This window comes from Pogona vitticeps, chromosome 2 (genome assembly GCF_051106095.1).
Source record: "Pogona vitticeps strain Pit_001003342236 chromosome 2, PviZW2.1, whole genome shotgun sequence".
In the NCBI taxonomy this organism is placed as follows: domain Eukaryota; kingdom Metazoa; phylum Chordata; class Lepidosauria; order Squamata; family Agamidae; genus Pogona; species Pogona vitticeps.
Genome location: NC_135784.1, coordinates 291,975,193 through 292,047,281, shown reverse-complemented (window position 1 = coordinate 292,047,281; position 72,089 = coordinate 291,975,193). Strand labels below are relative to the sequence as shown.

Below are 72,089 nucleotides of genomic sequence, written 5' to 3'. Positions count from 1 at the left end.
CTGGACTGCAAAGGGAACAAACCTATCAATTCTAAAGGAAATCAACCCCGAGTGCTCATTGGAAGGACAGATCCTGAAGCTGAGGCTCCAGTACTTTGGCCATCTCATGAGAAGAGAAGACTCCTTGGAAAAGACTTTGATGTTGGGAAAGTGTGAAGGCAAGAGGAGAAGGGGACGACCGAGGATGAGATGGTTGGACAGTGTCATCGAAGCAACCAACATGAATTTGACACAACTCCGGGAGGCGGTGGAAGATAGGAGGGCCTGGTGTGCTCTGGTCCATGGGGTCACAAAGAGTCGGACACGACTAAACGACTGAACAAACAAACAAAACGAAAATGATCCTTAATGGCCCAAGAATAATTATGGGGCTGCCCAGGAATATAAAAGACAATCCATTAAATAACAATGAAATCTATTCATAAAACTGGTAAACACTTAAATACCTGTTATATCTATATAAGATCTTTCCAAAGATATACAGCTACTTACACCTATTGCTATGGGTGGCTAGATTCACTTTCTCTGAAGACTTCAGCCAATCTTTGACAATAATCTATACTTAATATCAGTTACAAACATCAAGCTAAAATATAAAAAATACAAAGCATGGCTCCTTGAGGGAGTTGCAGTTCTGAGTACAGTCACTTATGTGCAGTTGTATTTATTTCTGAGTAAGTCTGAACAGACACACATTTGAGTAACTTTGGATCTCCTGGATTAGTATGCCCACACTGGAAGCACCAGCATCAGGTGACAAGAGTAGACCTTTGGTCTAGATGGGCGGGGTAGAAATCCAATAAAATAAATAAATAAAAAAAATAAGGTCCTTCTTTTGCTACCATCAGCGTTGGAAACATGAAGGGGACCCACAAAATGGCTGCTTCCACCCTTTGGGTTTCTCTGCAGAGGAAACCTCAATTACTCTCTTTCTCTCTGTTGTCCTCACTTTGAGGCAAATACCTTATTCAGACAAGCCTTTGGTATGTTAGATGGTTAATTTCTGAAGACATTGGATTGGCTGAGTGCTCTTTATTTCTTTTACTGTTGTGTCTTTGCTTGTGGGTTTGTTTGTTTTGTAGGCTACCTTTCTCCTGATAAGGGGGCCTTAGGCAGCTCACAATGTTAAAAAGAAAAGAATTAAAAACATAATAAGTTACACATTAAAAACCCCAATTAAACTGTATGCTAATTAAAATACACTTGAATAATTAAAAGCAAGTAAACCTTAAAAGCTAACTTAAGCATTCAGGGACTCAGTCATGACTGCTAAAAGTCTTCCTGAAAAGACAGGTCTTCAGCTGTCCGCGGAAGGATAGAAGGGAGGGGGCCTGCCTGACCTTCCAAGGGACAGCATTTCATAACCTGGGAGCTGCCACCGAGAAGGCCCTCTCCCGTGTCCCCATCAGCTGTGCTTGTACTGGCAATGGGACCGAGAGGAGGGCCTCCTCTGACAATTTTAAAGGCTGAGGAGAGATATGGTCCTTCACATAGCCTGAACCCAAGCCATATAGGGCTTTATAGGTAATGACCAGCACTTTGAATTGATTACTTTGTACCTTAACGTTTTAAATAAACTTTTTTAAAAACCCTCCATTTTATTATTAATAATTACCTTGAGAACCCTTTTCGACAGAGAAGTGGAATACGTGTGTAATGAATGTGTTCGAGAAACAAACAATTTAAATTCAGATTGAACCAGCAAGAATTTTCTGCAGTCAGGTGAAATAGCAAGAATGTCTGCCGATGTATGCATATATTTCTATCTGACTTTTTCTTTGCATCATTTCCTCATATATAGCCTTACTTTGAACTTCTTTCTGACTTCTTGTTCCTTTTTCTCTTTTTCCTTATGTTCTTTCTTCTCTTGGTCAGATTTTTTCTTTTCCTCTTTCTCCTTTCTCCTTTCGTCTTCTTTACCTGTAGATCTGCAAAATGATAAGGGATGAATTTCTGATCTGGCAGACAAGAGAACAAAATCCTAGTCAGGATGAAAGCCAAAATGAACCTATTCTGTCTCTACCCATGGGAAAGAGCTATGGAAAACTAGAATAATTCCTCTTGTGCACAGACTCCCAGCAAGCAGGTGCTTCTTTCTTTCTCCATAGGGTGAAAGGGATAACATGTTGATTACAGGGTGAAAGGGATAATATGTTGATGGCAGAGATAATGTTTGAATTAAAGCTTATGGTTACCACCCAACTGCTCTTCATTTTTGTGACTAGATCTGCAGACTCATGGTTAGGGAGATTAATCTCTAAATTATGGTCAGTGGTAGGAAAATAAATGGCAACAACTTCAGGCTCTATTCACCCCCACTTAATTTTTTTTTTTAAAGCACAAACTTTAGCTTTTTATGGGGTTTCCTCATTTTCCTCCTCCATTTTCTTGGGTGCGAGCATGCCTGCGTCTCAAGCCAGAGTGGATGGGAGAAGGTGCACACATCCTAGCTGTCAGAGTTGTTAGTTACAGATCTACACTCTCACTCTCTTTGTTTCTGCACTCTGCCTCTGGGACACTTTTCTGCAAACATATGTGCAAGAATTTGGCATTAATAAATGACAAACTTGGCTCTCTATAGCAGTCTTCGTCCAACCAGGACCCTCACATGTGTTGGACTACAGTTTCCATTAACCTCACCCATCATGGTTTGGGAATACTGGGAAATGTAGTCCAAAACATCTGGAGGGTACCAAGTTAGGGAATTCTGATCTCTTTCATCACTCTCTAGGAAACAGTAAATGAAGCCTCAGATTCTGTTTTTTGAATCTTTTACAGTGCTGTTCACTACTTATTCACAACTTGCATTATTATAGTCATATGTTCCCCCCCTCTCCCCCTCCCACCATCATTCAGTTTTGGGATTCTGTTCCTCTGAGTTCCATTTTATCTTTAAATCTACCTTTTTCATACCTCATGTCTTGTATGTCTTCATACATTTCCCCATCACTGCTTGGATGCTATAAGAAAAGGAGAAAAAGAATAGAAATCTCAGTATTCTTTGATACACTTAAATGGGACACAGAAAACTACATCCCTATTTAAGGGTAAAGCACAAACCTCATTTGATCATTTCCTAACCAAATGATTGGTCAAACAAGATCTGTTTTTAGAGCTTGATTAGCTGTTCCTGTTCTCAGAGTCACCAAAAAGAGCTCAAAAACCTTTCCACATGCAGATTCTGTGGTAGAATCTAGTGCCACAATACTTTAATCATATATACGACAGTGGAACCAGTTGCCTCGAGCGTTGGTGAGTGCTCCAACACTGCAGGCATTCAAGAAAAACTTAGATAAACATTTGGCAGATATGCTTTGATTGTATTCCTGCATTGAGCAGGGGGTTGGACTTGATGGCCTTGTTTCTATGATTCTATGATATATCTATTTACTATGGCTCTCCATCCATTTTTTTCATCCCTTTCCATGTGTATACTTTCAACCTCCTTTCAGCTCAGCCACACACCCCCCAAGGAATGCAAATATGCATGGGGTTGTGAAGCACTCTAAAGACCATAAAGCGCTCTTTCCCAGTGCAGAGCTCCCCAGCATCACACCACCCCCCTGCAATATGCTAGATTATGACTGTCGTGATCGTCAGCCAACATGGCACATAACCGGCTAAGGCTGAAACATCAGGAGGGAAGGTGTCCTGCAAAACCATCTCTGGAATGGAATTCTACTGGAATCCCAATTTCTAGCCATGACTATACTGCAGCTTACATCGTGGTTTGGGCTGGGGTTGACATGGTTATATTCCAAATCTGTTCCACAAACTACATGATGTACAGCTAGTTGTGAGTAAGCCCCATCTTTTTTTCATGGCCATTCATTGTTTTTGTTCAGCTGGCAGAGGGAATGGTTCCTTTTGTAGCCATTCCATTCCATTCCAATCACATTTCTCTGTATTGTGGCATATGTGGTCACTAACAATCTAAAGGAACAGAGTCTTGTCTGTCCTAGGATGAGGTTGGTGGGAAGCCTTTTTAAAAAAAACTTACAATTGACATAGCATTGCACTGCTCTAACAACTCGTGAACTGTAGTGCTTCTCTGACATAGCACTACATTGGATATGCATAACAAAATAATTATTCAAAGGGGAGAGAGGAGGCACTCACTTGAGATATTGGTCTATCCTTCAGCATGGTGCAGCATGCCAGTATAACAGGAAGATTGCCTTCATGTGAGCATGCCTTACCTCCCTCATCAAACAGTTTTCTTTTAAACTATGCCTTTTCTATTTAGTGCTATGTCAATAAGCACTGCAGTTTCACAAGCTGTTATATCAATTCAACGCTATGTCAATTGCATTTTTTTAAAAATGAGATGGAGGAGATGGCGGTGGTAATGACACAGGAGGATGGGTGACCCAGAATCCCAGTGAGTGGTGTAGCTATTTGAGTTACAATGTGGACACCTGCTCCTAGCATTGCCCCTAGGATAACTGAACATACTGCATGAATGACCACTGCGATTCAACTGTCATAGGAAACTTTTGTGAAACAGTCTAGATTCAACTAAATGTAAACATTCATGTGGATTGAAACCAGCATAAATCCACCCACATGCACACAACCAGCCCTTCCCCAACCTGGCACTATTTAAATATTTTGGACTTCAATTCCTATCAGCCCCAACCAGCATGTGCAGTAGTCCAGAATCCTGGGATTCACACTTGAGAACATCTGATTGGGGAAGGCTGCACAAGACAGTAACAGAACTTCTAGCAACAAAATAGGCAGGCAACAAATGGAATGAATAACAAGGTAGACAAATCGTGCTGTTACAAAGAGCTTTGCATCCAAAAGATGGGCGGTTAAGCACTGAAGACACATCCCTGGATGTGTTAACCATAATACATTGGCTGAAATCCTGTTCAGATGGAAGTAATGTACAGTTACACCTACAGAAGTGAGTTGGGCCTTATACCTGGGCAGCCAGTGTTGTGCAATCAATCCCATTGTTCACACTGCAGTTGCACAATTTATGTCATAGTTGTACAATTGTTTTGTAGAAGTGTTTTATGGATGTTACTTCCACCTTGTTAACATTTTTTTTACTGCTTCTGCAGCTTAGCTTTGCACATGTACCGCTAGCTGCACAACAGGATTTCAGCCACTGCGATACATTTATATATCATGGAAGTGAATACGAACCTCATCTGATTTTCTTGTTCCTGGAAAATCAAAAGGCAAAATATGATAGTTTTATTTTGCACAAATGTCTTGGTACATAATTTAGCAAAGTCTAGCTGCAATTAAAGCAGAACTAGTGCATAAATTGCCCTCTCCACACACTTTGTCTGAAAATCTTTCTATAATAGCCTCCCACAACCCTGTACCCTCCATATTTTTCAGACCACAACCCTTATCATCCCCAGACAATGATGGGAGTTGTAGCCCAACACATCTAGAAAATACCAGCTTGGATAAGGCTGCTGTAGAACAGAGATAAACATTTGAACATGCAAGAATTGTCGTCAGACTCAAATACTGGGGCTCCATATAATATGAAATTGCTACCAAATCATGATTTTACTCCTATAAGTGTACAAGGATGCCCTAGAATGCATTTTATACTATAAACATGTAGCATAATACAATATAAAATTATATTGCACTGAAGCTGTATAAAGTGTACTAAACTGTGCTGGTTCTGTTTTTACAGGTAAACTATGGTTAGTATTTTTAAATTACATCGTTTAAACAGTTTAATTTTAATGTTAAAATGAATTGAATTTTATTTTAATATTTGGAATTCTATGGTATTTTATTTTTCTATCTTTTAAATAGCAGTTTGTAAGCTGTCTGGAATCTCAGCTCTGGGAGAAAGGCAGAATACATAAAACAATATAAAATAACCAGATGCAGCTGTCAGATATATACTGTTATCACTGCCATAGATTTGTGCTCAGAATTCTAGATTTTTTTACATTTCTATTTTCATTTTGCATTGCACAAAAAGAGGTACAAAAATAATCAGAAAAACTGAAGTGCTGGTGAGCATGGAACCCAAAAGAACAAAAAGATGATTGAGCATGCTGAGTGCATACTGCACCTTAACTTAAAAAAATAAAAATAAAGATAGAAAACAGAAAACAAGGGAGTGGGTAGTATGAAGAGAGCTTCTGGAAGAGACGTGTGGGTGAACTTCGAAAAAGCGCATTGCAAGCTACAAAATTAATTTTGTCCTAAGTTTTGTAATTCATAATATGAATTAAATTGGATTCATCTTACCTCCTGAATCAGCATCATCATAGTTTTCATCATCTTCTGGAGGTCTTTTTTTAAAAAAAGACAGAGAAATGGTGAATAAAGTTAAAGACAAAAAAAAAAAAAAAAGATCCATCTGAAACTCCCTTCATGCTGTTTTGGGTGAAATCCCAGTTTAAGATTTATTGAACCACTGGGAACTTTAACTTTGTGGGAGCCATCTGTGGTTTAGAAAAAGATGACTTCTCAAAACTCTTATTTTTTTGTTGTTGTTGTGAAGTTCTGTCACAATTGAAAATCAGAAAATACTTGTTGGTATTTCTTCATTTCTCCTTCACCAGATGTGCTGGCCAGGATTTCTGGGAGTTGTAGTTTAAGAACATCTGTGTACATCTGTGGGAAGTCCTGATCTAGTCTAATGCCAGCTCAGGTGGCCTTTGGCTATAACTGCCAGTTAGGATTGCATTTTAAGAAGTAACACCTGACGACAAGGTCAGCTGCCTAAAATCCTCCCAAGTATTAGAGATATATTGCTTATGTATTTAAAACTCAGTAAACATGCTGAATAAATACAAAGCAGGGACAAAAAAATATTTTTATAAAAATTAGGAGATGTAAACTTGATTGAAATCTCTCTCTCCCTTTTTACCCTCTTCTTTGATTCTGCATTGCCTCTTTTTTCGGGCAATTTATAAGTGGATATCTTAACAGAAAAGTAATCTAGGACAGCATGTAATGGAGGAGGAAGCAATTTCCAGAGATCTGGTTCACATATGAGCACTCTGAATCTTGCAGGACCATAACCACTCCCACATCCCATAACATGCTTATTTGTTCTCCCTTTCATCCACTTAGAAGTATGGCAGAACTATGCTTGGTGGGTGTCCCAAACATAGCAAAATTGCCCTTTGAGGGCACAGAGCAATTTATGAGCAACATTTTAGATTGAAAAATAAGGGGTACAAGAAGAGAGTATTCTTGGGGCTTACTGGGACACCAGGAGGCCCATATGTGGCACACAGGCCTCTGGTTCAATTTTCTCCTCTTCCTGTTAAAATAAGATGTCCATGCCTGCGCAATAGATACACAGCAGACAGATGAGGAAAGAAATGCGACTGCAGCGTCATGTCTAGCTTGGGTTTTCTGCATATTCTGGGTTCATGTTGTTGCATAGTAGCAAAAAGTATGGTTAAGTGTCAAAGATAGACTAATTCAACAGAGATGAGATTAGAGAGCCCCTTAGTTCTCTAAGGCATTGGTCCCCAACCTTGGGTCTACAGATGTTCTTGGACTACAACTCCCAGAAGCCTTCACCACCACCTCTGCTGGCCAGGATTCCTGGGAATTGAAGTCCAAGAACATCTGGAGGCCCAAGGTTGGGGACCACTCCTCTAAGGAACAAGAGAAAAGTGTAAAACAGTGGTTCCCAACCTTGGGTAACCCAGGTGTTCTTGGACTGCAACTCCCAGAAACCCTGGCCAGTACAGCTAGTGGTGAAAACTTCTGGGAACTGCAGTCTAAGAACACCTGGGTTACCCAAGGTTGGGAACCAGTGGTGTAAAAGAAGCACATCTCATATATATATATTTGACCTTGGCTTGATGTTCCTTGGAGGAAGAACTGGAGCTTGTGTTGATGGATGGGAACCTGGAGGAACAGGAGGAGGCAGCAGTGGTGGTGGTGGTGGTGGTGAGGTAGCAGTTGTTGTGGCAGGAAGGGATGGTGGAAGTGGAGGGGGTACATCTGCTGCTGGTGGTTTATTAGGACCTGGGGGGACAGAGGAAAGCAGAGAGAAAAAATAAAACAGAGTAAAGGAAAAAAGAATTCAGGAAAAATTGTGAGTTCTCCATAGACAACATAACACTAGCTTTGCAGTCTGGGTGGCAGACAAAGTCTCATGGAATGAAATACTATGCAAATTTGTCATGCTTGCACAGTATCTATACTTTAACAGAGCTCCTTAGCGCAGTGGCTAAACTGCAATAGTGCAGTCAAGACTCTGCTCCTAACCAGAGTTTGATCCTGACGGACTCAGGTTGTCATCTCGAAGCTTACTCAGCCTTCCATCCTTCTGAGATCAGTAAATTAAGTACCCAGCTCATGGGTACTCAATGTGTAGCCTGCATAATTAAATTGTAAACTGCCCAAAGAGTACTTTAAGCATTATGGGGCGATATATAAGTGGCACACTTTGCTTTGTTTTTGCTTTGATAACCGGTTCTCTTTTCGATTGCTCCTGAGATTTGCTAAAACGAAAATATTAGCAAGAAACACAAAACAAAAACAAAAAGCAAAAAAAACCCACATTGTGGTGGCACCTTAAAGACTAACTACTACAGTGGACCCTCTACTTATGGAATTAATCCATATTGGAATGGTGGCTGCAGGTCGAAAAGTCTGTAGGTTGAGTGTCCGTTGACCTACAATGCATTGAAAACTGATTAATGCCGTAACCAGCCATTTTTGTTCCATTTTTGTTCCATTTCGTGTTTTTTTTTTCTGGTCTGTAGGTTGATTCTCTGGCTGCAAGTCGAACCTACATTTTGTGGCCAGAGAAGTCTGTAACTCGAAAAGTCTGTAAGTTGAGTCGTCTGTAAATCGAGGGACCACTGTATATTTTAATGTAAGTATTCAGGGAATTAGCATACTTCTTCAGGCATAAGTAGTAAACATGCCACGTCTTTTTTGCTTTTGCTGTATTTTTTTTCTTGCTAATACGCTTGCACAGACTAACACAGCTACAAGTTTGAAAACTCAAACAAAAATGTACTCTATAAAGCTGCTATGGTGTCCTACGCATCAGTGCAAAACAACATAACCCCTAGCCAATCAGTGATGTCCACAGCTGGCTTTTGTTCAAAAATGATACGTAGAACGTTCCTTGGAAGTCAAAATGGCAAAGGAAGAACTGACGTACCAAATCTCATTTTCCCTGTTAATGTGGGAGTCCCAGATCATTTGTTGAGAAGCATCGTCAAACAGACCATGCTCTCGCTGTTTCTCAGTACACACCATACCGCCTTAGTTGTGTATTCATGTATTTATTTTTCTGGACTCTGGGGATCAAACTGCATGACACACTTAACACATTTTGGCAAAGGTGCTCTCCCAAAGGCAGAAAGACATCTGCAACAATGTACTATTTACCTCACTTATGTATCTTGAACTTAGTGTGCTCTGTCTTATGAAGAGTCTCAGGAAGATAAATGCAGGCTTAATTATGCGAGTCTGTTTCTATCACAGAATAAATCCCATTGTGGGAAGGAAAAAGAGTACATCATTGCAGTTCCCTTAACATCTAGTTTGACCTTTAGATCAGAAGCCAAGGTATTGAGAAAATTGCTTAGAAGAGCAGATTTACTGGAGACAACTGATGGACTTTAAAATATTAGAGCATCTTCTTCTGAATGCTTGATTCTCCCCTGAAAATGTCCTCTGCCTGTTTTACTATGAAAACAGTTTTAGAAATCAGTATTTGCTAGTACAATATGAAGTTATTTCACCAGGAGCTGATTCCCGGAGAAAAGGTCTACTGCTCTACCAATGTTATGTCTGCCGTTAACCATGACTGGGCAATTTGTCCCTTCAGAAGTTGTCAGACTCACCAGCTTCCACCCTAAAGGTCAGTGATTATGAATACTATATTATAATAGGAATTGTACTTCAAGAATATCAGGAGGGTCACTTTTAAAGACTTTTAAGCTTTGACAGCTGTTTTGAGCAGCAACTTTTTAGCACCACTAGAAGTTCTTAAATTAGTCTTACATACATGTATCTTGTATGCAGTTTTAACATGAAGGAGAGGTGCTATTTGGATTTTCTATGTGGGGATCATATATACATTAAAGACAACATGTGGTAATAGGGAGCTCTTCTGGGGCAGAAATTTTCTGATTGTCACAGCATGAGTTTCTCATTCCTCCTGTTTCTCCTATAGCCAGAAGATCTGGCTTAATACCGTGTTTCCCCCCAAATAAGGAAGGGTCTTATATTAATTTTTGCTTCAAAAAACCATCAGGGCTTATTTTTAGGGGATTTTTTTTTCATGTACAACAATATATTTATTCAGATACAGTCATGTCATCTTCTTCTTGTTGCTGCACAAGGGTGGAGGGCAGGGTTTCACTTAACTGGGGCTTATTTTGGGGTTAGGGCTTATATTATGGGCATCCTAAAAAATCATACTAGGGCTTATTTTCAGGTTAGGGCTTATTTTCAGGGAAACAGAGTAGCTCAGTGGTTTAGGCACTTGGCTGCAGAGCCAGAGGTTAGGAGTATAGATGGGCACAAATCAGAAAAAATGTGATTCTTTTTTATTTGTGATTTGTTAAGGTCCTTGCAGCGAGGCTTGTCCTCCCACCTCCTGCCAGGAGTGGCGAGCGGATCACACGCTGCAGAGCCATGGGTAGAATTGTGCCGTCCCCATCCACAGCAGATCAGTGAGTGGACGGTCCAGCCCCATGGGGCTGGACCCTCATTAACGCCACCATCTCTACTCCTGACACTCAATTTGCAACATGTAGTTTGGCACCTATTTAGACATGCAAACATCAAGGGGCTGTGCTGGACTTGTCTCTATCCATGACAAAGGCTTGTACCACATTTTTGCCCATTGACCTGATCTGATCTGATAACACATTGGGTGAGGGTTCACATTGAGTTCCCTCTTTTTTCTTGGTTCACATTTGAGGGAAAGTTCTCAAATACTTGATCAAACAAACTGATAGTCTGGGGATTTTAGAAGGTGTGTTGCGGCACATAAAACATGAAGTGAAATGTTCCCACACTTCTTGAATGACAACATCCTCTTTCGGCTTCACCTGTTTTCTCCAGATGGATACCTGTAGCTAAGAGGCTGTTGTTTAGCTCACTGTTTGAAAACCTGCAGGGATAGATGGGTTGGTGTGTTCTTAAAGATGGCAATTAAATGATATCTTTGTTAGAGTGCACCATCCCATCCCTAGAGTGTTCCTACCTGTACCATTCTGGCCCCTTGTTAAGGAACTTCTACTTTTCTGGTGCAGGTAGGATCACTCTGGTTTGGAACACTTCCAGCTCATGGGACCACTGGAACCAATCCAAAGCAAGCCTTCCCCTTTCAATTTGTCATTATTGTGAAGAGGCTTAATAAGTGAGCCACTGCTTTTCAGTGCCTTCTCTTAGAGAACCAGTTGAGAAACTGCCTGCACTCAAAGCCACCACTATGGAACCTACTGTAGGGGGGTTTTGTCGATGGGCTCTTTAAAGTGAGACAAAGAAAAGAATGTATAAATTGAAGGAGTGCATAGTACTGAAGTAGCCTACATACAGTCAAAACCATTTTTTCACATTCCCCGCCCTCTGCTGAGCGAGGGAAATGATTAATTTGCTAATATCCTGAAGTAGCTTGTTTATTAAGCCACTTCACAATATTGGCAGGCGCCATTTTCGTGTGAACAATCAAGCTTGGTGGGACGTGGTGGCGCTGCGGACTAAAGTGCAGAAGCCTTTATGTGCTGCAGGGTCAGAAGACCAGCAGTCGCAAGATCGAATCCACGCGACAGAGTGAGCTCCTGTCACTTGTCCCAGCTCCTGACAACCTAGCAGTTCGAAAGCATGTAAAAATGCGAGTAGATAAATAGGTACCATCTCGGTGGGAAGGTAAAATAGCGTTCCCTAGTCACACTGGCCACATGACAACGGAAACTGTTTTTGGACAAGCGCTGGCTCTACGGCTTGAAAAAACGGGATGAGCACCGCCCCCTAGAGCTCACTCCCTGCTGCTGGTGTAGCTGTACCCTAAATTGTGTTTGTGCTGCATATTATTTAAAATACAGTCAACTTTTTTTTTGCTCACTCAGTGCTTCTTACACAGTGCTCGCTTGTGTTCTAATTTTGACAACTGATTAAGAAATACATGCCTAATGTGGTGCTTACTCCTGTGTCTGCCGGTGAAAGTATTGTGGCCTTTCTGTTTACCTGCAAATGGCTTGGTTAAAAGAATTTTGAAAGAAAGATCCATGACCATACCTACCCTTGCATCATTTTTTTACTTTAATGTACTTGCAGGGGAAGTGGGATGCTGACTCTGAATGAAGCAATACTGTTGCTTGAAATGAGGTTATTCAACTCCTTGCCAATGTTTTCCTGACTGAGTCATGCCATCCCAGCAAGCTGTTTTTAATGTCTGCCCTGTTTTTGAAGGTAGAGGTAAAGGGGAAATGCAATTTATAGCAAAAGCTTTGTAATAAATAATGTGAGGCACTTTAATTAGGGCAAATGGGGTCCTGTTCTACCTCTGGTTCCGATGACCCTGCTCTGTCCACTCTTGTCAGCTTCCTTATGAGACGTGGAAGGTCTGGGTCCTACCTGTCCTACCCACCTGTTTTGTAGTTTTTATTTTTCATAAGCTTTCGTGTGCCCAAGCACACTTAGAATTATAAAATTATTGAGTCGGAAGGGGCCTATAAGGCCACTGAGTCCAGCTCCCTGTTTAATGCAGGAATCCAAGTCAAGCAGATCTGACAGATAGTTGTCCGATTTTCTCTTGAATGCCTCCATGCTTGGACGCAAAGATGCTTATGAAAATGGAAAACTGGTAAATCTTAAAGGTGCTGCAAGACTTCTGGCTCCCCTTGTGTAACAACAGACTAGCACACCTACCAACTACATTACCACTACTATTTGTATGTATGAATACTCACTTGTCTTCTTATGTGTATATATTTGCATATGTATGAATATGTTTTTTTCTGGCCCTGACACTGCCTCTCAGTTCCTTCCCTGCCACCCAAAAAGGGGGCACCGGCCACCACTGGTAATGACAGAAAACAGATCCAAGCATTGATAAAGGGACGCAAAGAACAGAGATATGCTTCTAAAAAATTCTTAAAGCAAGGCAGAGGGCATTCCACTGATTCTGAAATGAAGGAAGCTTCATGACTAAAAAGCTTAAGAAGGAGAGAGAAGACCATGATCTTCTTTCCAACCCATGCCCTGAGACTCTTATCCAAGGTCCTTCGCCACCATTTTGTTCTCACAAGCTTTTAAAAATAATTCTAAAGCTGAGTTTTAAAACCACGTCTCTCTCTGCTGTTCTGTTCTCTTTTGCTTGTAATCTGCTGTTCTACTACTGCTTCTAATTTGATATTTGTAGTTAAACAAGATTTCTTCATTTTATTATTGATTTTACTATACAGTTAGGGGAATATTGCACAGAGCTATTTGCAACCTTGAGCTTGTACCTATCGTGAGCACCCAGCTAGAAACATGATGCTTATCAATAGCTATAGATATTCAACATAACACAGAGAAGGTCTCCCATATGACATGTTTTTGTGATATTCCTCTAGTCTAGAACAGTGTTTCTTAATCTGGGGGTCATAACCCCAAAGGGATTGCAAAGTCTTTTCTGGAGGGTCACGAGTTGTATATGTGTTGTAGCCCTTGTTAAATAATTTCTCCCTTGACCTTTCGGAAGTGGATATTAAAATTAGGTGTACATATGAGAAACAAGCCGTTTGTGGGAGAAATAAGCCTCTATTTTCTGAGAAGGGATGACTTTACCTCATTAAAAGTGCCTTTTTATGTAAATGTGAGTGTCACAAGTTACTTGGCTATTATAAAAGGGGGTCACAACTCAAAAAACTTTGGATCATTAGTAGAAGCATAGAGGAACTTTCTGAAAATTACTGGTTTCATAAAAATAAATAGTAAACAACAAGAAAAAAATTACTCACTTTCTCCATTAGCTTTCCGGTACTTTTCCAGGTCAACCACTGGAGGTCTGTTAGGTTTCTGGGGTGGTGGGCCTAATTTGAATAACGGAGGCATTACCTTTCGTTTGGGTCCTTTTTTATCTTTCTCTTCTTTTTCTGAGTTACTGGGCCCAAGTCCTATTGTCGTCACTCTGGCTAAACTGGGGAATTTAGCAGAAGGTGCACCAGAGTTTGACTCAAAAATCTCCTGGTTGAGTTTATGAAAAGTCTTGGGAACGCTTGGCCTCACCTCCTCGCTCCGCTGCGTAAAAGACTTTTGGAGGATTTGTGTCCGATTGCTCGGTGGCCCGCCATGTTTCAAAGGTGAGAAGGGGCTAGGGGTAGAATCCATTCCATGATCGCTCTTCTCTTCGGTGTCTTTGGTGGATCGAAATGAATTGGCCTTTTTGACCAGGTTTGTGGGTCCTGGAGGCACCCGGTTCGAAAAGGCGTTCTTGTTGGACGCTTCTTCATGGTGGACACCCTGTGGGCTTGGCTTTTGCCGAAGAGGTGGCTTTGGAAAAGGTGGTTTGGACTCATTCTCCTGGGGAGGAATGCTGAAGTTTTCTTTCACTCCCTTTGGAAAGACAGGCTTTGCTTCATTCTCTTGGGCTTGAAGTGTAAAGCCTGGCCTAAATCCTGGAGGCTTGAGTTCATTTCTTGGAGGTGTAGAGCCAGGTAACCTATTCTCAAAAGGTTTGGGAAACACTGGCTTAGAATCCTGTTTCGGTTCTTCGGTAGGTTTGGGACCCGGAAGCCTTGGGGCTCCAGAGCTTTCATTGGCTTCTCTGTTGGACGCCTGGGCCAACGCAGCAACTTTGCTGGCCACCAAATTGCTCTTCAGAGGTGGTGGCTTTGGATCCTTGTCTGACGTGTCCTGAAGAGAAGGTTTGGCGCCCAGAGGAGGTTTGAGAGACGCCGGTTTAGTAAAACTGCTGGGTTTTGCAGGCGGGCCAGCATTTTCCAATTGACTAAACTTGTCAAAAGCAGCTTTTGTGATCGAAGAAGGTTGCCTCGCAACTTTGGCTTGCCGGTTGTGAATCTCATCCACTAGATTGTTGCCAAATTTTGCCATGATGGATTTCACATTCGCCGTACCATCCTGCAACACATAACAAAGACTTTTTTTAGAAAAAAGAAAGCAAGCAAGAGTCAGAAAGCTTTCACAGCAACCGTTCACATCTCCTACACTTTTGAAGGCTTTCTTGGTTTGAAGCTTGTGACGCTCCTGATTGGTTAGAGATATCTTCACATTTAGCTTCCTGTATGTCTAAAGACGTTCAGCATTTTGCTACACAGTTTTTGTGGTTGAAGTGTATTTCAGGGCATTTATTGCTGACAGTTTGGCTTCTTGGGTCTGACCCGGCTTTGTCTGCTGTCATTTCTCTTCCCGTTACAGAACATGGAAGTGATATGTAAACCCTTCCATACCAAAATATGTATGCACAAATTCACAGGCGTCAACTCAACAGTTCTATTTCCCTGTAATACAGCTATTTGTCAGATGTATAATAAGCGGTGCTCTGACTTAATGAAAGTAACAGTTGAACTCTCACAGAGGCTTTAATAACATGTTTTGGCTTGACCAAACATGTGTGAGTTTGAAGATTTGTAAAAGTAGGGACCTGGGCAAGGTACCCTCAATGGTCTCCCTTAGTATGGAAGAAACAAGGCTTGCAAACACAGAATTCTCTTGTACTAAGGAGCAGAATCAGAATGCCACCTTTCTTGTGACAAAATCCCCAGGCCCTGGACACGAAGTCTCAAGGCACTGAAATCTTTATGAGTAGCTATGGAAAAGTCTTTGTCTCAATGTTGTTGCATTCCTCCCAACTCCAACTGTCCCATTGCTTGTTCCCATCTGTTGTGTTGTCATTCTGTGCTGTCAAGATGGAACCAACTTACAGTGACTTAAACAGGGCTTTCAAAATAAGTGAGATATTGAAGGAGTGGTTTATTTATTTATTTATTTATTTATTGGATTTCTATCGTGCCCATCTAGACCAAAGGTCGGCTCTGGGCAGTTTTACCAACTCCGCTCTTTCAGTAAATTTCCATGGCTGAGCTGGGATTCAGTCCCTGTTGTCACATATCTAGTCCATCACTCTATCCAGTACACTAAACTAGATATCTTTGTTTGTGTTAGGTTATTATTTTCCCCCCTTCCCACATGGAAATTTGTATACATTTTCATATACATTTGCCATAATACACGGTTATTTTCATGCTTTTCCTAATGGGCACTTTTATAACTGTTCATATTGCATGTATTCATGCATTTGATTTAATGGATATTTTGGTCCTTGGAAATATATCCCAAACCTTGGAAATCTGGAGGCTTCTGAGGCAAGGCGCACTTTGTGTTGGAGCTTTTGTTTTCACCCTTGCCTGGTACCTGTAATTTGTGTGTCTGGGAGGGATTTTTCTGGGCTGGGGTGTCTATCTAGCATTAACCAACAATTCCATCCAGACTTTGATTTCAAAGAGCCCCACCTCTCTGCTATGTCTTTTCCCTCTCTTTTTGGGTTGGAAGAAGTTATTTGTTTGCTAATGATCTGCTCAGCTGGTTGCTGAAGAGATCAACAGTATACAGGTACACAGGTCTGTAATTTCAAGTAGCAGTAAGTAACAAAATATTTTTCTTCTTTTTCCTGCAAATGTCACTGAATGGGTTACTGAGACTCTTAAGTGTCAGTGAATGAGAAAGGGGTGGACTCTGGGGGACTTTTAGCTGTTCTCCTCTGTCAATCTCTGTATTTCTATTGCACAGCAAAAAACTGGAATTTTACCAGAAACTTAAAACTTTGCAACAGTTTGTCCTTCAAAAAGTGTCAGGAGGTATGAAGTAGATAATGTTGGTGATAATCTTGAAACCCCCAAAATTCCTTTATTGTATCTCTAGCTATGGGGCAAATTCTTGATCATAATGATACAAGAAAATGGTCTGAACACATTAGACTAGTCTTTGTTTTATGAAGTAATGGACAGAAAAATAGCGCTAAGATAAATAGGTGGCATAAAAAAAAAGGACATTTCCAGACATTGTTGTTTTCCCTCCACTAGTTGTTGAGACCTGACTAAATAAAAAGTCTGAGGAAACATGTATTGCCAGGGGGAGAAGGAAGCCACAATGAAGCAGCCAATTTTCACAGCTTGAGCTAAAGTTTTAGACAAGATACTAGCTGAAAGAAAATGTACAGCAAAATCCTAAACATATTTCTTCAGAAGATCTACCCGTGTCACTCGTGCGAGCCAGGAGGTGAGGCTGAGGAGCCTAACGCCGAGGGAGGCCCTGAAGGAAAAGACAAGAAATTGGACCTTCTCAGCGGTGGCTCCTCGCCTCTGGAACAACCTACCTCCTGAGATTCGTGTGGCTCCCTCGCTGGGTACCTTTAAAAATCAACTTAAGACATGGATGTTTCGGCAGGCCTTCCCTCCAGTCAATCCCTGATGCCCTCTTTCTTCCTTCTATTTGTCTATTTTATTATGTTTATTTTTATGTAAAATTGTTTTATATATGTGCAGTGTTTTATTTTATGCTGTTAGCCACCTAGAGTGGTCTTAACCGACCAGATAGGTGGGACATAAATAATAATAATAATAATAATAATAATAATAATAATAATAATAATAATAATAATAATAATAATAATAATAATAATAATAATAATAATAATAATAATAATAATAATAATAATAATAATAATAATAATAATAATAATAATAATAATAATAATAATAATAATACCTATCAGTTCAGATGTCCCATAGTGTTCAGTGGGGATTTAATCCCAGACATGTGTGCAAAGGATACCAGCTGTAGAGATTAAATACCACCAAAGATCTCTCCCTGCATTAATTATGTTATTGATTATCTCTTATGAATTCTTGTGTTTTTCCTCATGTGTGGTTTTGCTCCTATTTTTACCCTTCCAAGCTAAAATAAGGCAAGGTACACTATGGCAGTGGTCTCCAACCTTGAGCCTCCAGAGGTTCTTGGACTACAACTCCCAGAAGCCTCCACCATCACCTCTGCTGGCCAGGATTTCTGGGAGTTGTAGTCCAAGAACCTCTGGAGACCCAAGGTTGGGAACCACTGCACTATGGGATTCCCTTAAGATACCTCCTAAATGTCATTATAGAGTGGGGATCTGAACCCAGTTCCCTTGGGTTCTAGTATGACACTAAAAACTGTACCTTCTTGCCTCTTTAACCATCCACTACATTTGGTTCATGGAACAGAACACACTCACTTCACCAGGATGAGAGAGAGCTGGGATTTTAGGCCCTACCCAGTATAGCTCGTGTAAGCACAGTTCTTAGCTCACTAAACTCCAAAGATGACAGCATAGATAATTCTGTATAAGGAACAGTAGAAACGTGACCATTATGGCAAATGTTTTCACTGTTTTCTTTTTTATGCAAGTCTAGAAATTTGGTAAAAATTTGAAAGGTTGGAAGGTGATGAAGCAACATCAGTGCTTTACTTATTCCTTCCTTGTTCACTCAGGGCTCTTCCAGAAAGTATTTACTCTTTTAAACTTACAATATTCTGCACTGATATTAGTTGGTATTTATTCTGCCGTATATGATATCCCTCTTATCTTACTTAGTCTTGACTATTGTCACGTTCCTGCCTGTCCCTTGGATGTTTCACCCATCAAACGGCTCCAGCGACGTGTTGTATCGCTGCCACCAGTTGATTACATCAACATTATTTATTATTAATAATAGAGGTCCAGGCAATGTGTCATTTAAAACAGAACCAAATAGAAGTTGTTTATTATTACAGGTGATGTGTAACTTAGAAGCAACTGATGATCCATAACAAATACTGTATTCTGCTTGCATATTTGTGAATAAAGCAGACATTATAAAATTGCCATAAGTCACCGAGGATTTCTTATCCAAAGGAAAGTAAACTAAACCCAGTGAAACCTAGAGTTTCTCATTAACAGTTTGTAAAGTTGGGGACCTGCAACACCTTGTTGTCATTTCCTGATGAAGACAAGAACCACAGAATAATGGAACTGGAAGGGCCATCAAGAAGGCCATAAAATCCATGTTAGTGGTGGTTTTAAAATCCACATGCTAAAAAACTGCATTTTTGACTTGCAACATGGATCTGCAGTAGATCAATTCCCTAATACTTCAATTATTTGTAAAGGCAGATACAAGAGGAAGCTTCTCTTTTTATAATATTTGTCACAGAATTGCCTCAGAAGTGTAAGAGGGAAGGAAGAAGTAAAGTGTGGTTAATTCAGAGGCCTCATCTGACTTCAGGAATGCACATCAGGCTCACGTGGTTTCTGAAAGATGAAAAGGCTGTAGTTATTCTTTTACTTTACATATTTCAAATGAAAACTTAGGATTTTTTTTAAAGCCAAGTGAGTTTTGCAGCAGCCTGTCAAGAGTGTCAAGAAAACACCCTTACAGGAAGCATAATCATCAGTTGAGGAAGTTGTGAAAATTTGGAAATGTTACGTTTTTTAACTATGGTTCCCAGAATGCGTCCACCAAAATGGTGATGCCGTCTGCAGGATATCTATATAACAACATCCACAATGCTACATCAAACTATACAGTAGACACAATGTATTTATTTATTTATTTATTTATTTATTTATTTATTTAGCAAAAGAGACAAAGCATAGAGGCTTTTTTTAAAAAAAAATTCCCCATATTTTTCAGATGCCATTTCAATGCTGTTAATTATTTGATAGGAGACGTGGGTGGCGCTGCGGGTTAAACCACTGAACCACTGGGCTTATCAATCAGAAGGTCAGCATTTCGAATCAGCATGACAGGGTGAGGTCCCGTCGCTTGCCCCAGCTCCTGCCAACCTAGCAGTTTGAAAGCATGCAAATGCAAGTACAGTAGATGAATAGGTATCACCTCGGTCGGAGGGTAACAGTGTTCTGCGTCTAGTTGTGCTGGCCACGTGACCACGGAAAGTGTCTACATACAGACAAATGCTGGCCTCTTTGGCTTACAAACGAGGATAAGCACTGGCCCCTAGAGCTGGACACCCCTGGACTTAATTGTCAAGGGGAACCTTTACCTTTACCTTTAATTGTCTGATACAATTTTATGCCTATTATTTATACTGCATAATGATTAAGATCTCACACTTTTGCTCTTTTTTATATTTACATTTTAGCTGTTTAAAATGTTTTTGTAACCCCTCTAGGAGTATGAAGTGCAGTATAAGATACAGTATTAGTAATAATAAAGAAGGATTTAAAAAAAACCCCTGCACATTTATCCAGAGGAGGAAAGACTCCAGATATTGCATTACAAAGCAAGTTTCTAAAGCGGGAAAGGAAGATAACTGGGAGAACTGAAAATATAATTATGCTGTTTTACATTTGCAGGTATTTCACAAAATGGCTAGCAGCTGTTAGGTGCCATTTAGTTCTTACCTTTCCCATTGTGAGATTTCTGTAGAGATGGCTTTTAGCAATTACACTTGGTAATTAAGCATCTGTTTACTTTTGAACAACCAACTACTGTATAAAACAAAGCATGCTAAATGCAATTTACATAGACGAGGAAAATCATATACCTGTACTATGATGAATATTTAGCATCTGTCACTCAACGCACCACTTCTTGCCAAATTGTATGAAGTACATAATCTGATTTCACTCTCAGCTATCAAGCTTAGTGGGCCAGCACAAAATGACCCATAAAGTTGTTGTGATAATCTATTGGTATAAAATATTGGTATAATGTTGTGATAATATATTCCTGAAAGGAAGCTGGAATATAAAAGTAATAAACAAAGCAACTATTTGCATATTTGTTAGTATCTTTTTTAATTACATGAAATCTACCATGTCGTCAACTACATACTGATTGCCTTCTTTGCTGATGGTGTTTTCAGTGTTTTGCATGCTCTCACCTTTCCTTTACAGCTAAAACAATACCACCATTGTTTTACCACTAATAAGCATCAAGGCTAGGTTTTGCGTGTGGTAACATCATTTGACAAATGAAGGCCTGAAAAGATAAAGAAGGACTGTTTGTTATAGTGTTCCAAACTACAGTACTTTTCATATGAGTCATAAAAATGGAAATATACCCTTGGCAGAGCACAGGGGTAGAAGCTATAGGTCAAATACATCACGGAAGGTAGGTAAATTCCAGATATCATTGTTCAGACATAGACTTTGCTATATTCTCTGAAAAATAACATAAATATTACTCCGGGTAAGTTGCCCCCTGTTGGATTTCTTTTCCTTTGTGTACATCCATGCCTTTCTCACTTTTGTCACAAACACTGCCATTTCTTCCACACCGTTGCGCCCCATTTCCCTCTGCTGCCATCTACAGGAGGTGAGGCTGAGGAGCCTAACGCCGAGGGAGGCCCAGAAGGAAAGGACACAAAACCGGGCCTTCTTGGCGATGGCTCCTCGCCTCTGGAATAACCTTCCTCTGGTTATTCGTGCGGCCCCTACGCTGGGCACTTTTAAGAGTCAACTAAAAAAATGGTTGTATGTTCAGGCCTTCCCTCCTGTCAATATTTAATTCTTTCTTTATTTTTTCTTTCATTTATTATTTGTTTTATTATTGTATGTGTTATGGACTGTTTGTAAAATTCTTATGTTTTCGTATACGCCTTATTGGACGCCGCCCAGAGTGGTCGACTAGACCATATGGGTGGGATATAAATAAAATAAATAAATACAGAGATTCCCACTGGGAGAAAGGCATTTTAGCAGATGCTGCTGCATCGTCATTGGATTCCTAACATGCTTTAAAGGGAAAGGGGTATAGTTGGTATACAAGTTGCTTCCAATGTATGGACCTACAAATTCATGGCCTCCAAGAGGTCCTGTGATTAATAGCTCTGCTCAGGTTCTGCACTCCAAAGGCTGTGACTTCCTTCAGTGAGTCCATCCACCTTATGTTAAGTCTTCCTCGTTTCTTCCTACCTTCAGCGTATCTTATCTTGACAAAGTGCAAAAGCACCAGTTTCCTTATCTCTGCTTGATTTGGCCTAGTTAATAATTATGTGCCATCAAGTCAATTCTGATTCACCGCTTATGATGACGCTTTCCACGGTTTTCTATGTAGAGAGTATTCAGAAATAGTTTACCACCTCCTTTTCCTGGGACCCCTTTGGGCCTGTGCATTCTGTCTACATGGGCTGGCTCTTCTCCCAGGAGGCACAGTGGGGAATTGAACTCCCAACCTCTCCCGAAAAGAAGAGGGCGTTTCCGGAGGGGAAGGCCCTTTAAATACCTGGGCTTTCCCCTCCCACCTGGGGTTCACGTGAGGCCCGTCTCGCGATATCCCGGGTGGAAGGCAAAGCCAGCTTCGCTGCTCGAGGTCCAGGGACCCTCCAGCGGCTGGATCATTTTTGTTTCTTTCTTGCCCAGCTTTCACATCTGAACATAGTAACTGTAATTGTATGAATGATCTTGGCCTTGATGTCCAGTGACCCATCTCTTATTCAGGTTTCTCCATGGGTGCCCTTCTAGATCACACAGATTATGCTCCCACACACACCCAAAGGATTGTTGTTTGGGTCTTGCCACAGCAATTTTGGCATAGCACTTGTTATCATTCTTAAATGTTGCATTTTGTCTCTACTGCAGATGCTTATAATACATCACCTTCCCCGTAAGCCCTGTGTCAGGTATGAGTAAGCATATTATTGCACATGGATCCAGAAAAAAGATGACGTTTGTGATGTGCCATAATTTATCTTCCAGTTTTTTTAACATTTTATTTCATCATGCAAATGGCTTTGATTTTTCTGCCCTACTCTCAGGGCCCTTTAGAATTTCTTCTAGTTACAATCTTGCATTCACTGGAACCTTGCAAGGTGGCAAAGCGTGCCTCATTTTGTATTTTTCTTTCTGCTGCACATTGCTTCATCATTATGCAGCTTCCCTGGCTGCCCACACTTCTTGATCCAATGTAATATTTTAGCCACCACTATACTACTCTGAAGGGACGTGGTGGTGCTGTGGGCTAAACCGCAGAAGCCTGTGCTGCAGGGTCAGAAGACCAAGCAGTCGTAAGATCGAATCCATGGGACGGAGTGAGTGCCCATCGCTTGTTCCAGCTCCCGCCAACCTAGCGGTTTGAAAGCATGCAAATGCAAGTAGATAAATAGGGACCACCTCGGTGGGAAGGTAACAGTGTTCCGTGTCTAAGTCACACTGGCCATGTGACCACGGAAGATTGTCTTCGGACAAAACGCTGGCTCTATGGCTTGGAAACGGGGATGAGCACCGCCCCCTAGAGTCAAACACGACTGGACAAAAATTGTCAAGGGGAACCTTTACCTTTACCTATACTACTCTGACAGTTTAAGCACTTAATATCTAGTTAGAACATCTTTAAAAAGAAAACCTGTTACACTTCTCCCTCGAATTGTATAGATTTGAGCAGCATTGATTTGATTATACAGAGGTACCTCGGTTTACGAATGCCTCGGTTAACGTAATTTTCAGTTTATGAACGAAAATCCATTGAAAAGAATGGCTCAGTTTACAATTTTTTTCCGCAATACCAAGCAAGTTTGCATTGCGCCTGGGAAGTTTATAGTGCCGCCCCCGTGCATGCATTCCTATGGGAAACCAAGTTTCAGTTGTTATTATTATTATTATTTTTTTGCATTACGAAACATCCCGGAGAATGCATCAAACTCATAAACCGAGGTACACCTGTACATGGTTGTTTTTTCCCCCAAGAAATAAATATTTCAATAAATAAATTTTTTAAAATGCAATAAATACTGTGCTGCTATTCGTCTCCAGGAAGCGGCCTGGGAAAGGTGGGTGTTGGGCTTACCTGGTGCCCTGCTGTTGGCAATGCAGTGGCCCCCCAGTCTGATGGTGCCAACCCAGCCAGCCCCCTGTCCTGCTACGGTAGCTCCATATACTAGTGGCCGGGAAAGGTACTAGGGCATGCTGGGAGCCTGACTCAGATCAGAGAAGATCTCCCTCTCTCTCCCTCTCTGTCTCTCTGTGTATTAACAGTTAATGCTTCGTAGTTACATTTGGGGGTGAGCTTAAGAGTTATACATGGACTTTGCACTACATGGGGGACCGATGGCCCTAACCCGAGTGTTGTTGGAGGGAGAAGTGTATTTCATACACTTAATTTCTGAAGGGCAGGAGCCTGTCTTTCTTATCTTTTGGAAGGAAGAAGATTAAAAGTTTCTTGTCCATTTCATTGGAGTGAAATTCAGTATTTCCTTATTGGTTCTTTTTTAAAAAAACACAAATATCTAAATTGTTCCCTTCTTCTGAGAGTGAGAACATTTCGTAATCTGTTCCCAACACTCTCATTTTTTTTCATCTTCTGATCAAATAAAGGATTTTCACATACGGTTATTTCCCCTCGGGTCTTCTTGTCAGCTGATGGAAAGGAGAGGGGGAAGGAAAGGCAGACAAAGAGGAAGGCAGAAAATGAAGCAACATCAGTAAACTTCTCCCTCCTTCTTCCTCCGTCTCTCCTTCACAAGCATCCTCCCTCAGTTTTACTGTTGTAATATGAAGCATTTGAGGGTGCTGTGGCCATGAATAGACAATTAAGAGCACTTGACTTTGGAAAAGACCTGCTCCTCATTTGCTGATGTGAACAATCCAGCATCCTGTGTTTTTTGGACTCTATTTATATGGTGGGGAGGAGCTGGCTATGGAGACCATGACGGACACTTTCCCTTCCAGATTCATAACAATGCCACTGCCGATGGCATTCATACATATTGTAATGACACTTGACCAACAGGGATGATAACATGCACCTTGTTTGCAACCATATGCACACAGAAGAAAGTTTCGTTTGGCATATACTATGCCCATGAACAGAATACAGGGCTGCAGCGCCATGTAGCATGTTGCCATAAAATGTTGTGTGAGTTCACAGCCAGAGTCTCCCATGGAATTACTGTATTTTTTGCACCATAAGACTCACTTTTTTCCCACAAAACAGGGGGGTAGAAAATCTGTGCATCTTATGGAGCGAAGAAAACAGATTATATTTTCCTGTTTTCTTCTCCTAAAAAATCGGTGCGTCTTATGGAAAGGTGCGTCTTATGGAGCGAAAAATACGGAATTTTATGTGCTAGCCATTGAGACTACTGTACTTATATTTTGCCTTAGTTATTAGCTATTAGCCAACTTCTGTAGGCTTAACTTTCAGAAACCTTGTTGTTTGAAGAGTGGGATAGATGTGAGGGCTCGGTCCCGTCGGTCCCCCTTTCTAGTAACAAATTCCCCTTCCTGTTCAGACTTTCAGTCTCTTTCTCCCTCAGGAACTTATGAACAAGTAAAGGTTTCATAATAAAGTGACTAGAGAGAGAGAGAGAGAGTTGCAATTTCATTAACAACAACAGCAGCAACTGCAACAACAACAGCAACAACAACAACATGCTGTCCAATTAATTCTGACTTTTGGAGATACTTTTCAGGGTTTTCCAGGTAGAGAAAACTCAGAAACGGTTTATCACTCCCTTCTGGGATTGTCCAGGGACTGTGCAGCTTGCCCAAGGCCACACAGGCTGGCTGTACTCGCAGGAAGCACAATGAGGAATCAAACTCTCAAACTTGGACTCTGCAGCCAGATACCTAAACCACTGGGCTATCCAGCCAGCTAATAACTGTGTGCAATCAAGTCAATTCTGAGTTATGGTGATCCATTTCAGGGGGTTCTAGATAGACAGTATTCAGAAGGCCACACAAGTTGGCTGTCGTGGGATGCACAATCGGAAATTGAACTCTCAACCTTTGAATCCATAGACAGTTACTTTACTTACTGAGCTATCCAGTCAGCTCATTTCATTATCTATACCTTTATTAATATCCTACCTTTCTTTTGTTGAACTTAAAGCGACATATACTACGCACCCTTCATTGGTTTGCATGTACAGTGGTACCTCGACTTACGAACTTAATCCATATTGGAATGGCATTCGTAAGTCGAAAAGTTTGTAAGTCGAGGCAAACTTTTCCATAAGAATGCATTGAAAACCATTTAATCCGTTAAGGCTACTTTTTGTTCCTATGTCGAGGCGCTGTTCATATGTAGAGGCATTAGTTCCCATAGGAACTAATGCAATGCCGGTTAATCTGTACTCTACCACTAGGGGTGAATTTTTTAATTTTTTTTTCTTCTTTTGACCTAAAATGAATTTAGGTCAAAAAAAGGGCAGGAAAGGTTTTTTTCTTTTTCTTTTTTCGTTCATAAGTTAAGGCTCCGTTCGCAAGTTGAAGCAACTTTTTTGTGAACAGAGCCGTTCATAAATCAAATCATTCTCAAGTGGAGACGTTCGTAAGTCGAGGTATCACTGTATCTGCATCCTCAACACTCTGCACATAATCCTTACCACAACCCTGTGAAGTAAGTGAGGCTGTGAGCAGCTTGTCCAGTGTCATTCACTGAGCTTTACGGTTAAGTGAGAATTTGAACTGAGCCTCTCCAATCCTAATCTCACACTACTCTAGCTACACCAGACACACATCACTTGTGCTAACAAAATTTTAACAACACACTCTTAAAGATAAAACTAAGCCTGATTATTTATGTGTAAGGAAACAAACAAAGATGCTACCTTTTTAATCAAGTGAATTGGAATATTTTAAAAATATACCAATGCATATACCAACGGGTTTGAAACAGATGGTGTCTTTTTTGACAATCTCAAACATTTAGCTATATATCCAAGAGTATAAGAAAATAACGTGATATTCAGTAGGAGACCTTATGTGAGCTGAGATGATATAGAGCAGTGGTCCCCAACCTTGGGCCTCCAGATGTTCTTGGACTTCAACTCCCAGAAGCCTTCACCACCACCTCTGCTGGCCAGGATTTCTGGGAGTTGAAGTCCAAGAACATCTGGAGGCCCAAGGTTGGAGACCACTGATATAGAGAGTGCAGATAGCCAAGTCAAGTCTATTTGTGAAAAGAAAAATACCTGGTAGGTTACCAGTTTGGCACAGAAGATAGACTGATGGACTAGGACTGAGGTTCGAATCCCCACCCAGCCATGAAAGCTCACTGGGATGTGGAACTGGTAAAACCACACCTTAAATATCTTGGTTTTTTTTTAAATTTATTTCTTTATTTTGAAAGCCCAATTAGGGCCTCTACAAGTCAGTTCCAACTTGAGGACACATAACAACAATAGCAGCAAGGTATTGAATCTTGAACCATAAATAATGGATGATGATGATGATGGCTTGATAATGGTGCTTCTGTGATCTCCAGTTGTTGTGTTGCCTACGAGAAGTCTGTTTGCTCCAGAAGCACAGTAACTGCTTCTTAAATTTGCATATGCAAAACACTTGTGTATATGCATGTCACCTTTGCCCATTATAATGAATGCACACACAATTAACCCACTTCCTGAGCAGAGTAAAGACAAAGTAGATTTGAGTATGCTATTCAAAGCAACATGAAGACCATGCTTTCCAAGTTTAGGAAATAGGATGCTTTTACCGCCCAACATTTATATAATGGGACAAAATCCACAGATATTTGGCTTTCTGAGCTTGCTACCCATAACAAAAAATATTATTTGTTCCCAAATCCTTCCCTTTTCACATATATTTAAAACTATGGAAGCAATTGTGCTTCTACATTTTTACTGCTGCAGGATAGCCAAAATACTAGCAAACTGCTAAATTTGCAGCTGTTGTTATATTATGTCATGTTGCTTCCAACATATGGTGACTGTATGAATTAATGACCTTCAGAAAGGTTTTATCATTAACAGACCTGCTCAAGTCCTACAGAATACAAGCTGTGGATTTCTTCTTTGTCTCCATCTCAAGTTATGTTGTCCTCTTTTCTAACTTTATTATCATTTCCAGTAAGCCTTGTATTCCCACAATATGTATAAGGTATTATATCCTCGGTTTGGGCACTGAACCTTCTAGTAAGAATAAAGGCTTGATGTGATCCAAATAATAATCATGTGTGGTCAAATCACTTTTGACTTATGGAGACTCTTTTCAGAGTTTTCCAGGTAGAGAGTACTGTACTCAGAAATGGTTTACCATCCCCTTCTTCTGGGGGTGTCCTTGAGCTGTCCTGCTTGCCCAAGGCTAAACAGGCTAGCTCTACTCACATCCTCTTTTTTGTCTTTTTGGTGGTCTGTCGTATCAAGACAGCTGTCTCCAACACCACATTTCAAATCTATCTTTTATTTTTCTTCACTGGCCAGCTTTCACATCTGTAGATAGTAGATGGAAACACATACCATAGTATGGATGATCTTAGCCTTTGTTATGTTCAGCAGAATGCATGCACATCACAAATTCCCTGGCATGGTGACTTACAGCTGAGTGTGTGAACATCTCCAATTAAAAGGCATGATTTCTGATGTGACGTGAGAGTTGATCTGAAGAGATCTATAGTTGCTCATTGGGATGAAGGTTTGAATAATGTGATCACTATGGATTTCTTCTGAAAAATGACCTGATCTCTTGGATTACACCATGAATCAGAACTTAGATTTCCATTAGCTTTTAGGAGACTTTAAACATAGCAAGATGCAAATTTAGCACTGTATTTTGAAGACATGTACATACTGGATTCAAATTAGAGTCATGCAACATGATTGGTGGAAGTGGGATTTGTTTTATCCCTACGTAAATCCACCCACTGCTACACAGAGATTGGGGGACCCTACTAAAATGGAAGAAGACAACCTATGATTCAGAGAGAAGGGAAGTCAAATCCTATGGACATTGGATCTTTCTTCCTCCCATAATCAGATTTGGGACAGATATGTATAAACAACAGGGGCAGAAAGTAAAGCATTAGTCCATCTCTGCTCCTTTCATTTTTCACTCACAATTTTGACTTGAACGAAAAATTAACCATTCATGCATCTTCCATATAATGACTTGTTTGGCTGTGAACAATATGCCTTCCTCTTGTGGCAATTGTGTTTACTATATGGTGGTTCAGTTTTTGGCAGCTTGCCCTGTTCTATCATACCCTGCTAACCACAGACAACATTGGACATGGATGATAAGAACAGAAAAACCACCAGCAGCTCCTTCTCCTAACCCCCTGGGTCTCTTCTCTCTCTCTCTCTCTCTCTCTCTCTCTCTCTCTCTCTCTCTCTCTTTGAGCTCAGACATCCACAAAGCAAATATGCAACCCTACATTACCTAGAATGTCATAGCATGTTCTGCATCCTACCTTGTATTAAGAGCGTTCATATATGACACTAGACACTCCAAAGCCTCATTCTTTCTGGACAGTGTGTGGGGCCAGGAAAACTATTTCTGAAACATGCTGAGCACAGTTGTTGCTGGAAACTGACTGTTCTAACGCCAATAAAGTGGGATCTGGGAGACAAACCAGCACTCTGCTTAGGGCAAAATACACTACAATATTAAATAGAGCCATTGCAATAAATTGATGGTCAAAGAAGGAAAAAAGCAGGAAGATCCATGTTGGATCTATTCAAAAGTCCTAAAATTTCTGTAGTTAAAAAAAAGGGAGCAGATCTGTTCTTTGCTGGTCCAGAGAGCAGCTCTTGAATTAATGGGTGGAAATAGCAGTGCAGCTTAAATTTGAGCTAAGTATTTAGAGAAATTTCCTAAATATTAGAGGCAGGCATTTGAGAGAAGTGTGGAGAAGCTGGAAAATGTGGAATGTACTTCTAATGTATTTATTTCTATTACATTTCACACATACTGCTTTTGCATAAATGTTTGTCTTCTGAAGGTATACTCTGTAAATCTGAAGAAGTGTGTTGCAGTCCACCAAAGCCTATGCCAAATAAAACTTGTTTGTCTCTAAGGTGCCACAACACTCTCAAATCATCACCATCTTAGAACTACAGAGCTTGAAGGGACCTTATGGATCGCTGAGTCCAGCCCCTGTCAAGGGGAGACACTGGGGAACTGAACTCCCAACTTCTGGTTTTGCAGCCAGATACCTTAACAATTGAGCTATCCATGGGTTTTGCTGCAACAGAGTAAAATTTAACATGGTTATTCTTCCAAAAGATAGGAAATGTGGACAGAAGTTTTTCAGCAGAAGCTGAATAGAGATGTAGTGGATTAAAGATCTCTGCATGGAGAAGAGGATTAGTTGGATGACCTCCCAAATCCCTTCTGTCTAAAATGTTGGGAATTCCTTAAATCTGTTGAAAAACTCTACATCGTACCAGCCTCCAAGCAGGACATAGAAGCAAGAATCCTCTCCCATTATTACTGTTGTCCAGCACCTGATACGCAACAGTACACCTTTCCCCTCAATCTGAATGCAGCCAAAAGGATCTTGACCAGTAGCCATCTGCTGGAATCCTACAGGTGTTTGCACAACTTGCCATGGCTAATTGCCAAAGCATGAGGGTACCTTTCTGTTGAACAAATGGACATGTAACCAGGCAGCCAACTGAGATATACCCTGATATCTTGTCAATTAGCCTCCGGGAGTCAAGCAAACCTTATACAAACACCAGTAAGATTCTGGCCATTGACAGACTGATCCACCAGGAATAAGCTTTGGATGCCATCACACAAGGACATAGATTCCAATTTGGATCACTTATGGAGCGGTCTGGTGCAGTCTATTTTCCAGAGGTCATATGACGCACAGGGAAATATGATTCATCTCAACCCCAATCTATGTCAAAGCTGGACTTTTTTGGGTTCAGCTGGAGGGATTCTTTCTACTTTCTTTGGCTGGGCTGGAATGATTCCCTGGCAGGAGGAAGCATGATTTTAAGGGTGATTGCTCCTGTTAAAGCGGCCTTTTCCATTGCTATCACTTTTGCAGCCATCTGATCACATCCTTAGTCTCTTTTAAAAGCAATAGAAGAGGTTTGCCATCACTGCATCATGTGGCAGTGAATTACTTAAATTACTAATTAATTACCAGCACCCCCAGTTTCCCAAATTAATCCATTCCCAGAAGTGTGGATGTTTTCCATTATGTCTGCCAAGTACTATACAGTATGAGAAAATCTCCCTTTCCCATTGGAGTAAAAGAACATGCTCTCCTCTGCTTAAATAAATGGAAAAAGCCATTGTGGGCCAGGGAAAGATTTCTCCACCTAGAAGAAATCATTCCAGCAAACCAATGGAACTATATAATAACTTCTCAACATCCACACCTAAACAGAGAATTTCCACAAGAGTGGCTAGAATATTTAGCACGAATGTTGGTGAGGTTGGATCCCTTATTCAGTTTCTTGATCCAGTGAAATGATTCATAAGGGCCCCTGTAACCTACAGTATGTACCCCACGACCTATGTCTACATATTCATGCCTCACTTTTGTGAAAGCCTGGGTGATGGCAACATTGAAAATGTTTATCTCTCCCATGCTAAGTAGGTTTAAGATCCAAAGAAATCAGGAAGTGAGATTTACTGAACTTGAGTTGCCTTCTCAGTAAATATATACAGGACTGAGTTTTAAATTCTAATCACTTTAGAAAACAACTTAAGCACATACTTACAAGCTCCCACTAAAAGTACTATAACTTTAAAATGAGTAAGGAGAAATCAGTGGGATCTTATGCCTACCTATGGAGGGAACCCCCTTTAAACTCAAAGGGGGTAGTTTGTGTAGATTTGTATAGGATTGCACAGTAACTTTGACAGGGGATTCCTGATTACCTAAGTTGATGAACAACACATGTTCTCTTTTTTCTCTTAACTTCAGAGGATTTCTTTCCAAAAGAAAAGGAAGAACAAAGATAGCTCATAATGTAATTTGTGCAACAGCGTACAGAAAAGAGCTGTTATCCAGTGTATAATTAAAACCTTATTTTGGTCTTCAGGAAGAAAGGTCAGCTGCTTATTCAGTTTATTTTCAAACTCCTACCATGTGCCCATGAGGATGGGAGAGAGATGTCATAAAAAGATAGCACGGAACAGTTCTAATTTTGAACTGCTGAATAGCTCAATGGTTTGGATATCTGGGTCCAGAGCCAGAGGTTGGGAGTTTGATTCCCACTTTGTCCCTTTCTGACAGGGACTGGAATTGAAGATTCGGCAGTTCTAAAATGATTATGGTAATGATGATGATGGTGATGATGATGATTAAAGTCCCCCTGCCTTGCTAGTTGTTTCTCTGTATTGCCAGAGAGAACTAATTTCAAATGTTTCTCTGTTAAATTTCCTGTGTTAACAATTTTAGCTCTCAGAGTTACTTTTAATTTATGACATTCATATCCCACATTACCTCTAATGATCACCTGGAGTTTGTGTCATTCTCTTCCCTACCTCTTACTTGACCGAGAACGCTGAGAGATAATTTAAGCTGATAGACAGTAACTGGCCAAGATAACTTGGTGAATTTCATGAAGGCTTTCACATCCGGGATCAAATAGTTGTTGTGGGCTTTTCAGGCTCTTTGGCCGTGTTCTGAAGATTGTTCTTCCTAACGTTTCACCAGTCTCTGTGGCTGGCATCTTCAGAGGACAGGAGTAGCCAAGACAGGCTACTCCTGTCCTCTGAAGATGCCGGCCACAGAGACTGGCAAAACATTAGGAAAAACAACCTTCAGAACACGGCCAAAGAGGCCGAAAAACCCACAACAACCATAACTTGGTGAACTTCATAATATCTCTCAAGTCCTACACTGACCCTCTAGCCCACTAGTCAAGTCTGGCTATCAGCTTAATGTACCATGTGTGATCCATCAAGCTAAATGCAGCCTACCAGTCATATGTGAACATCCATCAGTATCTCGTCAGTGCGGTTTCTCTGGAAGTGCAGAATTACCAGGGCTCTGGCAAGTACAGTGTTTTCATGGTGATGTCTGAAATGTTGACAATACCCTGAGGACCCCTATGGCCAAGGCCCTCCGGGTGGAATCTCCAAAACACAAGCAGCCGTATTAGAGGTGAGCAGTCTCCAGAAGTATATAATGACAATCATTTGCCATTAAGTCAATTTTGCCTTATGGTGACTCTTTTCAGCATTTTCCGGATAGAGAATACTCAGAGGTGGTTCACCATTCCCTTCTTCTGGGGGTGCCCTGGGACTGTGCAGCTGGCCCAAGGCCACACGGGCTGGCTCTTCTCCCAGGAGGCACCTTGAGGAATAGAACTCCCAACCTCTGACCCAACAGTCAAATACTTAAACTGACCTAGCCTGCCAACTTTCTGGAAGTACTGTATGGGGATCAATATTTTTCTTACAAAAATTGGAGGGTACTATATAAAAATGTAAAGGTTGATGGCGTACAAGGATATCTGCAAGTGGGATCTGAAGGCCTTGGAAATGGATCTCAACAGATGGGAAACCCTGACATCTGAGCGTTCAGCCTGGAGGCAGGCGGTGCATCATGGCCTCTCCCAATTTGAAGAGACCCTTGTCCAGCAGGCCGAGGCAAAGAGGCAGTCATGGAAGCAGCAAAATCAGGGAGCTGTACAGGGTACAGATTGTATTTGTCTTCAGTGTGGAGGGGATTGTAACTCTTGAATTGCTCCAGGAGTGTTAAGCAGCCTTGTAAACATGGTAAAAATATCCTCATGTCCCCAGAGGGCACAATAGTTAAACTGCAGTACTGCAGTCCAGCCTTTGCTCACGACCTGAGTACAATCACCACGGACTCAGGTGGCCAGATCAAGGTTGACTCAGCCTTCCATCTTTCTGAGGTCAGCAAAATGAATACTCAGCTTTCTCAGGGAGTGGGGTTTGCAACACATAGTCTGCAGAATTAAATTATAAAACTGCCCCGAGAGTGCTTTCAAGCACTCTGGGGTGGTACCGTATTTTTCGCTCCATAAGACGCACCTTTCCATAAGATGCACCAATTTTTTAGGAGAAGAAAACAGGAAAATATAATCTGTTTTCTTCGCTCCATTAGACGCACAGACTTTCCACCCCCCTGTTTTGTGGGGGAGAAGTGCGTCTTATGGTGCGAAAAATACGGTATATAAGCAGCACACTTTTGCTTCATTTTCATTCCCGCGAATCAAAAAATGCTATTGCTGTGGCCCTGTAAATTCTGGCTCCGCTCCAATACTGAACAAGTACCTAGGCGGCCAGACAACGTGGCATTTCCATCAATAGGTTGCCCACGGCAATGTGTCTAGTTGGCTGGCAGGGCAAAAACAGAAAAAGAAAAAAAAAGGTTTGTATAGCACACTACGCAGCTGTGTTTTTTCAAAGGCACAGAACTGAAATCCAAGCATGTGTCACCCTAGCACAATTACTAAGAAAGTGCCCTCTGCCTCATTGTTTTCTTGGTGTTCGTGTCTTATTTCCGTGAAACTGATGGTAGAGAAAGATAAAATCCTGTACTTACCATGGCTGTCAAAGCTGTGGGTTCTCGTAAGCTTGCTGGAGGAGGAATAGTTACAAGAGGAACCTGTTCTTTGCCTTTTGTCCGAAACTTCCCATTTTGAAAGTAGCAAGTGGTTTCAGCCAGCCTTTGTAGGAAAGACCTAACATTAGTAACCCTGCTTTGCATATGATGAGCCAGCATCTAATGGTCCCAGCAGTAACTTTAAAAAAAAAATTAAAAATGCAGCAGTTACTGTGTGAGGTGAGGAAGCAAAGAAACTGTAAAAACATGTACAAGAAATAATTAAAGAACTCAAGGAACGGAGAGCATTGCATTAATGAAAGGACTGCATTAAGAAAGCTGATAGGAAAAATATATGATTCATTGAGATATAGTGCTTGAGGTGAGCTTTGTGGATGACCCAGACTGCCAGAAAGACGAACAAGTGGATCGTAGAGCAAATCAAACCTGAAAGTATCCTCTGGATGCTGAAGTAGGAGCCTACTTTGGGCACATTGTGAGAAGACAAAATTTGCTGAAGGCAATAATGTGCGGAAAAGTTGAAGGTAGCAGGAAAAGGGGAAGACCCACTGCAGGATGGACTGGCACCCTAAAGGAAACCACAGGCTTCAGTTTGCAATTGCTGAGGACAGAGCATTTTGCAGACTGCTCATTCATAGGGTTGCTTTAAGTCAGAGGTAACATGATGGCACATAACAACAACAACATTAATGCACACAATACAAATGTGTGTTTCGTTTATACATTTTTGATCCTAAATTTTGAAACCCCCACTCATCTTTCTTTTAAAACAGACCATGCATATGGATTTTCTTTTTAGTATTTATACCCTGCCTTTCTCACAAGTGTTTCAACACATGAGTTTTATGCACCATTGCCAAGCCATATTTGTATAATTTTGGGGAGGGGCTCAGGCATTTCCATCTTCTACTCTTTATCCTCCCATGTTCTCCTGCCCATTTCCACAGAAATTCCATCCTGGACAAAAAAGGAGAGGAATAGTCAGACAATGTGTTTTGACTGATATGGCTCAGAGCTATCTTACTGGAAGTACAAACATAGTCATGGCGGATTATTATTATTATTATTATTATTATTATTATTATTATTATTATTATTATTATTATTATTATTATTATTATTATTATTATTATTATTATTATTATTATTATTATTATTATTTTTATTTTTATTTTTATTTTTATTTTTATTATTATTTTTATTTTATTTATTTATTTATTTATTTATTTATTTATTTATTTATTTATTTATTTATTTATTTATTTATTTATTTATTTAAAGGTGATGCAATTCCGAATAATAAAAATGATTCAGAGTTATAACTCAGCCAGTATATCCCTGGGGAAGGGCTGTAGCTCGGTGACAGAGCAAGCACTTCGCATCCAGAAAGTACTGAATTCCATCTCTGGGTTGTCTCCAAGTAGAAAGGTTAAAACAAAACAAAGAAAATGAAACAAAACCCTTTTGGAAACCATAGGGAGCTGCTGCCAGTCCCAGTAGGAAGCTGCTATCACTCCGTACTCATTCCATATCCATTAAGAAGTTAGATGGCTCAAATGGCTTAAATACATGCATAAGGTAGACTCCCATCTGCCTACCAATAAGGCACAGGGAAGAAGTAACAGAACAATGGTGTGTACATTTAGTTGTTTTGCATTAGCTTATTGGCTCCCACTATTCAAGCAGTCCTGAATATATATATTTTTTGAAAGGAATACAAAATAAACAATATATACTAGCCAGAATCCTACAACTCTTATATTGTTGTATATGTGTAGCCTGCATAATGAACTTGTAAACTGCCCAGAGAGCGCTTGAAGCACTATAGGGCAGTATAGAAGCAGCACACTTTGCATTTTACTCTTTTTGTAAAAAATAAGCCACAATGATGAATTGCTACTAGTTATGATTTGTACTCCACGTCATGCATCAGTCATGAAAAACACAGGCAGTTAGCGATTTGCAATGTCACGTACACCTTTTGCACATAAAATAGTATGATTTGGGCCATTGACTAATTCATCATAATACGCATATTTGCCAAGAATTTGCATCCAAACACAAAAAAGGCGCAGAGGGTCACACTTAATTCAAGTCCTGCTGTGTCAGCTGTGATACACTGGGGCTCATTTCCAGGAAATTATGCATATGTTTTAAACAAACAAACAAATAAAAAACTCAAGTTCTTTCCATCCCAAACACAGTAGGACCCCTGTATCCACGGGATCAGTATCTGTGGTTTCATTTACCCGTGGTCTAAAAATATATAAATATATATTTTTTAAAAAATACATATTTCCATGATGGAATTACAAAAACTGGGCACTAGAGGGAGTCAGAGAGCATGCTGTATATAGGGTTCACTGTTGTCCGTTGTTTGCAGCATCCATGGGGGGGGAGGCTTGGAACCTATTCCCCCCCCGATACAGGGGTTCTACTGCATGCGATTTGCCTTTTTAAAAAAAATTCCTCAACAAAGAAATTTTTACCATATGTACTGCTTAAATTCGACAGCTACAGCTTCTCCCAGCATGGCAATTATAGACGTCCTTCTGTGGATCTCCTTGCCAAACATATGTTAAAAATGAGGAACCTCTCCAAAGAAAGAGGGGGTAACCATGATTCAGCAGCATCGACATGACTGAAGATGCAGGGATTCAAATCCAGGGTTTTAAGTGACACACTCAAAGCCATGAGCCTGAATGGATAAATCCATAAGTTTTGCTTTCTTCCTTGTTCAGTTGTTTTTACTTCCAAGTTCTATGCATTTGAAATACAATTTTTGGAGACGTCTTATAAAAATCCAACTGAAACAAGCCCTCGCTCCCATCCATACATTTGCAAGAGCTGGCCGTCTTCGATGCCTGTCTTTTAAAAGCAAGCAGCGGTGAAGCTAGGTGGCCACTGTAGTTTGTATTCAGGAAGCAAAGGCATGCAGCTTTCTTTTGGCATTATCAAGAACAAAAAGTGCATGTGTGTTGAAATAGCTTGCTCACACAGTCTGCAAGGAGCGCCCGGAAGAGCTGGTTACTGGGTGTCAGAGAAGGGTTTTGTTTTTAATGTTGGTTCATCTTAAGAGTATTAAGTGTTTGAGTTAACTGTGTGCACAACTAGAAGGGTTCAGACTCTAGCACTCTTGTGTTTTTCTTAGTATTTTCCTTCCTATTTCTTGATTATTTATTTACAATCAACCTCCTTCATGCATTGGTATCTGTTTATGCACAATGAGGGAATTATGCTTGAACTATGTATTTCTTGTTATGTATGTCTCCTTGGGAGATCCAAGGGATACAACCAAAGACAAAACAACCAACCAACACTGGGAAAAGGACCCTTCCCTGAGAGACAAGAAAGGGTTGGATAGGGTTGTGTCCTCAGTTATGCTCTTCCCCACCCATCCTCTCATCACTACCTCAGTTGTCTATCACTCTGGCCAAGGTGCCTGCCTCAATGCAGGATAGCAAAGATGGTCTTAGACTGTTGCGGGGCATTGTAGGATGCTGAGCAGAAAGATCTCTTTCCTTGTACATGAGATCTGACTGGGCTACTTCTTTAACCCCGAGTGACTCTCCTCTGCAACTTGGGGTCTTTCTGAATTCAACATGAGCTCCGCCTCTCTGCTGAGTGTCTCTTTCCCTCTCTAGAGGCTCTTGAAGTCTGTTGCTGAAAGCTGTTTGCTGTTGTTATGTTCACATCTGGAAATAACTAAACATTTTATTGTTTCTCCTACAAATGTCCCAGAATGAGTTATTGAGACTGTAAGTGCCAATTAATGAGAAAAGGAGTGGACTGCTCTGGAGAACTTGAAGCTATTCTGCTCTGTGAATCCCTGGACTTCTACTGTGCAGCTAGAGAAATCTGCCCAAAATTCAAAAATCTGTAACAGTGCCTAGCTGCCTCCCCCTTTGGAGGCAGGAACAGGAATTTGCAAAAATTGCAAGGAAGGAAACTTATTATAAGATACAGTTGTCATAAAACACAGAACAGTTGGTTGTAAGGCAGATAAATCTGCGTCATGGCATAGTGAATAGTGAATAGAGAGGAAGTTTTTGTAAGGGCCTGTGCAAGCAAACAAAACTACGCACAACAATCCTGTGGTTTATATTTTTTTCTTGTTGATCTTTGTGAATGGCAAACTGACCAGAGACTTTAACAAAAGACTGACAGTGTCTCTTAAAGGCCATGGTGTTTTCCTTATGGCATACACTGACTCATTCACTGCCACTGTCACATGGAAGCTCTTCTGAGTAATAGTGGCTGATGTTTCTAGTTGGTAGTACAGTACATAGGTGTGGCCGTGAACCCACTCCAGATTTTGGTCTGCACATGTATAGGAGCTATCTGCGTGCTGGATCTCTCTCCAATATAGGTTCATCATTTTGTATAATTCTTGTAAAGTTCAAGCTAAAACACGGAGTGAAGTCACAGCATCCCTGATGTTGAAGTCACTGGGCACGGCTGCCTCATACAGTCAAACCATTGTTTGATACTCACAGAGAGCATTTCATTTTATCCAGTCTGGGTCTGACCAAGATTGAGCTGGCATTTGACAGCAAACCGGTAATCACTACTTTACTGTTTTCTCATTTTATTTTATGCTCCCTTTAATTATGGATCAGGGAACCACTCCAATGATTTTTGAATTGCGGAATGCCATATACAGTACTCTGTTGGAAGTAAATAGGTAAGTAAATGAACGGCAGTGATGCAGAAACAGTGGACACATAGCAAATGTTCTGTTGGATTAGACCCAAAGCCCATTGAGTTAAGCATTTTGCTTCCCACAGGAACCAACCAAAGCCTTCTGGGGTTCTCAGAAGAGGGCCAGACTCTCTCCCACTGTTGTAGTTATTTATGAGCTTGCCCCACTGTTTCCCCTGGCACCTGCTTATCCAGCAGTAATGTTGTAATGGGCCAGGAGCTGGAGAATTACTTAGCTTCCAGCCTGTTACAATGCAACTTATAGATATAGTAGGACCCCTATATCTGCTGAGGATTGGTTTCAAGTCCCCCATGGATACTGAAAACCATGGATTATAGCAAACACAATAAATAAATAAATAAATAAATAAATAAATAAATAAATAAATAAATAAATAAATAAATAAATAAATAAATAAATAAATAAATAAATAAATGGTGGAAAGAAAAGAAAAAAAGAGAAAAAATATTTTCACATGTATTACCAGAACAAACAACTAGAGAGCACCAGAGACCTATGTACTGTATTCTTCACTAACAAGTATTCATAGCATGGTCTCTGGCTCCCTCTAGTAGCCAGTTCTGGTAATACATGTGAAATAGTTTTTTTATGGATTTTTTTCCTATTTTCAGATGGTGATTAAGTGAATCAGTGGATACTGATCCGATGGATAAGGGAGCCCTACTGTATGCCTGTAAGCAAGTGGAAGGGGGTAAGCTGCTGTCTGCAACAGCATCACTGTTGCTGAAAGTCCCAGCAAGCAGCAGCAGAAGGTGGTTGGTACCAAGTTCCACTTAAGACAGCCTGCTCCCCTCCAATGCAGAGCTGAATCTACATGGGTTAATTACATACACTTCTCTTTTCAAAAAAAAACAAACACCTGGGATTAGGGGAAGTACACTCAAGTAGTTCGCAATCTGTGTATAACTCTTATGCCCTCAAACACAGAACTATAAAGCATGAACAGATGGTCAACAAATATACACAGTAGTACAGGCATCTCTGACCCATCTGCACCAGCAGCCTTCCTGGCCACCACATGGATCTGCCATGCCAGAAGAGGGGGGCAGTAGTGTTGCTGTCATCAGACTGGGGGGGGGGCTGGGCTGTCACACTGCCAACAACAGGAGCCTCGGTAAGTCTGAGACTCACCTTTATCAAGTCACGTCCTGGAGCTGAACAGTAGCACAGTATTTATTGACTATTTATTGAAATATTTATTGAAAAAAAATCCATGTACAACCCAAATCGTGCTGCTTGGACCTGCGCAATTCAAGGGAGAGAAGCATACTGTGGTTTTGTTGCCTCCAGTGGGAATAATTCTCTTAATGCCCTATTATTGTATTAAACGTGGGTTATGTCCCAGTGCGGTGTAGTGGGTAGGGTGATGGGCTAGGACTCTGGAGAACAAGGTTCAAATCCCCACTTGGCCATGGGAGCTCGCTGGGGGAGCTAAGCAGGTAAAACCACTCCTTAAATATCTTGCTTACCTTGAAAGCCCTATTAGAGTCGCTATAAGTCGGTTCTGACTTGTTGGCACAGAACACACAATGTCTCAAAGGAGCCATTAAATTGCTGCTCTAATACAAACGAGCTGGAATTTTCAGCATGCATACATTACTGAAACAGCGATGTCTACGCTGGCTTGGGCACGTCGTGAGAATGGCTGATGGTCGGATTCCAAAGGATCTCCTATATGGAGAATTAGTGCAGGGAAATCGCCCCAGAGGGAGACCACAGCTGCGATACAAGGATATCTGCAAGCAGGATCTGAAGGCCTTAGGAATAGACCTCAACAGATGGGAAACTCTGACATCTGATCGTTCAGCCTGGAGGCAGGCGGTACATCACGGCCTCTCCCAATTTGAAGAGACCCTTGTCCAGCAGGCCGAGGCAAAGAGGAAGTCACAAAGGAAGCAAAACCAGGGAGCTGGACAGGGGACAGATTGGATTTGTCTTCAGTGTGGAAGAGATTGTAACTCTCAAATTGGCCTCCTCAGCCACACTAGACGCTGTTCCAAGTCCTCCATACAGAGCACGCTACCATAGTCTTTCGAGACTGAAGGATGCCTACTAATACAAAGAGAACGATTGTTACAATCCTATGCAATCTTGCTCAAGAATAAACCTCACTGATCTCAATGAGACTTCCTTCCGAGTAAACATGCATTGCATTGCTTTGGTCTAGAGAGGACTGACTATGCAAGTAAGCCAGTTTTGCTTTCTCCTGCATACGGATTTGCTTGATTTCAGGTTCTTTCTATGATGAAGAAATCTGTATTCAGCTTAGCTAGCTCACTTTCTGGAATGCAGATTGGTAAATGCACTTTACATTGCAGGCCTGGTTGATGCCACGAATGTGCAGCTCTCCCAAGCTTCTGTTTTTAAGGGCAGGGAGATAGATATAGATACGTTTGGCTCACATGTACCTTAAATCCCATTGATTTCCCACTGATTTCAGTGGATTTACTCTAAGTAACATGTTGGGACCCAATCCTGAGTTTGCTCACACTTTATGATATACATCCACTGAAATGAAAATTAAAGGAGAGAGAAAGAAAAGAAAGAAGTCAGGCTGTCGATCCTTGAAGGCACCTCCTCTTTGCCACCCACTTCCTCCCCAAACCACAACCACATGTCTCCCCTGTGTGTGCTTGTGTGAGTGAGTTGTTTCCTTTCTGAGCGTTTCTGCTTTCCCAGCGAGGCGTCTGCAGAATCTCCCAGCTCTCCATTCTTTCAGTGGTAGATTCTTTGATGCCTCACCTGCTGATTTCTTGCCAGTTGGCAGACCAAAGACTGGCAGAAAGTGGATGCAGATTTCAGAAGAGCAGTGCCTCGAGGGATAGTATGGCATTTTAACAAGGTAGAAGCCCCAGGACAGTTGAAAGAAGTGTTGACATTATGCAATGGAAGTCTCTGAGGAATATACTGCTCTTCCAGGCAGCTGCCTTTGAGGGGGGGGGGTCAAGGTGGTGAGATAGCCATGCCACATTTGAGAACCTTCTCACTGGGCTCAGTGAGACTCCAGCCTTCTTCTCTGATGCCCTGTCTTGAGGACATCTTTGCCTGAGACTAGAAATAGATGTTAGAGAAGGGATTTCTAGCCTTTCTGGACTACCTGTACCATAATTCTCTAGTCTGGGGGTTCCACCTACCTTACAGGTGTCTTAGAAACACTGCAATGTGATGCATCTGGGAGAATGGAGAATTATGGTACTTGCAGTCCAGAAAAGTGAAAACTCCCACCCCTAATAGAAGTTTGTGGGCCTTCTTACTTGCCTGGGTGTTCATTCATAGCTCTCTTCAATATTACAGCATTAAATTGCATCTTATGAAAAAAATACATTTAAATATGCATTTAATGCATATTGCTAAGTCTTTTTGCTGGTAATTTTTTGCTAGTCCCAAATAAGTTTTTTTATAATCAATTGCTGATTGATTCAACATTTATATAAATATCATTAAGTCAATAGGTTTACTCTAGTAGGATACAGACCACAGGCTGAAATCCTGTTGCTGAGCTCTGCCTATGCAACAAGTATTATGTCATTGTCAGTAGCAGATGGTTGCTAACAAAAAGCTTCCTTCTGCAATTCCAGGTTGCTTATGATTTATATACAATGCAAGAATGTAATGGGCATCCCAAGAACTGCAAAAAGGAAGCCTTTAATCAAAGGCAATCTACTGCTCCTGATGATACCACCCCCACTGCCATAGGATTTAACCTGAACTTTGTGATACATTCTGCATATTCTGAAGGATATGGGGAGCCCACAAGGAAAGTGTGGTTGTAAGAGCCACCTCTGGCTTGCATTCCTTGGCAACTGATCTACAAAGATCTATTACCCATGGAACTGGAGGAATAATACTGGCTAGTATGGCAAGTAGTTATTGATAGCCTTGTCCTCCATTAATGAAGATTAAGGGTTCTCATGCTCTGAGTAGACCTATGCAGTATCTACTTCAGTTGGTCTATATATTTGTTCTCCAAATATGGGTTTTTCAAGCATATCACCCTTTGACATATGCATAAGGTAACCATACACCCAACATTGCATAGGACCATTCTTTATCTGAAGGTCTCTAGAGTCCATGGATTCCTGCTCCACATCGAGTATTGTAACCCTTCACATTTTACTCGCGAGGCCTTGTGAACATTCCAGATGATGAAATATAGCATTTACTAAACTGCTGATGGGAAAATGACTCATGAGTCTACTCCAACCAAAATCTCTTGCCTTTGTGTGCCTCTATGAACCCACCAGGATCCTGCTGATAACAAACAAAAATAATATACAGTATACTATATCCAGAGAGTGTTCACTGATGGTTCCTTGTCATCCTTGATGACATCCACTTTTGGGGTGTCAGACCTCATTTTGAATCCTGTGTCCAGTTCTGGGCACCACAGTTAAAGAAGGCTTTCAAAAATTGGAAGATGTCCAGAGGAGGGCAACCAAGTTTGGAAAAGACCTGGAAAACAAGCCCTGTGAGGAATGGTTGAGAGAGCTGGGTACCTTTAGTGCCTTGGGTTTATTTTAATTTTTGGAAAAAGTTAAGATAGAAATTATATTTTTTAATGAATGGATGGAATGAAATAAAATGAAATGTTTCTCCCAGAGAACAGGCAATATGATAGGTGTTTTCAAATATGTGAAGGGCTTTCACATGGAAGACAGAACAGGTTTGCTTTGTCTGGCTCCAGAGCGTAAGATCTAAAATGATGAATTCAAATTACAAACAAAGTACTTTCGACCTGGTGGTAACACCAACTGTCAATAATAGAACAGACTATCCTTCTGTATGTGTGCGCAAACACCTGTACATCTGTGCACACAAACATACAAATTAGGGTTTGTGACACAAACACAAGTGCACACATATGCACAGATATTCTCTCTCTGACACACAAACAAGCAGATACACAGAAGAGTGTAGCACTCCATTTACAGAGAAGACTCCCTGGAAAAGACCCTGATGTTGGGAAAGTGTGAGGGCAAGAGTAGAAGGGGACAACAGAGGACAAGATGGTTGGACAGCGTCATAAAAGCAACCAACATGAAGCTGACCCAACTCTTGGAGGCAGTGGAAGACAGGAGAGCCTGGCGTGCTCTGGTCCATGAGGTCACGAAGAATCGGACATGACTCAATGACTAAACAACAAATAAAATAATTGCATTCCAGTTTTGAGTCATGGTGACCCTTCTCAGGGCTTTCTAGGTATAAATGTACACAGAAGTAGTTCAACATTCCCTTCTTCTGGGAGTGCTCCATCTAGCTTATGAGTACCCAAGGCTACATAGGGAACACTTTCCATTCCCTGGTGCTCCAGGTCAGTGAGCCAGCCAGTCAGTCGTGCATGATGTTAGGCTAACCATTTTAATGTACTTTATCCTACCTCAGGGTTGTTGTGACAATAAGGGGGAGAATCTGAGGTTTCTTGGAAGAAAACCTGAGGGTGGGAAATATAATTAAGGTTGAACTGGCTTTTGCATGTGAAACCTTGAGGTGAAAGTACATAATCTTGGGCAGGTTCTACCATCCCGAGCTCCGTCCTCCAAACCCCCATCCTCCAGTCAAATCTGGATAGCACTGCCTCTGACCACTCTGGGAAAAGGGAAGCATGTAACAACACAAATAAACATATCACTAGCTTTTCTGGTTTCCTATGTATATGACTCGGGCTCCAACTGCAAAATTATCCAATATACGGACTCGTCCTAAGAGACCTCCAACCCTGTTAGAAAAACAAAGGGCCAGAAAAATAAAATGTCAAGTTTTCATTCAAGTCAGACAATAATCCCTCGTCTGGTCACAAGAGCTATTTGAGAGAGAAAACCAAACAAAATAAACAAGGCATGAAAAAAACAAAACAAAACAGGTAGTCAGTGATTCAGAGTGCTGGGTATTTGCTATAAAAAAGCGGCAACTATCCTCTTAAGGGACCAGAGTGTTTTCCTTCATAACTACCCTTCTCCTATCTTAATCCTGGTACTGTTCAGACAGGCTACAATTCACAGACTAATCAGCTGTAATATTCTGTGGGATCCACTTTATTGGTGGGTGGATTACAGTCTGTAGGGCACCAGGAAGTGGTCTGAAAAGATCTTCCAAAGTGGTAGAGCTGAGTGCCTGACAGAATTTAAGTGTGGGAACCACGTAAGATGATATTTCGACAAATAATTCAAAGTTGCCCTTTGTTAACCTTGAAATAAATTCTTTGCAAAAATGTCTTCCTTGTGACATCCTTTCAAAGAGGCTGAGAGTTTGTAGATTCTCATTTCTTTTCCTCTTAACCCTGTAATAGTTTTAGGGTAACATCCTATATAATATTGCCCTCATGGACTGGGCCTAGGTAACCCGGCCTCCTCATCACTGCAGGAGGTGGCTGGTGGTGGCTATAAAAATTTCACCACCAAGAGAAACAGGGTGGCACATGGGGGACTGACAGAAGTGGAGGGCACTGAGTGGGCGATGGGTAGGAGCATGCCACGTGAATAGCTGAAGAATTCCTATAAGGGCAGAATAAAAGCTTTAAGAAAAAGGTCATACACATGCCTCCTGCCCAGCAAGTCACCAAGAGAAGTTTATTTTCATCTGTGCTTTTTGAAAAATTAATAGCAACTCATGATTCTGAGATTCAGACATCGTCTGGCATATCTTTTGATCTCTTTCACAGCAGGAAGTGTGATGAGTAGATCTGAGAGTCATTCAGGCTGGGTTACGGTTCCCATCAGACACCTGCCAACAGAGGTACAAACAAAACGTTCAGCTGGCACAGAAACAAGAAGGAGGTCTCAGCATTCAGAGGTACCCTGGGTTTTCTCAGAAGTATACAGTAAACATTTCAACATTAAATACCTTGGTGAAAAGTCTGGATGTGACCCATTATGAGCTGCTGGGTAGTGGGGTGGGTGGGGACAGAAAGAATGTGTGGCTTAATAATAGGCTTTCCTTTGCACAATTATATAAAATGTATATTATTGAAAAGTGACATGATGGTTGCCTTGTAAAAATGGATGGACTCAATGGGCTTTTTGTATTTTTCTGATCAGTCTGTCTTACTGTGTTTCCTATTTATTTTAAATATTTTTGCCTCACCTTTCTCCTTAAAAAGGACCCACAGGCACTTACACACAATATGTGTGAAAACAAAATATTAAAAGTATGTAAATAAAGTCTGGATATAAATCGTTTAAATAAATAAATATTAAAACCTAAAACCAATACATTATTCAAATATAGAGATAGGCACGAATTAAAATAAATGTCTAATTTGTCAGTTCGTATTCGTGCGAATCAATGCCCCCAATTAATACGAATCGATGAATTTTTAGTGATTTTTTTATCCATTGATTCGTTTGGCTGTAAAATGGCCTCCAGGCACCTAGAGATACAAAAATACAGAGATGCTTCCCAAGAGTCTTCTTTACAATCCCTCCAAGTTTGGTGAAGATTGGTACCCATTTTGTGGGTATATCACTTGGATGTCTGGAACCCAATCTTCACGAAACATGGAGGAAGTGTAGAGGAGAGTTGGTAGAAGCTTCTAGGTGAATTTGGTGTTTCTATGAGCTTGGGGGATCATTTTCTAGTGTTTAAAATTCAAAAACAAATTGACACATTGAGTGAACTATTCGTCAGGAAAAAAAATCATCAATTCATAATTCATGATTCATCGACCTTGATGTATCATGCATCTCAATCACAATTTTTCTGATTTATGTCTATCTCTATTTAAATATTTAAAGAGAACTACTAACACTGTATTAAAATGTTAGGTAAAAGCATTACTAAAAACATAATTACATACAACAAAACACAAACCAACCACTTTTTAAAAAACCTCTCCTAGAAAGTCAGTCACTAAGGAAAAGCTTGCCTGAGGAGAATAGTCTTCATCTATGTAGGAGCTTAGCTCCATAAAATGAAAACGATCCAGAGGGGTTTTATGTGAAATGTGTTGTGCACACATTGCAGAAACCAGGATGAAAAAAAAAAACCCTAGTTAGACCTCTTGAGTTAAAGTCTCAGACCTCTCAAGGGTGCAAAGGGTCTTTCAAAGACAAAATTGTCTATACCATGCTGATACAGACATTTCTATCCATTATTGAACAAAGAAGACCTTAAAAGAGTTGTTTTGTCCTTCCATATAAAGGAGACATGCATCTTCCAAAGATTTTCTGGTCATGGGAAGCTGTCTTACAGTAATTAGTAAACCCAAGTAGATACAAACCTGGCTGGGGCGTTCAACATTTATCTCTCTCTGTCAGAGCAATAGCCTGGTTCCGAGTTTGCTCCTGCGCACGGCTTGCCTCCATTTCCAGGTGCAGGATTATTACACAGTCTTGTTCGAGTGCGTTTTCCCTGTTGACATGCAGACCAGCTAGACCAGCAGCTCCAACTCCCATCAGTAGCTGTATTGATAACCGGAGCTGTATTGAAAACAATGCACAAATGTCTTGTTAAGTTTCCGACAAAAAAAGCATCAAGAATACAGATTCGTGTGATGTGCATTCTGCAACAAGTCTTAGTATCTATGTACCCAAATGATCACTTAGGATGCACCTTGAAATGTGCATGTCCCTTTATGTACAACTGCATGTTCAACAAGTTTAACTACAGTACATGTTTTTACAATGTGGGTCTTCAAAGCACAACTGCAAAGCACGAGTGAGGAGGGTTCGTAATCTTTCCCTTTCAACTGATTGTCCTCTTTGGTGGAGACCTAGGTTCTTGATTCCAGTACTCTATCAAACATATAGTTCTGCCTTTAAGATCTGTATTTTTTTTTTCAAAGCTGTATTCAGAGTTGTATTCAGAAGGTGCATAAGCGTCACAACATCTTGGTACCAGGCAATAAATTGCTCCATAACTTTGACATAACAAAGTCTCCTCTGAAAGGGTGGGGGGATCTATTAAGATGATCCGCCTTGGGAGACGAATGGATCAGGATGGTTTCCTGAATGCTCCGGGGGATTATCCGTCTGATATGGTCCGCACCCCTGTTGAAGCTCAGGTCACCCTATGGAATAGGGAGATGACCCGGGCGGTTGACACGATTGTGCCTAAGTGGCCTCTCCCTGCACGCAGAGTCCAGATAGCTCCTTGGTATACTTCTGAACTGCGGACAATGAAGTGAGAGGGGAGACGGCCGGAAATCCCGCTGGGAGTCTGATCGAACACGACTTAGAACCCATTACTGGGCCTATTTCGTGACAATACGGTTGGCAAAACTGCAATATTTTGCCATCCATATTGCTTCCTCAGAATGTCATCCAGCAAAGCTGTTTTGGGTGGTCCGGGATCTTCTTCAACCAGGAAATCTGGTGGAGGTTCCAGACTGCTCATCAGCTCACTGTGATGAGTTTGCCATTCACTTCGAGGAAAAATCGCACAGATTTGCAATGGGTTGGACTCCACAGTTACTGCAGAATCAGAGGATGTGTCCAGTGTGCCGTGCTTAGGTCAAGTATTAATGGATGAGTTTCAATTGTTGAGACTAGAGGATGTGGACAGGGTGCTGGGATCTGTCTGTTCTACTACCACTCCACTCGACCCTTGCCCATCTTGGCTAATTGGAAGATCTGCCAGAGGAGTTCGCACCTGGGTCCAGGAAGCCATGAATGCCTCTTTGAGAGAAGGAGTGGTCCCTACCACCTTGAAAGAGGTGGTGATTCAGCCACTCCTTAAAAAGCCTAACCTGGACCCAAGCCTGGTGGGTAACTACCGACCAGTGGCGAACCTCCCTTATTTGGGCAAGGTGTTGGAGTGGGTTGGGCTGGGCAACTCCAGGCACTGCTGGATGAAACGGATTTTCTGGATCAATTTCAATCAGGTTTCAGGCCAGGCTTTGATATGGAGACTGCCTTGGTCATCCTGTACAATGACCTTTGCAGGGAGAGAGGGAGTGTGACCCTGTGGCTTTCGACACCATCGACCATGGCATCCTTTAGGATAGCCTGGCTGGGTTGGAAGTCGGGGGGCACCACTTTATGGTGGTTCTGCTCCTTCCTGGCTGACCGTATCCAGAAGGTGGTGCTGGAGGACAGTTGCTCTGCCCCCATGGCGTTTATGTCATGGGATTCCTCAGGGCTCAATACTGTTCTCCATGCTGTTTAACATCTACATGGAACCACTGGGAGAGGTCATCAGGAGGTTTGGGCTGAGGAGTCAGAAATATGCTGATGATAGTTCTGTGGTGCTGGTGCTTGAGAGTCCCCTGGACTGCAAAGAGATCAAACGTATCCATTTTGAAGGAAATCAACCTCCAGTGCTCACTGGAAGGACAAATCCTGAAGCTGAGGCTCCAATACTTTGGCCATCTGATAAGAAGGGAAGACTCCCTGGAAAAGACCCTGATGTTGGGAAAGTGTGAAGGCAAGAGGAGAAGGGGATGACAGAGGATGAGATGGATGGACAGTGTCATCGAAGCGACCAACATGAATTTGACCCAAGTCTGGGAGGCAGTAGAAGACAGGAGGGCCTGGCATGCTCTGGTCCATGGGGTCACGAAGAGTCGGACACGACTTAACGACTAAACAACAACAAATAAGAATAATTGCATTCCAGTTTTGAGTCATGGTGACCCTTCTCAGGGTTTTCTAGGTATAAATGTGGGGTCACAAAGACTTATACACGACTTAATGACTAAACATCATCAACAACAACTCAGCTCTACCTCTCATCTTCCACCAATCCAAGTGAGGTGGTTTCTGTGCTGAACTCATGTCTGGACCTGATAATGGACTGGATGAGGGTTAATAAATTGAAACTCAATCCAGACAAGATGGAAATGATGTGAGTGTGTGCTTTGATGGACATTTCCCTGCCCTGAATGGGGTTACACTCCCCCTAAGGGACAGGGTCCGCCGCCTGTGGTGCTTCTGGATCACAGTCTAACTCTGGAAGCCCAGGTGGACTTCATGGCCAGGGGTGCCTCCCTTCAGCTGTTGAAATTATACCAGCTACGGTCCTACCTGGAGCAGAGTCTCATGACAGTTACACGTATACTGGTAATATCCCGTATAGATTACTGCAATGCGCTCTATGTGGGGCTGTCTTTGAAGACGGTCCTGTGAGTGCAACTGGTCCAAAATGACCTGTGCAACTGGTGACTGATGGGGCCACTAGGGAACACATCAAGATGATTCTGTTTAAATTACATTGGCTACCAGTTGCTGCCCGGGCCAATTCAAAGTGCTTGTTTTGACATATAAAGCCTTAAACAGCTTGGGCCCTGGATACCTGAAGGACCGCCTCCTTCCATATGAACCTACCTGGCAATTAAGATCTAGCCAGGGGGCCCTCCTGAAAGATCCGTCTCTCAAGGAGGTAAGAGGGAGGGCTTGTAGAGAAAGGGCCTTTTCGGCAGCTGCCCCCAGACTACGGAACGCCACCCCAACGGAGATCTGTCTGGCACCAACACTGATGACATTTCGGCACCAGGTCAAAACCTTCCTGTTCCAGAAGATTTTTAATTGAAATAATATCAGCTATGGGTCCTGATGGCAATTTTTAGAGTACTGTATTTGTAATTGTATTTTAATTGTTTCATCTTTTAATCCATTTAAATTGTTGTAAGCTGCCCAGGGACCTTTGGGTAGTGTGGGCAGCATATAAGTTAAAATAAATAGATAAATAGATAAATAGATAAATATATAAATAAATAACATCTTCCTCAAACTAAACTTACTGCATTTGAACTACAAATCCCATCATTGTCATTTTACTAAGGATGATGGATTTTGCAGTCTAAAACATCAGGAGAGCCCAAGTTTGGGGGAAATGACCTTTTGCATTATGAAGTATTTCTTGGATGGCAAATGAGAAAACCTAAACCATCTGCAACATTGAAAATTAAACATAAATTACTTTAAGCAGTGGGGAGAAGTTGCTCAAAGGTGATGAAATGTGGAAAGAAATGGTCATTGTGGAACAGTGTGGAAAACTATGCATAAATTTCAGGGTGGGACAGAAACGCAAAATTGTAAGACAAAACAAGGATGGGTGGAAATTCAGAAATGGTTTAAAGAAATGCAATAAAACCAAAAGCTGTGGTGTTTCACATCCCTATAGCCCACACAACTTTGGACCAGAAACTAATATGACCTTTTCTCACAAAAGCACCTGCCCTTTTAAATTTCCTACTACACCACTACCTTGTTTAATTCTGTTGTTCCCAGGTTTTTCAACACCCCGCCAAGCACCCTCTTTGTTGTTGTTGTTTTGCTGGCAGGCAAAAACATTTGTGGATTTGAACTGAAGCCTGAAGAGAAGGCCGGAGTGACATCTAACCTGAGGCAAGAGTTTCTGCTGGGATCTCGCAGGCGTCTCCTTTGAAATAAGCCGTGCATCCGCATTCACACTTTCCATTCAGCAGCATGACAGTCCCACCATTTTGACAGGGCTGGCATTTGCACACACTGTATTCCGCAACATAGTCTTCCACTGCTCTGTCGAGGTTCCGTTTCTTTATCTCGGCGTCGGGCATCTTCGACGGGACAAGCGTTGAAATTGGGCTTGCCTGTGGGGAATTTCAAACACCTTATGAGATACATTTCTAAAGCACGTGGTTATGGCTGTTGTGCAGGTGTGGCACTCACCTTCCCACGCATATATTCCACTTACCATGAAAAGACCATGAAAATGAGTTTAAGGAGCAGAGAGATGAGCGGATTTACAGTGGCGTTGCCCAATAGTATTCTCATGGCCTTTGCAATGGGGTGGGAACTGCGTGTCCCAGTAAGGCCTTCTGGATGGTTCCCCACCCCTAACCAGAGCAGTCCTATGTTGCTAGGGAAAAATATTGGCAAGAATGAATATGTGCATCTCCAGAAGCCTCTGATGGGAGGAGATTCTCTTATTAACATCTGGTTTTGTAAACAAAGAGAGTGTGGCTCACAAGAAAAGCAGAGAATAGACAGTGACTGGGTCCCAGAAGAGATGGGAGATGAGCAGGTGGGCTCCCTTTTAGATCTTCCACAGTGGTGCACTCTCACATCAGTGTGAGGGTATTATTTGTGGGTGACTGTTGGAGCAAAAGCTCAATGGTGCTGCCAGGGCAGGATTTTGTAACCGCATCTCTCTTCTCCAGAATGAGCATGAGGCCCTCCAAATGAAGCTAGATTAGCATACTCCAATTTTTTAAAAAAGTAATATACATGACCATCTAGAGAGTACCCCACCCCCAAACAAAACTATTACATCCAAAATCTATTTGTAAGTCTCTTTTGCATTTCCACAGAGGGTTTCTAATCCTTAAGGTCAACTGTGTTCTGTGGAGCTCATTGGAAACATGATCATGGATCATGTGAACAAGCTGGTTCTGGTCACAGACATCCCACCTCACATTGTTAAGCTTTTGTTCAGTTCACAAATGTCACAAGACATCTGAGTGCATAAGGCAAGGGATCCTAAATGTGTGCAAGAGGATAACTACTTATTTAGGTTAGTTGTGGACTTTTTAAAATTCTCAATATTCATCCTTGGTTCAGTGATTGTGAAGCATGCATTCGTGATGTGATCTATAGTCTGTGGACTGACACAGTTGTGTATCTGGTCTGCATTATCTGACTGTTCTTGACACTAGACACAGAGTCCGACTATGCATTACGGAAGCTGAAATCTGTGGGTTGTGCCAGAAAGATGATTCTGCCAGATACTCATGACTGAGCAGTCATACTTGGAAATCAAACTAGTGCTCCACTCAACGACCAATCACAAAATCAAGCAGGCCAATTTGCAAACTATGAGAGTTGATAAAATTTCAGTTTGTGCCAATATTTTTTTTAACACTTAAGGAATTCCCTCTTCCAAAGTGGTGCATGTTGTAACGTACAGCTTCAGTATTTTCCATTAACATCAATGTAGTATAGAATATGCTTCATATGCTCTGCTTTTTAATTATAGATTATGTGTGTCATTGATCCAAGTATATGGCTTGGCTCACTTACTAGATTTACCCACTTTCGGGTTTCTAGATTCCCAATGGTGGCAAGAATGGGATTCTAGATTACTTAACGTGTGATATAAATTGAGGATGGTGTTGTCTGATGGTAAGGAATTCCATAGCTGTGTGATGTATGGGAAATGACGTTTTTCATACTTTTGATTTCCAAAGTGGGGGACTTATAACCATGGCTGCTCACCAGTCTTCCTTCTACTTAAATCTGGATGTTCCCTAGTAATCCCTGCAGTAATTGTACCTTACTGAAGGAAGATAATTAAGATCTCAAAAGTGGCAATATCCGGAATGGATCTAAACATCTCAAAGACCTTTGAGACACAACTTTGTATAGCTTTATGAAGCAGAGGTAACATTTTGTTCTGCTATCTGTAATGTACGGTTCGGGTTTGTTCCATCTATACAGTGGGTAGCGATATTAGAGAATATCCTCCAAGTATCTTGCTCCTTAACTGCACACTAAGTGTGTAACTGATGCAAATATGTAGCTTGTATCACTTACTAAAGTTGCCCACTTTCTGGTCTCTGTATTCCGAGTGGTGGCAAGAAATGACACTCTGGATAACTTTATGTGTGATAGCAGATGAGATAATGGTGTTTGCAGCTATTTACCAATAAATATACTTGTTTGGCAGTGGGGGAAAGACTCTTACTTCTTGTGATATCACCGCGGGAGCATCTGGAAGCGTAGCAGCCCACTGGACGTAGTTCTCAACATCAATAACCTTTTGGCCAGTTGACAGCATTTCCTTCAGCCTCACTAAAACATCTGTCTTCCCGCCTTTAACTTGTGAGAGCACACCGTTGACAACTGTGTTTCCACTTGAATTGTCAACTATGAGGAGAAAAGAAATTAGAGCTAAGCCAACGATGAATTCTGTAGGAGCAGGACTGCTCCACTGAGAATATAAAGAGGGTCAGAAAGGCATTTGATTTCGGTGTTTCAAGCCGGGGTAGGGGGAGTTTGCTTTGTTGGATTACAATGGCCAGAATCCCCCAAGCAACACTCTGATTCTGGGAAATTGGAAGTGTAGTCCAAAAAGTAACTTTCTCAGGCTCTGCCTTTACTTGGATAAAAGATTTTTAAATAACTACCACCACCGTATAAACAAGCTAGAAGATAAGCTAGCTGGAAATCTGGAAAGGCAGAGATATAACCAGGACTCAGACACAGACTCAGATCACACCATAAGGCATGCCCCATGTGCCCTTATCCCTCCAGGCATGCAAATCTATCAGTGTTGCCTTTCTGAAACATCAGATATGCAAGCAGTGCTGTCTCCCACCTGGATAATTAAGGCAACTTCATGTTAGAATAAACAGGTACTCTTTTCCTCTTACAAGTCCATTTCTTTCAGAGAGGGAATCAGTGCCTCATCTAGTGAGGCCCAGTGGTGTAAGAGAGCTGGGTCTCACACTGTTGAAGCCCCAGGACCCTAAATGGTAGGGGCTATTATATTATCTGCCACCTAGGTCCTAGGGCTTCTTAGGTGAATCAGAGCTTAGCTGGAATCTTCAGAGTACCTGGGAAGCAAGTAGATTATGCAACCTATATTGTTAAAAGCTATCCTTGTTACAATGTAAAGCATTTGAGTGTTGATTCATCTTGGGTGGGCAATCAAAAGCCATTATCCCTAGAAAAGACATGCTCCTAATTTGTCAAGAGAGACTGATTCAAATGCTTGTATTTTTTGGACTCCCGTGGGACTACTAGCCTATGATGACTACTATGATGGACACTTATACTTCCACGTTTACTATCACACCATGGATGAGGACCCAAGAGAATCCCTGGTAGTCCTTATATCCATTGGTCACTGCCCTTTCATTATTCCTCAGCTGGCTAAATCAGGCAACTGTTGGATGCTGTGGCAATTGTTGAGTTGGAATGGGAGGCTGATCCCTCCTTCTACCAGCAAGCCCCATGGCATAAAAGGGCAGTGCTTGGTCATACCATGTAAAACTGGTTCCCCTGTCTTACATGGTACATTTTGGGTCTGGGCACTCTGTGTTGCTAGCTGAGATATAAATATCCCCAAATGAATGTAAAGGGAAATAGAATTCAATATGATGAAAAGGGCCTGAAGCCAGATATGCTGCACACAAAGCCCTTCTTTGCAAGGAAGCGTTCACATGCTTGGGCCAACCCCATAACACTTCAAACGTAACATCTGTCTTCAGCAGTGAGCTCAGATGAGCACCGTTTATGTTTCTCTCCCCCCCCCCCCATAAGAAACTGGAAAGCATACGCCCCAGACAAGTGCTCAGAAAGTTATGCTTTCAAAGTCTTTAAAACTTTTAAAAAGTTATGTTTTAAGTTACGTTTTAAAAGTGCACTTATTCATAAAAGCCAAGTTGTCACTGCAGCTATTATTACTCGAACTGTGCAGGTAATTAGTCACGTCACACATTATGAACTCCCTGCATTTGTATGACCAACTTTCCAGTGATATTCTCTACTGATATTGCACCTTGGAAATATTTATCAGAGTAGAAAAGGCAAAACCAAGTTGCATAAAATCTGAAGAATAACAATCCATCCGTCTCTAGAAGTGATTTCAGTGTTATTCATTACACCTAAAAATTAATTTGTAACTGCTCGTTGCATCAGCAGTTACCCAAAAGTAACTAGTTCCTTGTTGTTACTTGTAACCTATTGCTTCTAATCTTTGAATGTACTCAGAGGGAATACATATGCAGAAAAACAAACACATTTTTTACCTTTCCTTTGTAAAACAAATGAAGTGCAGAGTTCAATGTCACAATGCACAATTATGCAGCAGTAGCCAGCTGTCTACATGAGATTGTTGCCTCCTTAATTTCTTTTCAAATAAACGAGGGGAGGGGGAACATGAAGAAGCTTGCCTTTCCTTAAAAACACAACAGCTGTTGTTTACACCACACAATTCAGAAGAAAGTGGGGAAGGGAAACCAGCTGAACGAAAAAGGTTTCTTTCAATACCGTTTTTCATTTGCTCCGTTTTACACTTATTATCTGTAATGTTAGCATTGACGTCCATGCCACTAGCTGACGCAGCAACACCTGCCGTGAAACCCAGACAATTCTTTACATCTGTTTTGGTGATTCCTGAAAAGAGAGTTAATAAAAACATTGTTGGAGGTGAAAGGAGGGAAAGTTGGAATAACATAGCTGAATCAGTAAGCCTAAAAGAATTCACAAGGGCATGATATTTAGCAAGGAATCGACTTCCTTTATAAGTTGTTATCCTGTACTTCTTGCGTCCCTTTCTGAGGAGTTGCCATAACACAACTGTGTGTAACTACGAGACGTTAACAAAAATCCACGATTACATTGAACCTTGTGCTGTCAGTTGACCAATTCATTAAAATTAGTTAGTTGATCTATTAATCAATATAACAACTCAAAATAAATACCAAGGAGAGCGACAAGGAAAGAAGGAGGCTTCCCAGCACCCAAACGTTTTTCCCCCAATTGAGCCAACACGTTGTTCAAGAGGTTCACTTGTTGTCATATCTCCTCTCTCTCTCTCTCTCTCTGACGAAGTGGGACGCTGGGATTGGGGGCAAGGTTTGAGGGTGGGAGGGAGTTGGGACAGGTACCTGAGGGGTTGGTGGGTGGTGAGTGATTGCAAAAGCATGGGGGTGGGGTAGGAGGATGAGTGAATAAGTGGGCAGGCATGTGGCTGAGTGACCAAAGGGGTGACTGGGTGGGTGAAGGGCTGATAGGATGGGTGAGGGGCTGAGCAAGCAAGGTGGGGGGTGACCAAGTGGACCAATGGGCAACTGAGCAGGCGAAGGGGTGTCTGGGCTGGATGAGGGCCGGATGAGGGGCTTAATGAGCAAGGAAGGTGACCAGGGTGGTGAAGGGATGACCAGGTGGATGAAGGGGCAAGCAAGCAAGAGGGGAGCGAGCGGGCGCACACGAGCTGACTTTTGTTTATTTATTTAATCTCTGCTATCTGGTATAATGCTATATCAGATAGCAGGATTTTTTAAAAAGTGGGTGCGGTGTTCACATATGCAGAATCGATTCCAATGAATTGATTCCACATTCCCCTCCCCCAAATAAATGGACCTCTGGCAGAGGAGCAGAAAAACCTGCTCCCCTGCTATAGTGCTCCGCACATGTGTAACTCGAGTGTGCACTAAAAATGATACAACAGTGGATTTTATTGTCAGTGGAACTGAGACCTCAGATGCATTTCATTCTCTGAGGTTTCAGGTTAAAACTGAGATGTATCTTTATGATGTCATAGTCTGAGCTGTATAGCAACATTTGCAAAATGGTGTGTGTGTGTGTGTGTGTGTGTGTGTGTGTGTGTGTGTGTGTGAGAGAGAGAGAGAGAGAGAGAGAGAGAGAGAGAGAGAGAGAGAGAGAGAGAAGATAAAATATAAATTTAAATTCCAAATATGCAGTGCAACTAAAATTTGCTGAGGAAAATTAATTGGTTGAAGGCTACAACATACAGTGGGATGAAAGTGCATTATTATTAATAATATTAATCAATTCTGATTGATGGCATCCCTTTTTCAGGGTTTTCCAGATAGAGAGTACTCAGAAGTGGTTTAGCATTCCCTTCTTCTAATGGCACTCTGAGGCTGTGCAGCTTACCCAAGGCTACATAGGCTGGCTCCTCTAGGATGCACAGTGGGGAACTGAACTCCCAACCTCTGTTTTCACAGCCAGATATCTAACTCACTAAGCTATATAGCCCGCTAACACTGCTTTCTAAACAGTGTGGGTCGTAGGTGGATTTTAATCTAACGGAAGATTTCCGGTTGATCTTAAGTCCGTCAAGAGGAATTTTGAAACCAGACCAGAGTTGGCAGGATCCCGTTTCCCCAAGATGCCATTATGAAATCCTGAGACCCCAGGGATAAAACCCAAAACAAATCATTCTGGCTGGACTTAATCCACTGTTGAAGCAGCAGTAGACTAAGAAGGACAGGTATGTTATGTTCTAAATATTTCAAAGACGGTTGTATTTTGGTTAAAGATCTTCTGTGGTTTCTGTGTTACGATGGATGAATGTTTGTATGATGGGGGGGGGGGGGACCCTGAGATTCAAGGCCAAAGGCTGAGTTCTCCTGCTTGCCAAGTGACCTTACCAGGAAATGGACTTAATGTGGACACAATGCCAGCTATTACAGTTTACACAGTATAGTGTGATATAGAGCAAGGGTCCAGATGTCAGACAGAACCATTTGACAATAGTTATGCTGAGATATTGAGAAACAGTCACAGATAGAATGCAAGCTAATGCCCTCCATGGTGTGGGCCAACACCACAGCTCATCATCACCCACTGAGATGGGCCTTGAAGCAACACCTCCAAATGTCTTAAGCAGTTAAGAGAGGAACCTCCAGCCTCTGCTGGAGGCCTTCGGCGTTTGCCGCAAAGTTGGAGGCATGCGATAGTCAGATACAATTGGACTCACCACAAAAGACATTGTTCTCGGGTTGCTTTGCCCAGGATCACACAAGCCTATCAGAAAAACAGGTTGAATCTTTTTAGGTCAGCACCTAATCTCTGCTGATAGCTAGCACTTGTTTTGCAGTGAAAGGTAGATGATGAAAGGTAGATGAAAGGTAGCTGGCTGAATTGCACTGTGATCTGAATATGAGGCTGCAGAGCCAGAGGTTGGGAGTTTGGTTCTCATGGTGCTTCTTGGGAGAAAAACCAACCTGTGTAGCTGTGGGCAAGTTGTACAGTCCCAGGGCACACCCCTGCCCCTGAAGAAGGGAATAGTAAACTACTTCTGAGTAATCTATCTCTAGCCACCCTGGACAGGGCTGCCGTCAGTTGGAATTGACTTGACAGCATGCCATTAATGACAACACATTCTTCTTATTATTATTACAAGTAAGCCTGTACATGTGCGCATTTTAATGCAAAGGGTAATTATGAAATGAATAATTGTATTACGAAACAAATTACAAATTATGAATTACGAAACGAATAAATGTATACCACCCTGAAGGCTAAATATGGAGCAAAAGAATGATAGATAACATTTAAAGAAGGCCCAACACTACCTAAAGCCAAAAGTTAAAGTTTTTATGCGGACATTTTCAAAATGGAAGGCTCCAGTTTTGCTATGTGCCCTCCTCTTGCTCCCAGAATGCAACATGTGTAAGAGGTAGATTTTTATTGCAAATGCATACCTTCCTTTGACATTGTTTCATCGTCCAAAATGTAGAGCAGTTCATATATTCCTCCGTAAGTCCCCCTCCGTGCATAATGTGTTCCATATGTTTCCAGAAATTTGAAATATTCTCCCTTTTCATATTCGGTGGGCAGATACTTTAAATCTTCAAGGAACACGTCATTCAGGCGGACGTCGCGTGTCCGCATTATGAAAGATCCCAGCTGGATACTTGATTTTACGTGCAAAAACGTTTTTTTCTGCAAGGAAGGAAAGAAGTCCGCGTTCCACCATTTTGCCCGTGGGCAAAACAGAAGAGTGGGTTGTTTCCCCACCTGTTATATTCATAACCGTCCACTTAATGGGGAGCAATACCATTTTGTACATTATAAACTAGATTAAAGATGCCTCTTTCTAGCAAGGGATTTGGGGAACAGTAGTTCTGTATATAAAAGGGTTTAGCCTGTCAGAGCCCTGCTTGTCTCTTTCTCAAAATGTCCGCCCACAATGTCCCATGAGGAAAAGAACACTAGATCCATTTCATGGTCACAAGAAGGCACCTCTTGTGTTTCCCTCTTCTCAACTGTTTAAAGCAGAGGTGGGCAACCTTGTCAGGTCTTGGAAGCCTTCATCTTGGAAGCCCTCCTCCAGTCCTAAGACCCTCCACCCCCATAATAGGCCCCTTTGTGATGTAGATGGCATATGGTAAATCAATTAGATCTGCTGGGATTATTGATTGAGTCCAGGCCTCCGGACTGAAGAAGAGTTGGCATCTGTATCTTTGTGGCTGCTTTATCACTGATCCTAATGCCAGAGCCGGTTCTGGCCTCCCTGGGCATTTCTCTGGCCACAGGATGGGTGCAGCTGGGAAGCCATCCACAATATTAACAACAATTCCCATGGGCCCTCCCCCAGAGCAGCTCTCCAGAAGCAATAGGAAATTTCATTGGTAGGCATTTTCCAGGCCTACCTTCCAATGTGGTGTAGTGAATAGAGTAATGGATTAGGACTCTGGAAAGCAGGGTTCGAATCCCCACTTGGTCACAGAAACTCATTGGGGAGTGAAGGCTTTTAATTGAAATAACATTAACTGTGGGTCTTGATGGTGGCAATTTTAATTGTATTTTAATCGTATTTTAATTGTATTTTAATCATATTTTAATTTTTATTGTATTGAATTTTAATTGTTGTAAGCCGCCCAGAGACCTTTGGGTAGAGTGGGCGGCATATAAAGTAAGTAAGTAAATAAGTAAATAAGTAAATAAGTAAATAAGTAAATAAGTAAATAAGTAAATAAATAAATAAATAAATAAATAAATAAATAAATAAATAAATATCTCCCATACCCTGAAAACCCTGTGAGGGTCACTATAAGTCAGTCCTGACTTGATAGCGCAGAACCCCCCACACATACACCTTTGGTTCTGGACTGTCCTCACAGAGTCCGCAAAGCATGGATGGTGATCCTGTGGTCATCCATGTGTTGCAGATCCACCACCTCCTTCCTCCTTAACCGTCAGTCATGCTGATGAGGTTGATGGTATGTTGTGTATCTATACATGCTTACTTGAATGTCCCACTATGGGTCAACCTATATGTTACAGTTAGTTACTAGCAACTGAAAGCATGTTACTGTTGCAGGGATATAGTTCTGGCAGAGCTTTGTGCCTGGGTATAAAAGTGGTGCTTACTAGTACAAGCCCAGTCACAGAACAAAGCAAGCCAATTTGTGAACAACATGAGGAGTGAAAAGAGTATGCTGTGACAATCAGACTTTTTCAGCTCTGAAGGTATTGCTGCTTCTAACGACACACTATTTATAATGTATGGCCCCATGATGAATGGATCATGCTCAGAGGTAAGTGTGCAGGGGATTATAGTGGTATTTCTCATGCTATGCTGATATCAAATTTCCAGGAATCACACAAAAAATTGCCTTCCCCCCCCCCAACTTACCTTTCCTTTGGATTCATTCAAGAATGTGCTGACACTATTGGTTCCACTTGATGAGATTGTCAGACTGGGTTCAATGGAGGAAAAACCTTTGGTCTCAGCTGGAGTATCTTTTGTCTCCGTTGGAGTATCTTTTGTCTCAGTAGGAGTCAGTTTCAAAGAGAGGCTTGCCCCAAACGTGTGTTCTGTCTTACTTAAGAATTCTTTCACGGATGTCACCTGGTCCTCATAATACTCAGATCTGAAGTTCTTTTCTCCACTTGTCTTGAGGATGCGGGAGGCAGAAGAATGTAATTAAATTGGTGTTTAATAAAACGGCAAGGCAATCCTAAGCAGAGGTTAGAAATCTTACTCTTCAGGCGACAACTTCCCAAATCCCCCAGCTGAGGAATCTGGGAGTTGTCGTTTTAAAAAATGACATGTCCAACCTCTGATTCTAAATACAGTAGGACCTGCAGAAGATCAGGTTGAAGCCCACACTGTGGATGCTGAAAAGCCTGTACATAGTATGCTCCCTGGCTCCCTCTAATGGCCGATGATGGTAAATACATTGTAGAAATATGCATTTCTATGGCAAACCGGAAACCCAATGTAATGTAGGACAGTGTGATGAACTACAACTTTGGAGAGCAGGGGACAAATTTCCATTCAGCCATGGAAATTCACTGAGGGACTGAAACTGATAAAAACATTCTTTAAATATCTCACTTACCTTATTAAGGTTGCTATATGTTGATTCCAACTTGACAGCATGTAACAACGACAACAACGGTAGCTGAGTGCACTTCAGAAAGAACCCCCCCCTGAGGAACAGACAGACTTACCTCGTAATTGAGCACAGCCACATTCCACGGCTTGCGATAATATATGCCGGTATTCCCATCACGGACTCTGTCACACATTCCATTGAAAAACTCATTGTGAAATGCATTTGCCCTCGGTTGCATTCCTAGAATGTTGATACTGTGTGAATAATATATAAATAATATATTATTTATTTATTTATTTATTTATTTATTTATTTATTTATTTATTTATTTATTTATTTATTTATTTCTATCCCGCCTATCTGATCGTATTCGACCACTCTAGGCGGCTTAAGTAGAGTACAGTGGACCCTTGACTTACAGACGGCTTGACTTACAGACTTTTTGAGTTACAGACTTCTCTGGCCGCAAAATTTAGGTTTGACTTGCAGACTGAGATTTGACTTACAGACCGGAAAAAAAACCAAAATGGAACAAAAATGGCCTGTTACGGGATTAATCGGTTTTCAATGCACTGTAGGTCAATGGAGACTTGACTTACAGACTTTTTGACTTGAGAACTGCCTTCCAATACGGATTAAGTTCTCAAGTCAAGACCCCACTGTATCTTAAATAATATCTAAATAATAGTATCCGAGGCCACACGTTTAATCAATACGGCCAGTCTATCAAAATTTCTGCATCTCCCTCTGCTGTACAGCCACACAGAGAAGAGGCAGGACGCAGAGCTCAAAGAAAAATGTCTGCAATCAGAGACCGCAGCTGAAATATTTTGTTGTTTTATGGCAACAGTAGGTCACCATGGCCCTCCAGAAGTTTTTTTTACCTAATTAGCCAATATAACAAAGGGTTAGGTAGTCAGTGTGGTCTAGCAGGAGACCTGGGTTCAAATTCCCACATGGTCATACACACTTTGGTGGCACCACTAGCAAAATTCCCTCCTTTAATATCTCACATACCTCAAAAACCCTACTAGGATCTCCATATGTCAGATGCCGTCAAATATATATATTGCTATTCATTGCTATTTATTATATTATAAATAGAGAGGGTCACAGTTCCCCAGTCCTGCTTTCTGGTAAACTCAGCTCTAAAATTACCATGGGGAGGGGGAAGATTTCTCAACTAGTAAAGGAGTGGAACCGACAGAACTCTTGCTTGAGCCAATACAGATAACTAGCAGGGCTGTAATTAGAGCAAAGCAACAGAGGCTTTGTCCGAAGGCAGAAAATTTTAGAAGGCACTGAAATCTAGAGGAGAACCACTGCTGAGCGTTCGGAAAATAAATAGTAACGCCTCTTATCTTCTTCATTTTCCTTTTGCTTTGTTTAAGTATAAACTTTCTTTTTTCTTGTCAAGGACATGCTACAATCTCTTCCTCCTGTTTGATTCGGGGGGGCTCATCCTCATGACTCACAGGTGGGCAGTAGGGGGTAACTAGGAGCAAATGCTGCTTGCTACTGGGGGTGGGGTGGGGGCAAGATGGCCAGATAAAGCTCTGAGTTCTGCTTCCACCCTGAGAGAAGGAAACCCTTTCCAAGCTTGGCTCTGCATTTCTGGAGAAAAGAAGAATTATTTGGCTGCTCCTGCTGATTCTAAGACAAGCCAGACAGAAAAGTTCCTTCTTATGTGCAAATGCACACAAGGCTCTTCCATGAAAGAAAGAGGGGATATAAGTACCATAGATGAAATTTTAGAAAAGCCATGGGGGCCTCATCAAGAAGCTGTATAATCAGCATGTTTAATTCTATGACGCAGAAAGGAGAATGTATTATCAGTCACTTGATTATCTGCAATGCTGCTTTGTTGATTCTTAGGGATGCTGAACATGTCAAGGCCTTATGTAAGATACGTACACCCCAGATAAGAGTCTGATGAGCACTGGTAGATGCAGATCTCATTTTGTCTATCCCATAATAGTTATTTCTTCCCATTACTCATGCTAGCACTTGAAAAGTGCTCTGTTTTCCTTACTTTCTCATTACTTTTAACCCACTACTGCATATTCCTGCTTGTTATAATCTTGCTTACTTTTCTCTCGTTTTCTGTTTCTTTAAAAATAAATCTTGGGATTGATAGGCTGAAGTCCTGCTGGGGAACTCCATCTGCGCCAAGGGAATAACGTCACCACCACCAGCATATTGCTTGATTAAAGGCCCCCATTTGTGCAATTTTGAGTTGCACGCAGCTTTCATCCAATGCAGTGAAGTCACACAAGTACCCCAAAATGGCAAAAGGAGGACTTTTAATCAATGGCAATTTGCTGATGCTGATGACATTTTTCCTCTCATGCAAATGGACCTTGCTTGACAAGATTTCACCCATAATGTTACAAACGTCAGCCTTTAAAACACTATGGATGGTTTAAGAGAAGAGGACATACAGTATGAAAAGCTCAAACAGCCTCTGGAGAGGCCTACAAATGTCCTTTAAAAGTAATATTTTAAAAAAGCCTTAGTCATTATATCTGCAAAAGGATTTTGTTGTTCCTTCTTTATCGATTCCTGCTCCAGTAACTTTTTACAGGCAAAGAAATTGCTTATAACTCATTACATCCAAGAACTGGTATTTCCAATATTATAAAGAAGTGCATTTTCTTTCCTCTGGTCACTTTGGGAAGCTTATTTCTCCACAACAGTATTTCATGGAAGAAACCAATGAGCTGATAGTGCACTGTATGCCTCATCAGATACCCTCTGATGGGCTCCATATTCTGCTCATAAACACTTTCTGTAACGTACCCACGTCCAGCGATTCTTCCGAGCTCTGATACATCAATGATCCGATCACGGCAGGGGGCAGGGCGCTCATTTTCACACTCAGCTTCGTCGGAGAGATCGCCACAGTCATCTTCTGTGTTACACACCAACCGTGACTTTATGCATTGTCCTAAGGACAAAATCAGGAACGAGTCAAACATTGCTATGTGATAAGAATCATAGATTAGGTTAGGCATCCTTCAGTTTTGAAAGACTATGGTAACGTGCTCTGTATGGAGGACTTGGAACAGCATCTAGTGTGGCTGAGAAGGCCAATTCAAGAGTGACAGTCCCTTCCACAGTGAAGACAAATCCAATCTGTCCCCTGTCCAACTCCCTGGTTTTGCTGCTTTTGTGACTTCCTCTTGCAGGAAACGTAAATAAGACCCCTACCTATTCAATCAGAAGGACTTGATTTGTTTGGTGGGTGAGAACTGGAACAGCTAATAGATTATGGGGCTAGAAGGATAGGCTACCTTCATTTGCTGACCTATTAAAGGAACATCTCATGCATTCTTTTGATTGGACCAAATGTTCTCAGATTTTTTATTCCCCCAACAGTCTTTTTATTTGCTACAGGACTTCATGCTTATTTGTAATTTAATATCTACAGAAAAATATGTTAAGGATATGCAGTCTAGACCAGAATATTCCACTAAACGCATAGAAAGAGCAACACAAGAGGACATTTATACGGATATTTCACAGCATTGAATTAGCATATTGTACTAAAACCCAGTAAGATTGCTTTATGTCTTATAGGGTACAATCAGATAGTAATAAAGGATCACATCTGATTGCATTCAAAAGAGTTGCTTCGTGTGTGTGTGTGTGTGTGTGTGTGTGTGTGTGTGTCTGTGTGTGTGTGTGTGTGTGTGTGTGTGATCTCCCTTAAAGCAACCTTTCTATGCACACAGGTATGTCTCCAGCCTAGCTACAGGGTAGCCATGCAGCTGGATCAAAAAAAGCTTGGGCACAGAGCAGGGTTGGGCTGGTTTATGATCTCCTATACATTGTGTGTTTGCTGGAATATACGGTAGCTGACACTAGACCATGACACAAGCAATCCAAATCATGAGCTTTTTCTCTGTCTGATGGCACCCGTAGTCTGTTTCTCACCATGTAATTTTCCATGAAGGGAAGAGGTGCTTTTATCTGTCCCATTTTGAACCAGTACTGGCAGGGCTGGAGACGCTGCTGAGGCTGCTGCTTCTGTATTTACTAAGCAGCAGGTGTGGAAGGGGCATGGATGGCAAGGTGGTGGCCAAAGCCATTGACCTCCTAATTGAGTCTTCATTCCTCACATCCCACTGGTGGTTGTTTGGCTCCTTGTAATACTGAAATAAGATTCAATTTATAGACCCTCCATATGGGTGCACAGAAAAAAGGCCACAAAATGGCTTGGACTGGACAGGGATACTGTCTTAAAAATTTTTTTTGTAGAAGCATTGGCAAAATCAAAGGGTAAAATAACAGTGGAGGGTGACCCACTCCAAGGACAAAATACTGAGGCACCTTAAAGACAAAGGGACTGGCTGTTTTGGGGCAGTCTCAATTGGGCTGCAAAGGATCGGTTAAGGTCTCGGAGAATAGTGGTGTGCCATTTAGTGCGCTCCTCCTGTCCGAAAGGCATATTGACCCTCATGTCAATTAAATGCTTCCCCTGATTGCCTGAAGTGAATTTCTTAATGTCTGCCAGATTACCGCTGATGCGATGAATCACTTCAATTACATTTTTGAAATGATTTTTTTTGCCTGTTTGTGCATTGCCAATCAAGAAACTGCCTGAAGCTGGAAAAAAGAGCGGCGAAACTATTTACCAAGGAAACCGCATGTCTGAGAGGTACAGGTGGAAAGCCTGAGGAACTTGGGGAGCGGGGAGAGGAGACCCAAGAAGAACTCAAGTCCATCTATATTCAAGGATATAATACGCCAAAATAGGTAAGTCAGAGAAGGAACGCTCAAGGGAATTCTAGCTACCTTTCTGTATCTTTGCTGCCCCCGGTAGCCCTTAGATGTTTTTGCAAGTGTAGTTGTGACTTTCTGCATCTCTAACACTTACCGCTGTCACACTGAAAATCTTTGCCACAGTCTGGTTGCTCTTCAAGGCAAGGGGTATCTGGCACGCAGCTTTCTCTGTGCCCCAGAGATTCATGGCACATTCTTCCTCCAAACTGTCCATAACGCAGGACGCTTCGTGAGCGATACTTTTGGGAAGACAGAAGGCAAATTAGTCTGCATCATGAAGTGTAGGTGGAGAGAATGGCTGAGGGAAAGAACGTGCAACATAAAAGGGGGGGAACATGTATATCTTGCTGCAAGCGACTTGCTAGATCAATGATACCTCCTTCCCTCAGTTTCCAGAGTCAACGGATTAGTTCTTGTGATGTCACAGAGGCAGAGCAGGGAAAGGCTGGGAGGGAAGCATCCACAATACACATGCACAGAGACACTGGGTCCTGCTGGCAATGAATGGAGAGAGCTTCAAAGACAACTCAGATGTGTACATCAGATGTTCATCTCCTCTAGTGCTCCTCACTCTTGAGATTTGTCTCCTAAACTGAAAGTCTGGAGAAGTATAGCAATTTCTTTGAGATTTTATCCAGGTTCTTGAGACTTGCCAATGCTACCCCTGCTCCATAATGGTTTAGGAATTTAGCAATTCCTAAAAAGTGCAGGCACTCATCATGATAGACTCCAAAGCCAGCCTTCTCTTCCATAAGAAGAGTCCAACAGTGCAGGTATCTGGATTGGTCTATAGTAGAGGTGTGCAGATTAGTGTTTGGGCCTACAATATCCAAAATCTGCCAAATAGTATGGCCACAGGTCATGCTACCTATAAAATTCCGGGAACTGTAGTCGAAAAGCACAACTGCATACCTTCAGCCTGCATGAACAAATGAGGAGCAGATGTTTTGTAAAGCTATTCACTCTTGATTGTAATTTAAGGCCAACTCACCTATGTTTGAGGAAACTCCCACCCCTTATCCCTCCTTGCTGCAGCACACCCCTTGAAGATCCTTTTCCAGGTGCGCCATTTTTAGGTGACCGAAGAGGAGGTAAGGGGTTAGGAAATTATTTTTGCAGAACTCTGTTTTATCAGCACACTATGAACTCAGAGTTTGGGAAAGTTACTTCTTTAGACTGTGGGTATCATCAGAGAGATAGTTCGCGTTTTGTACTGTCTGTCCAGTGCAAGCTATTTCCCAGTGATCCGACAATGTACAGGAAGTCGCAAACTGGCATGACCCTGCTTCATGCCAAATCCTGACTTTTTTTGGTTCAGTGACAGGGCTACTCATGTTTGCTGTTGAGCTGAAATGATTCCTGTGAGCACCGAAGATTCACGATGAGGGAGATCACTCCTAACGAAGTGACCATTTCCAGCACAATCCTGCATCACTATCTGATCACACCCTATGACTCCTGGAACACCCCACACTCCATCCTCAGCTAGCATAGCCTCGCTTCCAAGTTCTGCTTTAAATGTCACGGATGGAAAAGTATCTCACACCAACTCAAAGTACGGGCATTTCCAAATGTAATGCACCCATGCTAGAAATTAGAAGACCCTGCAGAACTTTTGTTTTTTCTTTTTCTTTTCAGAAATAAGATGGAAGAAACAAGGAAGGGAGAGTACAATATTGGATGAATCCCCTGTAACATTCCATGAGTGAGGAAGGTTGATGGCATGATGGAAACCTCATCTAAAACCACTGTACATCAGCTATGTTTCCCAGGACTGCCTGCTTTCAGAGTTCTAGAAGGAGGTTATTTCATGCCACTCACTGCCTGGGTTTTTGAACTGGAGACAACACAGTCTAAGGCTTGTCCATTCCAAATCCAAACCTATGGCCGTCAATGGCTCTGAACAGAAAAGTCTATTTCTAAATCCCTCTTGAGGCAAAGCCTGTTAATTCACTAAAAGATGCAGTTGGGGTTTTATTGCAGCCTCGCATGCCGCCTGGGGTTTGAGTGACGGGGATAGACTTTTCTGGGCTGTCAATCTTTCCACACTAATCATTTCCTACCGCCTCTGAATTCAAATTCTGAATTCCTTGTTCCCTCTCTTTAGTCTGCTGGAAGTCAGTCTGTTGTTTGTTTGCTGTTGATCTGCTCGCAACAGTCATTTTTATTTTTATTTTTCTACAAATATCTCAGAGTGAATTGCTGAGACTTTAAGTGCCAGTTAGTGAGAAAAGGGTAGGCTGTGGGGAACTTGAAGCTATTTGAGTATCTCTGTGCTTCTGGTGAGTAGCAAAAAATAGAATTTTACCCAAAACCCCAAACTCTGCAACAAATGCAACACATTCTTGTGACTTACTCTTTCTCGTGCACATGGGTTACAGGGTCCCCATTCACTCCAGGCGCTCAGCAAGCAATCGATGGGAGTAGGTGCATTCGGTTCTCTTCTCACCCTTGCACAGAACAATAAAACTTTTTATATACCGTATTTTTCGCTCCATAAGACGCACCTTTCCATAAGACGCACCAATTTTTTAGGAGAAGAAAACAGGAAAATATAATCTGTTTTCTTTGCTCCATAAGACGCACAGACTTTCCACACCCCTGTTTTGTGGGAAAAAAGTGAGTCTTATGGTGCAAAAAATACAGTATATAAAACATTGGTTGGTAAACTGAATTCAAAAACGATCTTTAGGCTATGACAGCCTATAAGTGCAATGCATGCATGTAGAAATATAGAATCAGATTGAATGTGATGAGAGAGTGCATGGCAAGGTACGTGAGTAAATGAAATTATCTGGATTCAGCTGCATATTTGCCATGGTTTCTTGCCTGTTTTAAAATAAAGGGATGGTGTCTTTATCGACAGCTGTGCCACCGTGTGGATGGCACAGTGAAAAGTGGTCTAGCCTAGAGATGGGCATGAACCACCGGTTTGGCAGGTCTCGCTGGTTTGTTTCTCGGCCAAGCAGGTGTGTGGGGCTTCCCAGCCTTCCCTCCCCTGGCTGGCGCCCACTCCGAGGCAGTGCCCCCCCCGGCTTCCTTGCTCTGCTTCCTCTGGGAAAGACTTGATGGCCTCGTAGACCCCTTCCAACTTCATTTTTCTATGATTCTGTGATTAAGTATCTTAGACTATCGGCTTAAGCTAGGCACTTTGGTTCTGTCCTAGCATGTACGGGAACTGACTCAAAAGAGGGTGATCCCACCTACATGTAAACACAAAAGCAGTAATCCCTGACAGGAGAGCAAAAAAGGCATACGGAGGTATACAACGGGGCTGGACTGGTTTGCAAGGGCTCTTAAATTTTCTGGTCACTAGGAAAGGAGTGAACCAGCCCATCCTCAAAGCAAGCGGGAGACAAATCTCCATCTTGCCACATCTTAAGCTTCATTTTCAGTGCTCATTAAATAATGTAAGTCTTCTTGAAAGTAAACCCACCAAATTCAATGACACCAGTTCCTAAGTATGGTTACAGAGGACTGCAGCCTTTATATACCCTCCTCAGATTGCAGTTTCCATAAAAAGAGAACACTGGAAAAATTCAGAGAAACGTTCACACAGATGATAACAGACTCCTTAAAAATAGCTCACTTACCTTGATTTCTCTTCGGTGTAAAAGCTGTTTGTTCCTAAAATGAAAAGTGCCCCTATGAGAAGGAAGAAAGTTGACATAGTGCTGGTCTTAGTAACGATGCTAAAATAACTGAAAAACAATTGTTCTGAAATCGGAGGCATTTAGTCATTTCCTTCAGTTACATATTAGCCAAACAGCAAACAAAAAACCCTGCCAGATCTAAACAAAATTTGCTGTTCTGACTTTTGGGAAGTGCTTTGAAGTTTGTTGGCTGTGTTAGATTTGGAAAGTCTAATACCCTGGGCATTCCCCAAACAGGAATATATATATACGAGTATATACCAGGAAGACAAGATGAGAAAGAAAATATACAAGGAAGAAATCCCAGGCCTTTGAAATCTCTGTTCCAACTCTGCAGGTTATGAGGAAACAAGAAAACAATGGCACTACTTGATATCTTGATCATGAGGGCGGGGGGGGGGGGGCACAGCAAACCAGTTAAAGGCATGTGAAAAGGGGAACGTGTAACACTCTTCAAAGCACGCTCGACTGCATTTCCACTGTCAAGATTTCACATGACTGAAAATATTTCACCAAGTGTTGCGTAAGCCCAGTCATTTTATACAGAAAGTATTGTTGGGAAGGGAAAGTTTTGTCAGGCAGGCTTTTGTGAGCTGCAACCTGGTTCATCAAATAAAGTGCAGTCTGAAGGAGTGATTTTTCCTGTCTCTGGCCTAGAAGCCTAAGATGGCTTGCTCCTCAGACAGACAAGATGACCTGATTTCAACAAGCAGAATTCAACTAGGCAGAGTGTCCGGACAGAGAGCTTCTGATGCTGTCAGTTCCAAAGCATCCCACAGCTATGTTGGCTTTTTCTTCCTGAACAGATTTGTGGAAAACAGAAGAAAGTTATGTGGAGGATATCATCAGGAAACACAGACACCTCTGGTAGAACGTGATCTATTACAGGATGATTCTTCGGAAAATAGCACATCTGGAAATTCCTTGAGAGTCAAAACTTTACTTCAGCACTGGGAACAGGACAATGTTGGCCTCTGTTGTGCACCTCAACACACCAGGAAGACGGCTCATTTGCCATGACTTCTTCTGTAGTGTATAAGGGCAGGAAATATGCTTTCCAAATTAATGAGGCCCCAGTGAAACCCAAGCTGAAATGAGTGGAAGCTGCAACGTTCAGCCTCATAAATAAGACACTGACTCCATATCTGGAAACAGTGTCCCTTGGAGAGGAAAACACTGTTTATTCTAACATTAGCTTGCCTCAATCTGCATTTTGCAAATTTAGTGACATTTGTTTATAATTGGTCAGTCCAATTGTTTTGACATTGTAGCTGTGAAATATTTGAGAGCATAGAAAGACAATATTGCAAGATGAGGAAATATGCAGTTGTATTTGTTTTAATTTGTGATTATTGTCATAGCTTGCACAATAAGGCAAAATGGAATTAATGACCAAAGATGAGATGCCCCGGCCACGAGAGCCGAGCAGGGTTGTTAAGGCATTTAGTAGGTCCCTCATTCACAGTAAACTAGAGGTGATTGCAGCAACAATAACTCTATACAGGAAGGAGACTGATGTGGTAATGTAGATTGTACCACTTCAGATGACAGGAGGAAGATTTTAAGCAAGCCTTTTTCCTGTTATGTGGATTTCATAATTTCACCCATTAAATCAGAAGAGACCATGGACACCTGCTATTGCCCACTGCCAGCCTCATGCAGCCTTGTCCATTCTGTCACCTCACACTGAATTTATCAGGCGAGTGCAGGGCAACCGCTTACACATTGTCAAAAAAGGGCAGAAAGCATCACCACAAGAGGACACCGGTATATGTAAACTTTTGCGGAATATTTAATTTCTCATTAAATTCCCTTTGCTATGCAGTAGAAGTACTTAAACTCAGAGAGGAGAAAAGCTTCACAGTTCCTCAGAGTTCACCACTTTCTCATTAACTGGCAGAGATTCAATAATGCATCCTGAGGCATTCGTTCATTACATTTCATTACTTACAGTTGTAAATAGAACAACAGCAAACAAA

At 41.6% G+C, this 72,089-nt stretch overlaps 2 protein-coding genes across 4 annotated transcripts in view; both read right to left on the bottom strand.

The window, feature by feature from the left end:
- Window positions 1-35,135, bottom strand: part of FYB1 (FYN binding protein 1) — a 65,310-nt gene extending 30,175 nt beyond the window's left edge. For 2 of the 3 annotated variants that reach the window (XM_020795690.3, XM_020795692.3), the window contains exons 1-7: window positions 34,194-35,135; window positions 13,932-15,051; window positions 7,806-7,980; window positions 6,238-6,281; window positions 5,158-5,177; window positions 2,914-2,960; window positions 1,808-1,928 (exon numbers count right to left, since the gene is read on the bottom strand). In XM_020795690.3, the coding sequence (XP_020651349.3) occupies window positions 1,808-1,928; window positions 2,914-2,960; window positions 5,158-5,177; window positions 6,238-6,281; window positions 7,806-7,980; window positions 13,932-15,051; window positions 34,194-34,373 (1,707 nt within the window). In that variant the 5' untranslated portion in view covers window positions 34,374-35,135. Of the gene's footprint in view, window positions 1-1,807; window positions 1,929-2,913; window positions 2,961-5,157; window positions 5,178-6,237; window positions 6,282-7,805; window positions 7,981-13,931; window positions 15,052-20,853; window positions 20,953-34,193 lie in introns of those variants that run through there. The other variant, XM_078384470.1, reaches the window with a different exon arrangement.
- Window positions 35,136-45,478: 10,343 nt separating this feature from the next.
- On the bottom strand, window positions 45,479-70,397 carry C9 (complement C9). Its single transcript, XM_072992814.2, has 12 exons — window positions 70,051-70,397; window positions 68,814-68,907; window positions 66,552-66,696; window positions 64,472-64,619; window positions 61,788-61,926; window positions 60,967-61,227; window positions 59,030-59,270; window positions 55,845-55,970; window positions 53,536-53,717; window positions 51,214-51,442; window positions 47,153-47,351; window positions 45,479-45,657 (listed from the first exon to the last, which is right to left on the bottom strand). Exons 1-11 carry the CDS (start codon window positions 70,188-70,190, stop codon window positions 47,173-47,175), a joined length of 1,884 nt encoding a protein of 627 aa, XP_072848915.2. The 5' UTR covers window positions 70,191-70,397; the 3' UTR covers window positions 45,479-45,657; window positions 47,153-47,172.
- Window positions 70,398-72,089: the final 1,692 nt, after the last annotated feature.

Bases quoted from the DNA above. Each gene is read 5' to 3' on its own strand.
- C9 (XM_072992814.2), bottom strand. From the start codon at position 70,190: ATGCCTCCGATTTCAGAACAATTGTTTTTCAGTTATTTTAGCATCGTT. The intron at 53,718-55,844 runs GTATTGAAAGAA...TTCTCCTCATAG, and splicing joins AACGGAGCAAATGAAAAACG to TTGACAATTCAAGTGGAAAC. The intron at 51,443-53,535 runs GTAAGAGTCTTT...AATTCCCCACAG, and splicing joins CCGCGGTGATATCACAAGAA to GCAAGCCCAATTTCAACGCT.